We start from the raw sequence: 72,089 nt of genomic DNA on the forward strand, positions 1-72,089 counted from the left end.
TATACAGAATTTATAAGGAACTCAAACAAATCAGCAAGCAAAGAAACATTCACCCTATTAAAAAGTGTGCAAAAGGCCAGAACAGAGTTTTTTCCAAGGAAGATAAACAAATGATCAACAGACATATGAATAAATGTTTGACACTAGTAGTTATCAGGGAAATGCAAATTAAAAACCAATGAGACACCACCTTACCCCTATGAGAATCAAACCCAACAGACATTGGCATGGATGTGGTGATAAAGAAATACTTGTACAATGATGGTAGAAATGTAAATTAGTACAACCTCTATGGAAAATGGTATAGTGATTCATCAAAGATCAAAAAATAGACCTACTCTTCAATCCAACAATCCCACTACTGGATATCTACCCAAAGGAAAGTAGATTGTATTGAAATCATACCTGAACCCAAATGTTAATAATAGTGTAATGTCCAAACACCAAACATGTGGATTCAACCTAAGTGTCCAACAATTGATGAGTGGATTAAAAAATATGTATACCACAGAGTTCTATTCATCCATAAAAAAGAAGGAAATAATGCAATTTGCATCAATATCAATGATTCTGGTGACTGTTACCCTAAGTGAAGTATCTTAGGAATGGAAAAACAAGCGCAACACCTTCTCACTAATAAATGGGAGCTAAACAATGGCTACACATGGTCATAAAGTAGCATAAATGCCATTGGAAACTAAGAAACAGGGAGGGAGTATAGTGAGTGATCAAATCTTTCCTATAAAGTATAGTGTACACTATTCTGTTGACAGGTACAATAAAATCCATGACTCCATTATTATATAATTCACCCAAGTAACAAAAACACTTGTAATCCTTAATATGTTTAAATAAAATTACAAAAAAATCCTTACAAATTATAATTGCCATTAACTTTTCTCTCCCACGTGTATTCATTTCAGAAAGAAGTATGAGGATGTATTATTTTATTTTTTAATATTGTCCCTTGTTTTAAAACAAATTGTTTCTATTTAGTTGGAAACTACAAATAAGTTTTATACTTTGTGCAAAAATAAGTAAAGACAATGCATAAAATAACTGTAACTGCAGATGTGTCTTCATATTTGAGATTTACTTCTTACTGTCTAATTGACCTTAGCAAGTCACTTAACCTCACTAAGCCTCCAATTTCCTCATCTGTAAAATGAAGATAATGATACTTATCTCATATTCTTATTGTAAAAATTCAAATTGATAACAGGTGTACCGCAGCACATAAATTACTAGGAAACGAGGGAAATTTTCAAAGAGTATATTAATTAAAGTCATAGAGTCAGGCTATTTTTGTAGTATCTTGTGAATAAAAAGTGACAAATGTGATCCTAACTGTATACATTCATTTTTTTTAGTTTAAGAAAATAAAGGCCTAGAAAAGTTAATGTACTCTTTTTCTTACACAACAGGCATTTGAGAATGAAAGAAATAGCAATTACTGAGAAGTCTATAATGGTTTCACATTTGTTGATCCCATTATGGAAAAGAAGTTCTTTAGTTCAAGAATAAGAGACAAGCCAGCCACATAAATATTTCTGTATGAGTATTGCTGGAAGAATTTGACCTTTCCCCCAAAGATGCCCATGCCTTAGTATCTGTAACCTTTGAATATTTTATATTATGTAGCAAAGGAGTCTTGCAGATGAGATAAAGTTTATGGACCTTAAAATGGAGACTATCCTGCATTATCCTGGATTATCTAATTACATGAGTCCTTAAAAGCAGAGACCTTTCCATTGGCTGATGTTAGCGAAAAAGGAAGACAGAGAGATTTGAAATGTAAGAAGGATTTGACATGCAATTGCTGGGTTGAAGATGAAGGTGGCCAAGAACTTCAGTCCCACAACCACAAGGAACTGAATTCAGACAACAAAACCTGAATAGTCTTGGATGTGGATTTTCCCCCAGAGCCTCCATAAATGAAAGCAGTTTTGCCAGTACCTTGATTTTGCCCTTAAGACACTGAGAAAAATTCCAGATAGGCTCACCTGGACTTCTGACCTACACAACCACCAGCTAACAAGTGAATGTTGTTTTAAACTGATCAATTTCTGATAAATTGTTATGCATACATAAAAAATTAAAACAATAGGGTGGCACCTGTGGCTCGGTGAGTAGGGTGCTGGCCCCATATACCGAGGGTGGCGGATTCAAACCCAGCCCCGGCTGAACAGAAACCAAAAAATAGCCAGGTGTTGTGGCAGGTGCCTGTAGTCCCAGCTGCTCTGGAGGCTGAGGCAGAAGAATCATGGAAGCCCAAGAGCTAGAGGTTGCTGTGAGTCCTGCGACATCATGGCACTCTACCGAAGGCAGTAAAGTGAGACTCTGTCTCTACAAAAAAAAAAAAAAAATTAAAACAATAAAAACATAGGTGGAATGGATAAAGTAGGCTTTTATTGTCATTTTGTTAGCTGTGGGAAACTACTGAACAATTCGAAGAGGAATGAGAGCAAAACTAGTGAAAGAAAACTCTGCTGAGAAGGAGTCAGGTAGTTACACTATTTTCCAGAAAATAATTTTGGGTCATTACATGAGCATGGAGAGGTGAGATTTAAAGACTGGGTAATGAATGGTAAGAGAAAGATTAGAAAATTGGAAGGTTTCTAAGTTGATCTCATTAGTGATGATGTGGTTGATCAGGATAGGAAATTTAGAGAAACACACTTTTTTTTTTTTATTGTTGGGGATTCATTGAGGGTACAATAAGCCAGGTTACACTGATTGCAATTGTTAGGTAAAGTCCCTCTTGCAATCATGTCTTGCCCCCATAAAGTGTGACACACACCAAGGCCCCACCCCCCTCCCTCCGTCCCTCTTTCTGCTTTTTTATTGCTAACAGCACAGTCTCTGTGGAAAACTGTAGGTAGGTAGATATCTACTCACCTTTAGCTCCAAATGTCTTACCCCCAAATAAGTATATTAATGCCTAATTTTTAGGGTTGCAATGAGGATTAAATGAGATATGCACTTCTTAAGGAATATGGTCTAATTAGATGAGGAGCTACATGCAAATCTTGTGCTGGCATTTAGGGACATTAAATTAAAATAGTATATCATCATCCTTATTTTGACAACTTCTGCAGCTAGAGCCAAAGCCTGGCTAGAACTGGTTCTCTTGACATGAGATCACAGCAGTTTTCTCCACATTTGATTTCCTGCCTCCAGAAGAAGATGGATTAAATGTCCTTTTCTCAAAATATATAATTTTTCTTAAATTAGTCCTATTACAAGAGTTGTCTCATAGTCTGAAAGCTACTTTTCTTACTGAAAATCTAGGGGTACTAGCTAAGAAAAATGATGGCAAATTGTTTTACAGAGAGGAATAACTCAAAAATACTAAGCCATTTGCTCACTTCTTTGAAGTTCTCCTTTTCTCCCTTCCAAAGGCAGATTTGCATCATGTCTCATAGCATTAATTAAAATATCTTTGCCAAATGTCCTTTGCTAATGAGCTGTTTTCCAAGTTCAGATGATGAGGTTGCTATCACTAGAAAACCTTGACTTAGAATTACAGCCCATGAGCGTGATGAGAGGAAGCAGATTCACCAAGACACATAGCTCCGATCTCTGGGAATATTAAACATGCTGCCTTTCAAAAAGAAAAACATCTGCAGTGTAGACCCTAAAATATGTTTCACTGATTGTTGAACTACTTTAAACAATTAAATTTTACTCAAGATGTTAGTTATGGATTTCATTTTTAACAATATAAATGCAGGAAAGGAAATGGCACTGAGTACACTGCCTATTTTGAGATAAAGAGATAATTTAGGGATGAGTGACACGTTAACCCCTTGGCTGTCAGCTCTTTAAAAAATGCCAGGAGGGTGCTCAGAGATAGATAAATATAAAACTTCTTAAGTCGTTTTAAAAGAGTTCCTAGGAATATAATATTTTCGACATAAGAAATTCAATTTTTGTCCTATTTGATTGTCTATTTTAGTTGTATTATTTATTCCTAACCTAACTTGTTCAAAAATAATTGAAGATATTTTATAAACATATATGTATATGTGTATACACACACATATGTATCTTTGAGCAGTATAAAAAAACCTAGGAAAAATGTGAAAAAAATTAAGTAAAGGAGAAAATGTAGAAAGTAAGGCAAAATCAGCTGATAAATTAATAACTACCACAAAGTTCACATACATGTTCAAGGTATCAGACATTTGAGTCTAAACTTTCTTCAGGAAAAACATAGATCTTTCCTTGTTTTGAGACTATGTTCTTCTTGGGTCATCATGAATATCATGAGTACCATCCTCAAAAATATCCACATATTAAACCTAATTGTAATTTTCAGAGCATTGGTGCTTTTCCTGAATATGGGCAAATGTCATGGTATAAATACACATTTTGATTAACGCTATTTTTAACAGTCTTATATGATATGTAGGGAGATAATTATGGAAGAGTTAGAAGAATGGATCGGTGTGCTTCCGTCAGCCTCGTTCTCCATAAAAGCTCTTTCTCTTGGATGAGTTTTTTAAAGATCTTGCACAGTGAGGACTTCAATATTATGATCCCAAAGAGGTTCCTAAAATATAACTATTCTGTGCCTTCTTTAAATCATATGAGCCAGGGAAAGAATCAAACTACTTTTAGAAGACAACAGAATCTGTGTAATAATTGCGTTATTAAATTCACTGTTCTCTCCCTAGTTATTTGTAAGGAGCTGCTTTATAAATCAATTCATTTATTTAAAAATATTTCTTGAGGCCCTAGTAGCTCTAGGACAATTTTTCTGAAGGTCACACTGATTATAAAATAGACCTCAAAACTTTTCAGGTCTTTGAAAAGACTGTAAACAGAATATATTGTGCAAGGAGACATTGATGATTGTTAAAAGACAAAATGGATAAGTTACTTTGTAACTTCAAAGGAAAGTAAAAAAGAATAAGGATAATATATACAAGAAGACAGACAAAAGATAAAAACAGAAGAATAAAAACCAAGAGATTGTGATGTTTTTGATTCTAGGGCAATGGAAACCTCTGAGGAATAGTCAGAGCCATCTCTGTCATACAACTGCAGAGGTAACAGAGGATGAAATGTGAGGAATTGCCATTGAATATGATGATAAGAGGCTCCCTGGATGTTTAGCAATGGACAGAGCCATCTCTGTCATACACCTGCAGAGGTAACAGAGGATGAAATGTGAGAAACGTAAAGTGTGAGGAATTGCCATTGAATATGATGAGAAGAGACTCCCTGGATGTTTAGCAATGGAATAGCTACACGAGAGAAATAGTTTCCATTGTAAAATGATGATATTCTGTTACTTTAAAAACAATGATTTTCATCCAAAGCATTTAGAAAAAAATCAATATATTGGAAGAATATTTGAAATTCAGAATGAACCCCACCTGTTATAATAAGGTCAAAAAATTATCATGGATCTAATTTAGAATTTTAAGCAGTGCTATAGAACATTACATAAACATTGTCCTTCCCTACTGACTTCGAATGCCCCCTTATAACTTAAGAGTTTCCAAAGGACATTTTTAGCACACTGAGATTCTGGAGCGAGGACTCAAGTATGTCATAAGACAAGAATATCCCCTCAGGCCTCAGAACAGCCATAATGAGGTTGGTCCCAAAAGAAAGAAAACATGATGTGTAATATCCATTTATTGCTGCACTATGCAATACTGGGTGCATGGAAATGAACTAGACATATCATTTTACCTCATTTCAGCAGCAGGCAGCATAGTCCTACGACCCACACAGACATCAGTCCCATGGAACCGCCTAGATGAGAGTGTGGCTCCCATGGCCAAGCTGGGAAAATAAGTTGACTTAAGATTTCCAGAATTCCTTTGAACAACCTTCAGAGTAAAATTTCATTTTCTGAATTACAGACAAGCAAAGTTAAACGTTTAGTGTTCTGAGATATTCTGTTGATATGATTGAAGAACATGCTCTGTCTCTTTCTGTGTGTATGGTGTATGCCCTTTCTCTGTGTATCCATATACTGTAGGAATGTGTATGTATATGTATATGCATTCTATAAAAATCTATTCTATACTCATTATAGATGTATATAATCAAATAGTATAGTTATTGATATACAAATTAGAATCTATGAAGATGATTCTAGTCTGTTTACTGAAATGTTTAATGTAGAGAGTATTTGAAGAAAAAACAGAAAAATTAACAGGAAAGTACATCAGAAATATACAGTAAAAATTTATGAATTCTGGCTTGGCACCTGTGGCGCAAGCTGCTAAGGCGCCAGCCACACACACCTGAGCTGGCGGGTTCGAATCCAGCATTGACCTGCCAAACATCAATGTCAGCTGCAACCAAGAAATAGCGCGGGGTTGTGGCGTGCACCTGTAGTCCCAGCTACTTGGGAGGTGGAGGCAGGAGAATTGCTTTAGGCCGGGATTTGGAGGTTGCTGTGAGCTGTGATATTACGGCACTCTACCCAGGGTGAGAGCTTGAGGGTCTGTCTCAAACAAAAAAAAAATTATGAGTTCTACTTTTATTTTGCTCTTTTTTTTTTTTTTTTCTTCAGATTAGTATAAAGGTACAGGCGGCGCCCGTTGCTCAGTGGGTAGGACGCCACCCACATGCACCAGGGCTGGTGTGTTCAAGACCAGCCAGGGCCAGTTAAACAACAATGACAACTGCAAAAAACAAAATAGCCGGGTATTGTGGAGGGTGCCTGTAGTCCCAGCTACTAGGGAGGCTGAGGGAGGAGAATTGCTTGAGCCCAAGAGTTTGAGGTTGCTGTGAGTTGTGACACCATAGCACTCTACCGAGGGCGACATAATGACACTCTGTCTCAAAAAAAAAAGAAAAATGAAGGTACAAACATTTAGGTTACATTGTTTGCATTTGTTAGGTAAAGTTCAAGTTGTAGTGGTGCCTTTCACCTGGGTGGGTGTGCTGTGTACACTTACTTTGTGCCCATTCAGCGATAGCTTACCAATCCTCTCTGTTCTCCCCTTTCCCTCCCCCACAATGCTTGAATTTCATTGTGCTTCTCTCTCATGGTGTAGTTGTTTATCTATTAGTTTCATATTAGTATTGCATATTGGATACTTGGTTTGCCATTCTTCTGTTGCTTTACTAAGAAGAATGTTGTTCAACTTCACCCAGGTTAATACAAAAGGTGTAAAGTCTCCATCGTTTTATGGCTGAATAGTATTCCATGGTATACATATTTCATTTTACATATAAAATTTACTAATCATTCATGTGCTGATGGGCATTTGAGTTAATTCCACCTCTTGGCAATTGTGAATTGAGCTGCCATAAACATTATAGTGACAGTGACCTTATGGTAAAATGATTTTTTTCCCTTCTGTGTAGATATCTATTTGGTTTGCAATCCCACCAGCACTGTAAAAGTGTTCCTTTCTCTGCATATCCACACCAGCAGCTGCAGCTTTGGGACTTTGAAATGTGAGCTATTCTCAGTGGAGTTAGGTGGTATCTCAGGGTGGTTTTGCTTGGCATTTCTGTGATGGGTAGGGACGATGAACATTTTTTCATGTGTCTGTTGGCCATTCATCTGTCTTCATCAGACAAAGTTTTGTTCAAGTGTCTTGTCCACTTATAAATGGGATTGTTTGCTTTTGTTGATTAGTTGGAGTTTTCTGAAGATTCTAGTTATCAGCCCTTTGTCAGATTCACAGCCTGCAAATACCTTCTCCCGTTCTGAAGGCTGGCTGTAGGCTTTAGTTGTTGTACCTTTAGCTGTGCAAAAGTTTTTCAGTTTGATCACATCACATTCATTTATTTTTAGTGCTGCTACAATTGCCAAGGCAGTATTCATGAAATCTTTGTTCAGAGTTTAACAAATACTGTTAAGAGTTTTTGCCACACTTTCTTCTAGAATTTTTCTCTTTACTTGTCTTAAATTTAAACCTTTTATCCAGTGAGAGTCCATTTTTTTAAGTGGTGAGATGTGTGGATCTAGTTTCAGTCTTCTACATGTGGCTAAACTGTTCTCCCAGCACCATTGATTAAATGTGGATTCTATCCCCCCGTGTATGCTTTTGTTTTGTTTAGCCAAGATAAGATGGTGATATGTGTCCGAGTTTCTCACTAGGTTTTCTAGTGTGTTCCTTAGTGCTGTATCTCTATTTCTGTGCCAGTGCTTGACGTTTTGATCACTGTAGATTTGTAGCATGATCTGATGTCTTGTCATGTGATGCCTCCAGATTTGTCTTTGTGTCTTAGAATTGCATTGACTATTCAGGGGTTTTTCCTGTTTCTATATGAAACCAAGTAGTTTTTTTCAAGATCTTCAAAGTATGATATTGGTATTTGGTGGGGATTGCATGAAATCTGTAAATTGCTTTGGGCAATACATACATTTTCACAATGTTGATACAGTAAAACCTTTTATGACTTCTACTTTTTAAATGAGTCAGTTGCAGGATACTTATAATGGTCACATTCTAGGAAATTTACCTTTTTAATGTCTCAAAATTATCTGATATACATATGTAATAATAAGATAATCATTCTTCAAATACTATGATTTCTGTGAAATTTCCATCTGTCACACTGATTTCCAAATGAGTCCATGTCAATGATAAATATTTTCTGAAGAGAAAATGTGAACTTTAAAAAAATAAAGCTATTATATCATATATTAATTTTAACATTAATAAACAATTTTTTAAAAGCAGTTTGGGGTTTATAGAAAAATTGAGTAGAATGTATACAGAGTTCCCATAAACTTCCTGTTCCCTGAACCTGCACATAGTTTCTCCCACTAAAAACCATTTTTCAATAGTGGGTAGATTTGTTGAAATTAATGAAACAGTATTGAGACCTTATTAACTGAAGTCTATACTCTAATATTAGTTCCCTTCTTTGTGCTGTACACTTGTATGAGTTTTTCCATACACACATGCATAATGTCATGCACCATTACACCATCACAGTATTAGACAGAGTAGTTTTACTGCCACAAAAGTCTCAGGTGCTGGACCTATTCTCACTCCCTCGCTCAAAATCCTAGCAACACTTGATCTTTTTTACTTTCTCTAGAGTTTTGCCTTTCCAGAATGTCACATAGTTGGAATTATATAATATTTAGCCTTCTGAGACTGGATCCTTTCACTTAACAATGTGCACTTAAGGCTTTTCCGTGTCTTCTCTTGGCTTGACAGCTCATTTCTTCTTATTCTTGAATTTCATATTGTATGGATGCACTATAGTTTACTTATCTGTTTACCTACTGGAGGAAATATGGTTGCTTTTAATATTGGGCTATTATAAATAAAGCCACTGTAACCACTCATGTGAAGGGCTTTGGGTGAACTTAAATTTCCAACTCTTTTGAATAAATATCAAGAAGTGTAATTGCTGGGTTATGTGCTAATACTTTTTTTTTTTAGCACTTAAAAAACTGAAAGCTTGTTTTCCAAACCAGATGTACCATTTTACATTTTCACTAGGACTGAATGAGAGTTCCCATTTCTCCAAAATCTTATCAGCATTTGGTGTTAGTGTTCTATTTTTTAAATGAGGAATAGGTGTATAATGATATCTCATTGTCTGTTAATTTGAAATTCACTGACATATAATGTTCAGCATCATTTCACATGTTTATTTCCGATCTTCTTCTTCTTCTTCTTTTTTTTTTTTTTTTTTTGGTGGGAATGTCTGTTCAGATAATTTGTCCATTTAATCACTGGGGTGTTTGTTTTCCTATTGTTGAGTTCTAAGAGTTCTTTGTACATTTTGAAAGTAAGTCTTTTATCAAATATGTGTTTTGAAAATGTTTTCTGTCTGTGTTTGTTTTTTCATTCCTGTAATAGTTCATTTGCAGAGAAAATTATCTTATTTTAATAGAGTCCAACTTATCAGTTTTTTTCATACATCATGAATTTGGTTTTATATCTAAAAAGTTGTACCAGATCCATCCCTCACCTAGTAGATAGCTTTGGCAATGGGCCAAAGATAATTTAGATATTATCTTCTGGAAGTTTTATAGTTTTGCGTTTGACTTCTATGATATAGTTTTAATTAATTTTTGTGAAAGTTGTCAGGTCCATGTCTAGATTTTTTCTTTTCCTCTATCTTTCCTTTTCCTTCCTTCCTATGAATATGGTTTTTCCAGGACCATTTCTTGAAAAGAGTATCCTTTCTTCATTGAGTTGCTTTGCTTCATTGTCAGAGATTAATTGACTGTATTTGTGTGGGTGTATTTATGGGCTCTCCATTATGCCCCATTTACCTACTTGTCTACTGAATCTTTGCCAATACTATACTATTTTAATTACTATAGCATTATAGTAAGTCTTGAAGTTGGATATTGTCAGTTCCCTAATTTTGTTCTTCTTCAATGTTGTGTCCATGTTTTTGGCAAAATTTGCATTTTCAAGGACATTTTAGAATCAGTTTCAGGATATTCAAAAAAATAACTCATTGGAATTTATATCAGCATTGTATTGAATCTGTAGGTCAAGTCAGGAAGAACTGACTTTTTTGACAATGTTGTATCTTCATAATTTAGAATCTAGATTTATTATTTAAAGGTAGGGCAACTGAAATATCGAGGTTATTTTCAGAAACTGGAGAACAGATCTTTCTGGCCTTTTGTAGACTTTAGTAAAAAAATAAAGTAAAATAATTAAAAAATATATATATATAGTCTCTTTTGTGTCTGAAAATTATATTCACAAACCCCAAGAGTGTTGCCTACATCTATTAATAGTTCAGTGCAACCTCAAGATGGGCATAGTCATTGGTATGAGTTGTTCTGCAAGAATACAGAGAGGTTGGTCAGTAACAGATTTTATAATAAGAAAGCCAATAAATCCCATAGTTTTGGGAGGCCAGAAAAGTGGAAGAACAGGTTATGCAAGCTCACAGACCTTACTTTGTATTCTCTATAAAATTCTAGTCCCTTACTCACAATAATCATAAAAATGCCATAGCAAGCAATTTAACTTCCAAAAGGTGATTACAGCATTGCCTTGCTGGCATTTTTAAAAAAGACTTTAACAGGTTTCCAACTTATTCAACTTTTATGCTCTGACAAAGGAAATCAAACTCCAGGGTGCTGTATATTAAATATTCTGTAACTATTCTAAATTAGCAGCTGTTGCTTTTACCACATTTCAATTCACAAAATAGAATCCTTGACTTGAAAACACTGTGTCTTTCACATAAAATTAAAGGCTAATTTTAAATTCATTTCTGATTTTATTAATCTTTTCAAAGAACCAACTTTTTATTTTGCTGATCTTCTGAATGGTTCTTACATCCTCAATTTCATTTAATTTTGATTATTTCTTTTCTTCTGGTAGGTTTGGGATAGGATTGCTCTTCCTTTTCTTGCTCCTTAAGATGGTTCATTAGGTTGTTTCTGTTTTTTAGACATGGGCATTTAATGCAATAAATTTGCCTCTTAGGAATAGCTTTGTAGTACCCCACAGGTTTTGATAGCTTATGGCTTCATCATTATTTTGTTTGCAAATAAAATCACTAAACCCATGGCCAGATGAACTAGAAATAAAAAAAAGTAAGATCTCCAATATACTCAACAGAAATGAAAAAGGCAAATTAGTAACAGAGACCACTAAGATACAAAAGATCATCTACAAAAAAACTCTATGCCCAGAAAATTGAAAACATGGAGGAAACGGACCACTACCTGGAATCGCACCAACTTCCTAAACTGAACCAGAGAGAATTAGAAATTTTGAATAGATCAATATTAAGCACCAAAATCGAAACAGCAATACAAAATCTTCTAAAAAGGCAGTCTTTGACCAGAAGATTTCACACAAAATTTCTCTGAAAACCTGAAATAGGAGCTCCTACCTATATTACAGAACCTATTCAAAACAGAGAAGGAAGGAATCCTCTCCAACACATTCTATAAAGCAAGCATCACCCTTACAAAAAAGGAAAACTACAGACCAATGTCATTAATGAATATTGACACAAAATATTCAGAAAGATCCCACAAACAGAATAAATATACATGTTAAAAAAATTATGCATCATGGGCGGCACCTGTGGCTCAGTGATCAGGGCGCCGGCCCCATATACCGAGGGTGGCGGGTTCAAACCCAGCCCAGGCCAAACTGCAACAAAAAAATAGTCGGGCGTTGTGGCGGGCACCTGTAGTCCCAGCTACTCAGGAGGCTGAGGCAGGAGAATTGCCTAAGCCCAGAAGTTGGAGGTTGCTGTGAGCTGTGTGATGCCACGGCACTCTACCAAGGGCAATAAAGTAAAACTCTGTCTCTACAAAAAAAAAAAAAAAAAAATTATACATCATGATCAGGGGTTTATCTCAGGGATGCAAGGTTGCTTCAATATACGTAAATCCATAAATGTAATTCACCACACAAATAGAAGCAAAAAAAAAAAAAGAAGACCATGTGATCTATCAATAGATGCAGAACGAGCATTCAACTAAATTCAGCTTTGTTTTATGAAAAGAACACTTAAGAAAATAGGCATAGATTGGACATTTCTTAAACAGATAGAAACCATCTACAACAAAACTTTAGCCAACATCATACTGAATGAAAAAGCATTTTCACTCAGAACTGGAGCCAGACAAGGATGTCCACTATTGCCACTGCTATTCAGCATAGTACTGGATTTCTAGCCAATGCAATCAGATAAAAGAAGGATAGCTAGGGTATTCAAAAATGACTCTACGCAGAGATAAATGATCTTATACTTAGAAAACCCCCAGGAACTCAACCACAAGTTTCCTGAAAGTCATCAAGGAACAGTAATGTATCAAGATACAAAATTAGTGTCCGCAAATCAGTAACCTTCATATACTCCAATAATACTCAAGCTGAAAATCAAATCAAAGACATGATATGCCGCGCCCACGGCATATAGCCGTAGTGAGGCAGTGCTGTCCGCGTTATAGAACGACGGGAAGGTGGTTTGTGCTCCCCGGAGCTTTGCCCCCAGCGCCCCCAGTATGCACAGCATCAGAAATGTTGCCTAGCATACTCAGTTACCCGCTTAAGTTTAAAGATTGTGGCATCTACTCATGTGTTTGTCATTCTGTATCAGAAGTCTGTTTGTTCTGATAAACTATCAATATGTACTTTCTTAAGAATGAACACAATACACTGTTGATCCCGATATAACACCACCTCATGAGCTACTAGACTCAGTGGCACCAACAATGAGCACATAAAGATGTTTTCCCACCATAAATACCAGTGAGCTAAGACGATAAGCCTAAGGACATGAAATACAAATTATCTACATAAGTTACAAAGTCACTGAAACACATCCACCCACCATGAAGTCCTATTCAGAACATCTTACTTCACCAACTGTCACGCATAATAAAAATCAATAGAAAAACTAATACTTGTCAAGAAATTTACTCTAAATCAAAATTATAATTATCAATAACAATAAGATCAAATAGTAAATGTAGAATTAGTCAAGCATTAACATAAAGAAGATATCAAGCTGTTCTAAAAAGATAATAAGAAACTAAGAAAAGAGTTGGAGGCAGTAACATTCCTGAGATAGGAGGAAGCGGGCAGAGTTGACTAATAACCGCTACCCTCCGGGAAGCGGAACCTTAAGACATAACAATGCATGATAAATCACACTTACAAACACAAAGATAACCCGCGCACGTAAGCAAAAAGATTGCAAGCTCTGTAAAAATGTATAAATACCAACATGTGTACCCAGTAAATTTGCAGCTGCATACTTCACCCGTAGTGTGCCAGACTGTCATTCCTGCGCCGACCTCTCAACCTTCCTCGCTCCTTCTCCCTACTTTCCCTCGGACTGGAGCCCACCGACAGGGCGGTCCGTGGCAATGATACTCTCATAATAGCTTCAAAGAAAGTAAAATACCTTGGAATATACCTAACAACGGATGTGAAGGATCTTTATAAAAGAGAACTGTGAATCCTTGAGAAACAAAATAGCAGAATATGTTAACAAATGGAAGAACATATCATGCTCATGGCTGGGAAGAATCAACATTGTTAAAATGTCCGTACTACCCAAAGTAATTTACAGATTTCATGCAATCCCCACCAAATACCAATATCGTACTTTGAAGATCTTGAAAAAAATCTACTTAGTTTCATATAGAAACAGGAAAAAACCCTGAATAGTCAATGCAATTCTAAGACACAAAGACCAATCTGGAGGCATCACATGACAAGACATCAGATCAAAACATCAAGCACTGGCACAAAAATAGAGATATAGCACTAAGGAACACAATAGAAAACCTAGTAATAAACTCAGACACATATCACCATCTTATCTTGGCTAAACAAAACAAAGGCATACACGGGGGAAAAGAATCCCCATTTAATCAATGGTGCTGAGAGAACAGTTTAGCCACATGTAGAAGGCTGAAACTAGATCCACACATCTCACCACTTAAAAAAAATGGACTCTCACTGGATAAAAGGTTTAAATTTTTTTTTTTTTATTGTTGGGGATTCATTGAGGTACAATAAGCCAGGTTACACTGATTGCAATTGTTAGGCAAAGTCCCTCTTGCAATCATGTCTTGCCCCCATAAAGTGTGACACACACCAAGGCCCCACTCCCCTCCCTCCGTCCCTCTTTCTGCTTCCCCCCCCCATAACCTTAATTGTCATTAATTGTCCTCATATCAAAATTGAGTACATAGGATTCATGCTTCTCCATTCTTGTGATGCTTTATTAAGAATTATGTCTTCCACGTCCATCCAGGTTAATACGAAGGACGTAAAGTCCCTATTTTTTTTAAAGGCTGAATAGTATTCCATGGTATACATATACCACAGCTTGTTAATCCATTCCTGGGTTGGTGGGCATTTAGGCTGTTTCCACATTTTGGCGATTGTAAATTGAGCTGCAATAAACAGTCTAGTACAAGCGTCCTTGTGATAAAAGGATTTTTTTCCTTCTGGGTAGATGCCCAGTAATGGGATTGCAGGATCAAATGGGAGGTCTAGCTTGAGTGCTTTGAGGTTTCTCCATACTTCCTTCCAGAAAGGTTGTACTAGTTTGCAGTCCCACCAGCAGTGTAAAAGTGTTCCCTTCTCTCCACATCCACGCCAGCTTCTGCAGTTTTGAGATTTTGTGATGTGGGCCATTCTCACTGGGGTTAGATGATATCTCAGTGTTGTTTTGATTTGCATTTCTCTAATATATAGAGATGATGAACATTTTTTCATGTGTTTGTTAGCCATTCATCTGTCATCTTTAGAGAAAGTTCTATTCTTGTCTCTTGCCCATTGATATATGGGATTGTTGGCTTTTTTCCTGTGGATTAATTTGAGTTCTCTATAGATCCTAGTTATCAAGCTTTTGTCTGATTGAAAATATGCAAATATCCTTTCCCATTGTGTAGGTTGTCTCTTTGCTTTGGTTATTGTCTCCTTAGCTGTTTACTGAATGGAGTAAAACTGAAAGCTTTTCCTCTTAGAACTGGAACCAGACAAGGTTGTCCTCTGTCACCTTTACTATTCAATGTAGTGCTGGAAGTTCTAGCCAATACAATTAGGCAAGACAAGGAAATAAAGGGAATCCAAATGGGAGCAGAGGAGGTCAAACTCTCCCTCTTTGCTGACGACATGATCTTATACTTAGAGAACCCCAAAGACTCAACCACAAGACTCCTAGAAGTCATCAAAAAATACAGTAATGTTTCAGGATATAAAATCAATGTACACAAGTCAGTAGCCTTTGTGTACACCAATAACAGTCAAGATGAGAAGCTAATTAAGGACACAACTCCCTTCACCATAGTTTCAAAGAAAATGAAATACCTAGGAATATACCTAACAAAGGAGGTGAAGGACCTCTATAAAGAAAACTATGAAATCCTTAGAAAGGAAATAGCAGAGGATATTAACAAATGGAAGAACATACCATGCTCATGGACGGGAAGAATGAACATTGTTAAAATGTCTATACTTCCCAAAGCAATTTACCTATTCAATGCCATTTCTATCAAAATACCAACATCGTACTTTCAAGATTTGGAAAAAATGATTCTGCATTTTGTATGGAACCGGAAAAAACCCCGTATAGCTAAGGCAGTTCTTTGTAACAAAAATAAAGCTGGAGGCATCAGCATACCAGATTTTAGTCTGTACTACAAAGCCCTAGTGCTCAAGAAAGTATGGTACTGGCACAAAAACAGAGACATAGACACTTGGAATCGATTTGAAAACCAAGAAATGAAACTAACATCTTATAACCACCTAATCTTTGATAAACCAAACAAGAACATACCTTGGGGGAAAGACTCCCTATTCAATAAATGGTGTTGGGAGAACTGGATGTCTATATGTAAAAGACTGAAACTGACCCACACCTTTCCCCGCTCACAAAAATTGATTCAAGATGGATAAAGGACTTAAACTTAAGGCATGAAACAATAAAAATCCTCCAAGAAAGCATAGGAAAAACACTGGAAGATATTGGCCTGGGGAAAGACTTCATGAAGAAGACTGCCATGGCAATTGCAACAACAACAAAAATAAACAAATGGGACTTCATTAAAAGGTTTAAATTTAAGACAAGTGAAGAGAAAATTCTAGAAGAAAGTGTGGCAAAAACTCTTAACGGTATTTGTTAAACTCTGAACAAAGATTTCATGAATACTGCCTTGGCAATTGTAGCAGCACTAAAAATAAATGAATGTGATGTGATCAAACTGAAAAACTTTTGCACAGCTAAAGGTACAACAACTAAAGCCTACAGCCAGCCTTCAGAACGGGAGAAGGTATTTGCAGGCTGTGAATCTGACAAAGGGCTGATAACTAGAATCTTCAGAAAACTCCAACTAATCAACAAAAGCAAACAATCCCATTTATAAGTGGACAAGACACTTGAACAAAACTTTGTTTGATGAAGACAGATGAATGGCCAACAGACACATGAAAAAATGTTCATCGTCCCTACCCAGCACAGAAATGCCAAGCAAAACCACCCTGAGATACCACCTAACTCCATTGAGAATAGCCCACATTTTAAAGTCCCAAAGATGCAGATGCTGGTGTGGATATGGAGAGAAAGAAATACTTCTACAGTGCTGGTGGGATTGCAAACTAATATTGGCTCTATGGAAAGAAGTATGAGAATCTTCAAAGAGCTAAAAGTAAACCTTCCATTTGATCCTCTGATTCCATTATTAGATATCTACACAGAAGGAAAAAAATCATTTTATCATAAGGACATTGACACTATAATTTTTATGACAGCTCAATGCACAATTGCCAAGAGGTAGAATCAACTGAAATGCCCATCAACACATGAATGATTAATAAAATATGATATATGTATACCATGGAATACTATTCAGCCATAAAACAAAAGAGACTTTACACCTTTTGTATGAACCTGAATAAAGTTGAGTAACATTCTTCTTAATAAAATATCTCAAGAATGGCAAAGCAAGTATCCAATGTATACAATACTAATATGAAACCAATAGATAAATAACCACACTCACATAGAAAAACACAGTTAAATTCATGTGTTGGTGGGGGAAGGCAGAGGAAAGAGAGGGGAAGTGGAAAAGAAGAAGGGTTGGTAAGCCCTCATTTAATGAGTACAAAATAAGGGTGTACCACACACCTGCTGAAGAGCTCAATTACAACTCGAGCTATACTTAACAAATGTACACAATGTAAACATTTTTTACCCTCATGTTAATGTGAAGAAAATTACAAAGTACAATTTACTAGCTTATGAAAAAATAAATTAAATAAATAAATAAACAAACAAACTTATTCCCACTCCCATCCTCTGGGACACCACCCTCTACATCACAGAAAGAACACAGCTTTATCCTGAAATGAGATGACAGAATATTTGTCTGTCGGAGCAATCTATAGGTACAACTGAGAATTGAGCCTGCCAAACTTAACCTGCCTTGCTTGTTTTTGGTCACTTCTCATTGATTTTAAAACCTACATAGCTAAAAGTCACATAGCCAAAGGGGTGTGCGTTCAACCTTCTGATTTCTCCGCACCACCTTAGAATAGGAGTTTGTCTTGGGCCACAAATTAAATGCTCAAATACTAACAAAAACTAATGAGCAAAATAAAAAGTCCATACGCACTTTTGTCAACACTGATCAACAAAAAGGTCCTCACAGAATCTGCATACAGCCTGTTTTTGTGGATTGGACCCCTTGTAACTCTCTGATCATTGGTCACTACAGTAACAAATGCTTAAAGTTATTTTTGGGGAAACTTTCATCTCGTTCATACCTATTGAGGTTACTTGGTGCTTTAACCTTTGGCCCTCTGACATTTTGACCAAAAACTCCATCCTCAGATCATGGCAATATCACCACTTTCTGAACAAGGGTCCTTTGAAGAAACATGTAGCTGCTTAACACACCTATGCAGAAATTCCTGTCACCTCACCTTTTCTACCTGCCATTCATTCACTCTCCCCCGTGCTTTTGACCATATCACTTTCTTTCCCTTATTATTAGGATGTGGATCTATTTTCCCACCTTCTCACTTGTCTACCAACTGAATAAACCCTTTCTATTTTGCAATATCTGTCCTTATAATGATTAGCTTACTAACCAAAGGTAGAGCAAGCCTGGTACTGTTGATTTACATAAAAGTCCACCCTCTCTAAGGCAATGCTCATTTAACCCTTTTGTTTAGCCATCAAAGAATTTCTCACTAAGATTTAGTCTATTTTAGAGGTGAAATCTGAATGTTTTATTGTAAGTGTAAAGAGTTTCAAGTTTCTAATTTTTCTTGATTTAAGAATATTAGCTTTAAAAATAAAATGAATATGTTTTAAATGTTTTTGTTGATCTCTAAGAGTCAATTTAAGGTAGCAAGAAAATATTTAAGAAAAAATTTCAGGAAAAAGGTAAGGAGAGTAAATTTTATGACATGGAATGTATGAGATTATCTTACCTTTATACTTGATTGATAGTTTGTCTTTGTTGCTATTTCTTACTTCTATTTTCAAACAAATTTGTAGAAAGAACTTTACAAATATTTTTGTACTGGCATTTATATTCTACATTTACTAAGTTTCACATGTACCCTTGTAAGATGCACCACAGGTATAATCCCACCAATCACCCTCCCACCACCTATCCTCCCCCCTCCCTCCCCTCCCTTATCCCCTTCCCCCTATTCTTAGGTTATAACTGAGTTATAGCTTTCATATGAAAGCCATAAATTAGTTTCATAGTAGGGCTGAGTACATTGGATACTTTTTCTACCATTCTTGAGATACTTTACTAAGAAGAATATGTTCCAGCTCCATCCATGTAAACATGAAAGAGGTAAAGTCTCCATCTTTCCTTAAGGCTGCATCATATTCTATGGTGTACATATACCACAATTTATTAATCCATTTGTGGATTGATGGGCACTTGGGCTTTTTCCATGACTTAGCAATTATGAATTGGGCTGCAATAAACATTCTGGTACAAATATCTTTGTTATAATGTGATTTTTGGTCTTCTGGGTATATACCTAGTAGAGGAATTATAGGATTAAGTGGCAAGGCTATGTTAACCAGTGTGATGAAAATATGTCAAACTGTTTATAAAACCAGTGTATGGTGCTGTACGATCGCATTAATGTACACAGCTATGATTTAATAATAAAAAAATATTTTTGTACCATATTTTTTCTTTTTTTTTAAACTATTTGCACTATATTTTCCTTGAATCTCATAGCAATGTAATTCTGAAGTGTTTCTAGAATTTTTTTTTTAACTCTATGGCTACTTTCAAGATTTTCTTATCATCTTTTAAACAATGGAGGTAATTGTGTTTCATTATTTTTCTGTGTCTATCTTTTCTGGGTTATCCTTTACAAATTCATAGTCTGCAAATGGAACTTTGGGATGCTTAACTTCTATGTTTCTATATTTTTTTCTGTTATATTTTCCATTTATGCTTCATTCAGATCATGTCACTGGAGTTCAGTGTTCCAGCTTATTAGTTCATTATCTAGTTTTTTATTGCTATTAATTTCTCTTTTTTGATATTTACTTTAAAAATTCCATTTTTATATCATAAAATTACTAGTAGTTTCTTTTTCAGAAATTCAATATTCCTTCATTTTATTACTATACTGTGCATAGGCAATAGGCTTACTTTTAAACAATCTGTTGGCTGCATTAACTGCTATTCTTAGCTTTAGTTCTATTTATCTAAATGCCTCCTTTTCATAGTGTTGGCTTTCTGAGTTTTATAATTACCAGCTGTTTATTCATGTTTGCATTTTGAAGTTTCATCACCTATTTTTTATATGCTAGTTGTGTTTACAGTGGCTTGTCCTTGGAGATTTTATGTGCAGTATGGAAGTTATTGGGTGTAGGAGGCTTGGTGGGATTCTGCTCTACCTCTCCAAATTGCAGGCAAGCACTCCCTGCTTTACTTGGAGTGCACAGGCCCCTGGAGCCTCAAGAGAACTCAAGTTAAAAGGTAGAAATATTCAGCAAGCCCATCATTTCCATAATATTACCCCATTATGGAAGTTCACCTCTTTGTTCCTCGAATTCACTGACATTTTGAGCTTGAAGATTATCTGGAACCAGCTATGCTTTTGGGGCAGCTTTCCTGTGCATGGTTTCAGATCAGATTTGTTTTGGTTCTATCTATCCTAAGATATAACCCATTATATTTTTTTCTTTTAGCAATTCCTTAGTATGACATGCCCACTATTTTATTCCTTTCTGTTGACAAACTTTATAATATAGATTATACTTTTTCTGAACTATCTTTTATGTTGTTTCTTCTGATTTTATGTGGTAGGTAAGAAGACACGTGTTCTCAGTTGGCTTTCCGGATCCAATTTTTACTTTATTCTCTAAATAAACTCTCATGTCAAATTAAAATGCAATTATTTTCTTATCTTGATAATACCCTGTAATTTCTCTAACGCAGTTGCAGAGGAATTATTAAAGAAAAATGGGTATTGCATCTCCTAAAACAGCTGTAAACCAAAGGGAACAGAGTTGCATATGTTAAGGATTTAACATTGATACATTTTATGCCATTGAGAACTCTACCCGGAAGCATCATACTTCCTGGCTGAGTTTCTTGGGACCAGCCATTTCAATTAAGTTGTTGATATTACCAAGCCATTCTCAGAAGCACAGACTTAGCTGCCCTGAATGATGGCTAATAGACGGGTTAAATGATAGAGATAAATCTTTCTGTCTAGCCAAAGTCCTTGTGTGTATTTAATAAACATCTCTTTAAAACTTAACACACCACTACCTGCATTTCTTTGATACTTAACTCCACTGTCATTTTCTAGGAGAAGTTATTTCTGCTCCCTCCAGAACTATATATGTGCACTTCCACTGTGCTCTCAAGCACTTTGTTGTCCCAGATTCTAGGGTTCACGTCACCTTGGATTCTAATTTTTTCTCTTTTTTATCTTCCCTATCCTGTCACCTTCCACTGAATCTGAGTTCTTGGAGCACAAAAATGTCAGAGGCCCTATTCATCTTTATCTTTCAAGGATGGCTTGCAATGACAAATAATGAGGATTTATAGGTTCAGTAAATATATTTGTAAGATTGATACACATACATATGAAGTTTGACAATTAAATTCACAAACTCATCCTACAAAAAATGCTATACATCTCATTGCTGAACATCACTGTGGTCACCTTTGAAGTACTACCCTTGGAAAGCTACGTACCAACACCATTCCCTAGTCCACCCTTCAAAGCAATTTTGCCACTGTATCTCTGGAATGGGCAACAAATTTGTAGTTATATTAACCTTCATGTCCTGAATATCATCAAAATGCCCTTCTTTAAATATTTTCTTTATCCTAGGGTAAAGAAAAAAAGTCTTGGGGGACCAGATTAAGTAAGAAGAGTGTTCCAATACAGTTATTTGATTACTGGCTAAAAACTCCCTCATAGATAGTGCCGTGTGTGTGGGTACATTGTCATGATATGAAAGCCATGAGTTGTTGGCCAAGATTTTCATTTAAGATTTTCCTGTTTCTCTATCAATGTTTACTTGGTTGCAATGCTTCACATGGTCAGCTGAATATTTTGTCAGTTTTACTCTTTGCTGGCCACCCTGACCTCTCTTCATCAGTGAGGCTTTCTCTCTCCTCAGGAAAAAATTGAATTCACTGTCATTTTCTTATTATATGTGAACACTGGTATTTACATATAAGATTAATTATATGGAAAATAAATTCAATTGTTACAGTAAATACTTCTGTCTTACTTAAGGTCCTTGATCATCTATACTCTGAAAATCTATTTGTTTTTAGCTATGATGTGTATAAGTGCTCCAAAACTTACAATGAAGTTACATACCAATAAACCCATCATAAATTGAAAATATCTAAAGTCAAAGTGTGTTTTCAACTTAATAATATTTTCAATTTACAATGGCTTTATACAGGTGGAACCCCACTGTAAGTCAAAGAGTGTCCTGAATGTATATCACTTACACCATCATAACGTTGAAAATTTGAAAGTCAAACCATTATAAGACCATCTATATGGAATTACACAAATGTATCTCCTGGGTCCTCACATAAAGACACAAAGTTACGATACATAGAGTAGTTTGTCTCAATTATTGTATTAATTTATAATAGAGAATATATTGTTTCTCTATATGAACATACATCATATATCAATTTTCACATATTCACATCATGTATTTACAAATATTTATATCAAATCAGCCTATTGGTTATGTTTTGTAAATAGTACGTCCTCACTTCATATCTGTGTGTCATGTTTTGGTAATTATTACAATATTTCAAGATTTTTCACTATTAATATAGTTTTATAGTGATCTGTAATCAGTGATTCTTGGGGCACTACAAATTACTACTATATAAGAGAGTGGCCTTAATAAGTGTTGTGTGTATTGTGACTACTCCACTGATTAGTTATTTATTTGCCCATCTCTCTTTCTCTCCTGGGCTTCCCTATAACATGAGACACAGCACTATTGAAATCCTGCACTTAATAACCCTACAATGGCCTCTAAGTGTTAAAGAGAAAAGACAAATGGCAGATCTGTCACTTTGAATCAAAAGCTACAAATAAGTAAGCTTAGTGACGAAGATATTTTAAAAGCTGAGAAAGACTGAAAGCTAGGCCACTTGCACCAGAGAGTTAGCCGAACTGTGAATTGAATGAAGAGCTATTATAGAAAAGTTTTAAAAGTTGATCTTTCTGAGGTAGAGAGTAGAATTACAGTTATTAAAGGCTATGCAGGGTGTGGGATGGAGAGGATGGAGAGAGGTTGATTAATGGGTACCAATATACAGTTATACCGTTCTGGTGTTTTGTAGCACAGTAGGGTGACTATAGTTAGCAACAATATATTACATGTTTCTTTTTTTTTTTTTTTTTGAGAGTCTCACTTTGTTGCCCCAAGCAACAGTGCCTTTGCCTCAACCTAGCTCAGTTTGTAGCAATCTCAAATTCCTGGGTTCAAGTGATCCTCCTGACTCAGCTTCCCAAGTAGCTGGGACTACAGACTTTTTTTAATGTTTAGTAGGGACGGCATTTTGCTCTTGCTCAGGCTGGTCTCAAACTCCTAAGCTCAAGAGATCTACTTGCCTCAGCCACCTAGAGTGAGCCACCACACCCAGCCTTATCTTATATGTTTCAAAATAGCTAGAAGAGAAGCTTTGAAATATTTCCAACATAAAGAGTCTTTTATGGTATCCCCCCACATTAAAAAAATTATATTGACTCAAGGGTTAGGAAACAAATAAGAAATGAGGCAGATGTGCTGTATATGGAGCAATGTACAGTGAATCAGAGGCAGGCAGCTCCGCGAGCTCCTCTCCACTTTCCCATAGAGAAACCCTGACTGGCCCCTGAGGGCGAGCCACACACACTCCCTCATGCCCGGCGAGCCCATGAGGTCACTATCATATGACAAAGGCTTTGCCACAGTTCATCTTCCTCACTGTGTACTTTCTATTTGCCTTCCTGGGTTAAATGAATGGAGTAGAATTTCTAACAAATTGAATAATATATAAAATATATTTAAATTAACCCCATCAAGAAATTAAAAGTCATGGGGTGGAGACAAGATGGCTGACACTCTAAAAATTAAACCTACCTCCCCTACTAGGGTGCCACAGCATTCTCCTGCCAGGCATAAAACCGTATAAAACTGTATATATTCTGTACCTGCAATTCTGAGCTCCCAGCACTCCCCTCTACTCTCACTCTGAGGTCTGGAGGCCTGTCCCCAGGAGTCCAAATTCTTGAGTGATTTCTCTGGGGTATGGACAGGGCCTAGACTGCAGCTGGTCAGTGCTGATTCTGGAGCATGGGAGTGAGGTGAGGACAGTCGGCTGAGAGGGAACCACACAGGAGTGGCAGTGCCCTGAGGCGCAGAGCAGAAGCCGTTTTGGCAACAATAAGGCTCACTCCCGGATATTTTGAAGCCACACCCCCTGTCTCCCTGGGCCCCACCAGATCTGGGACGGAAACGCAGGCCCTGTGAGGGAAGAGTTTGCCTGAGCTGGTACCGGCCTGGGTGAAGTGAGGAGACTAGAAAACACAAGTACAGAGCTGGGAAGTTCCCAGGGTGGGACTGACCCAGAGGACTGCTTTACTGAGCCTAAGATGCACCCGGCCCTCAGGGGATCATCAGCCTATAGACAGAGGAAGGCAGGAGGCTAGAACTGACTGCTAACCGAATATAAACATGCAGGAGCAAAGACAGGGCCTGAGGTGCAGGCTCTGGGAACTCAAAACAGCTTCTCTTCTGCAGGGGAATTTAGCAGGGACAAAAACAAATTCCTGCAAAGTTGTTCTGTTCTGTCAGTAACATCAATCAGGAGCAGAACTGGAACTGAGTGAACACCCCCCAGCCTCCATCAAGCACCCGTGGTTGTAAGGCTTCACCTCCCCCTGCTAGATAGAGGCACAGCACAGTCACCTGGCTGAGCAGATATAGATTTCCTTGTGATTCATTCAGGTGCAAACCACTAGAGTATCTGTTCACTAGAGGCAACTGGGTCACAGACCTGCAGGGCTATCAGTGACTAGGTGTGACAGAGATGCAAGGTGGGGAAGGAGGCATCAACCTTTCTAGACTAATCTATTTGCTGGGTGGGTCCTCCTGACTTCACAGAGCACCGGAGCAAGTCATATCTGAGTTGTCACCAGACCCCTGAATTCCAGTTGCCAGAGACCTTTTAAACTCTCCCGCATGAGACAGGTGCTGACTGAGACAATTGATTTGGACCTTATGAACTGAGCCAATTGCCTAAGGACTATTCAAGTGGTGCCCTGGGTGTGTGGTTGTAGGAAGGTTTGGTTTTCTTTATCCAATTGTTTTCTGTGGGGGGCGGGGTGACTTAATTGCTGGTATTTCTCCACAGCTGATACTTCAATCCGGAGTAACTGTTTCATTAGGGGTGAACAGAGACCAGCTGAAAACAAGACAGAACCACTTAGCACCACCACATCAAATAGGTCCCAAACATCTCAGGCCATAGCACTGCATGGGTCCTCGACAAGGCTCCAGGGGAAAAATCAAATGGTGTAAAGTATCACGGGGCACAATCAGCAGAAAAACTCTGGTAACACAAATAACCAGAATAGATCAACCCCCCTAAGGAAAGATATGGCAGATGTAACTGAAGATCCCATTCAAAATCAGCTGGCCAAGATGTCAGAAATCGAATTCAGAATTTGGATTACAAACAAGATTAATAGAATGGAGGAAAATTTGGAATTAGAAATTTGAGGAGCAATTCAAAAGTTAGAATTAGAAATTCAAGGAGAAATTAAAAAGTTGTCTCAAGAATTTAACAAATTTAAAGACAAACCACCAAAGATTTTGATGCACTGAAACAAGAATTTGCAGCCCTCAAAGATCTGAAAAATACAGTAGAATCCCTCAGTAACAGAGTGAAGCAAGCAGAAGAAAGTATTTTTGACATTGAAGACAAAGCTTCTTAATGCTCGCAAACTCTCAAAAAGGAAGAGAAATGGAGAGCAAAAATGGATCATTCTCTCAGAGAGCTCTGGGATAATTTGAAGAAAACTAATATCCGCCTCATTGGAATCCCTGAAAGTGATAAAGTGGCCTCGCCAGGCACAGAGGCCCTTCTCCATGAAATTATGAAAGAGAATTTTCATAATGCCAAGAGATTTTGAAATTCAGATAGCAGACAGTTTCAAAACCCCAGCACTACTCAATCTGAATAAGATATCCCAGAGGCATATCATAATTAACTTCACTAAAGTTAATATGAAGGAGAAAATTCTGAAAGCAGTCAGACGTAAGAAATCCATTACCTACAAAGGGAAGAATAATAGAATGACTGCAGATCTCTCTGCTGAAACTTTTCAAGCCAGAAGAGGGTGATCATCGACTTTTAATCTCCTAAATCAAAATAACTTTCAAAACTGGAACCTGTGTCCAGCTAAACTGAGTTTCATTTATGATCGAGAAATTAAATACTTTAATGACATTCATATATTGAAGAAATCTGCCATAACCAAACCAGCTCTTCAGGATATTCTCAGACCTATCCTCCATAATGAACAGCCCAATCCTCTACTACAAAAGGAAACTCACTCAGAAACTTTTGATCAAACTCCAACTTCCACACTGGCAAAAGGATTAAAAATGTCCACTGGACTTTCGAAAAACTCAATGCCCCAAATTTTACCAGACTTATCAATTTTCTCCATTAATGTGAATGGCTTAAACTGTCCTCTAAAGAGGCACAGGTTAGCTGACTGGATACAAAAACTCTGGCCAGATATTTGCTGCCTACAAGAGTCACATCTTACCCTAAAAGATAAATACAGACTCAGGGTTAAAGGATGGTTGTCCATATTTCAGGCAAATGGTAATAAGAAAAAAGCAGGTGTTTCAATTCTATTTGCAGACACAACAGGCTTTAAACCAATAAAAGTAAGGAAATATAAGAATGGTCACTTCATGTTTGTTACAGGTAATACTCAATATGATGAGATTTCAATTATTAATATTGATGCACCCAACCAGAATGCACCTCATTTATAAGAGAAACACTAACAGACATGAGAAACTTGATTTCCTCCAGCTTCATAATAGTCGGAGATTTGAACTCTCCTTTGGCAGTGTTGGATAGATCCTCCAATAAGAAGCTTAGCAAAGAAAATGTAGATTTAAACCTAACCATCCAACATTAGGTTTTAGCAGACATCTACAGAACATTTCATCCCAACAAAACTGAATACACATACTTCTCATCAGGCCACGGAACATACTCCAAAATCAATCACATCTTAGGTCACAAGTCTAACCTCAGTAAATTTAAAGAAATATAAATCATTCCTTGCATCTTCTTGGACCACCTTGGAATAAAAGTTGAACTCAGTATAATAGGAATCTGCATATTCATACAAAAAAAATGGAAGTTAAATAACCTTATGCTGAATGCAGTAGGGTCAGAGATGAGAATAAGATGGAAATTGCCTAATTTTTGGAACAAAACGACAATGAAAACACAAATTATCAGAACCCCTGGGATACTGCAAAGGCAGTCCTAATAGGGAAATTTATAGCAGTCCAAGCCTTCCTCAAGAGAACAGAAAGAGAGGAAGTTAACAACTTAATGGGACATCTCAAGCAACTGGAAAAGGAAGAACATTCCAACCCCAAACCCAGTAGAAGAAAAGAAATAACCAAAATTAGAGAAGAAATAAATGAAATTGAAAACAAAAGAATTATACAACAAATCAATAAATCAAACACTTGGTTTTTTGAAAAGGTCAATAAAATAGATAAACTTTTGGCTAACCTAACCAGGAAAAAAAAAGAGTAAAATATCTAATCTCATCAATCAGAAATGACAAAGACAAAATAACAACAGACTCCTCAGAAATTCAAAAAATCCTTAATGAATGTTACAAGAAACTTCATTCTCAGAAATATGAAAATCTGAAGGAAATTGTCCAATACTTAGAAGCAAGTCACCTTCCAAGACTTAGCTGGAATAAAGTGGAAATGTTGAACAGGCCCATATCAAGTTCTGAAATAGCATCAACCATACAAAATCTCCCTAAAAAGAAAACCCCGGGACCAGGTGGCTTCATGTCAGAATTCTACCAAACCTTTAAAGAGGAACTAGTACCTATATTACTCAACCTGTTCCAAAATGTAGAAAAAGAAGGAAGATTACCCAACACATTCTATGAAGCAAACATCACCCTGATCCCCAAACCAGGAAAAGACCCAACAAGAAAAGAAAATTATAGACCAATATCAGTAATGAATATAGATGCAAAAATATTCGACAAGATCCTAACAAACAGAATCCAGCAACACATTAAACAAATTATACATCATGACCGAGTAGGTTTTATCCCAGGGTCTCAAGGCTGGTTCAAATGTACGCAAATGTATAAGTATAATTCAGCACATAAACAAATTAAAAAATACAGACCATATGATTCTCTCAATTGATGCAGAAAAAGTTTTTGATAATATCCAGCATCCCTTCATGATCAGAACACTTAAGAAAATTGTTATAGAAGGAACATTTCTTAAACTGATTGAGGCCATCTACAGCAAACCCACAGCCAATATCGTATTGGATGGTGTTAAATTGAAATCATTTCCACTCAGATCAGGAACCAGACAAGGCTGCCCATTATCTCCACTGCTCTTTAACATTGTAATGGAAGTTTTAGCCATCGCAATTAGGGAAGAAGAGGCAATCAAGGGTATCCATATAGGGTCAGAAGAGATCAAACTTTTGCTCTTCGCAGATGATATGATTGTATATCTGTAAAACACCAGGGATTCTACTACAAAACTCTTAGAAGTGATCAAGGAATACAGCAGCATCTCAGGTTACAAAATCAACATTCATAAACAGTAGACTTTATATATACCAACAATAGTCAAGTTGAAAAAACAGTTATGGACTCTATTCCATTCACAGTAGTGCCAAAGAAGATGAAATATTTGGGAGTTTATCTAACAAAGGGTGTGAAAGATCTCTATACAGAGAATTATGAAACTCTAAGAAAAGAAATAGCTGAAAATGTTAACAAATGGAAAAACATACCCAAAGCAATATACAATTTTAATGCAATCCCTATTAAAGCTTCACTGTCATACTTTAAAGATCTTGAAAAAATAATACTTCATTTTATGTGGAATCAGAAAAAACCTCGACTAGCGAAGACATTACTCAGAAATAAAAACAAAGCAGGAGGAATCACGCTACCAGACCTCAGACTATACTGTAAGTCAATAGTGATGAAAACAGCATGGTAATGGCACAAAAACAGAGAAGGAGATGTCTGGAACAGAATAGAGAACCAAGAGATGAATCCAGCTACTTACCATTATTTGACCTTTGACAAGCCAATTAAAAACATTCAGTGGGGAAAGGATTCCCTATTTAACAAATGATCCTGGGTGAACTGGCTGGCAACCTGTAGAAGACTGAAACTGAACCCACACCTTTCACCATTAACTAAGATAGACTTTCACTGGATTAAATATTTAAACTTAAGACATGAAACTATAAAAATACTAGAAAAGAGTGCAGGGAAAACTTGAAGAAATCGGTCTGGGCGAGTATTTTATGCGGAGGAACTCCCCAGGCAATTGAAGCAGCTTCAAAAATACAGTACTGGGACCTGATCAAATAAAAAGCTTCTGCACAGCCAAGAACACAGTAAGTAAAGCAAGCAAACAGCCCTCAGAATGGGAGAAGATATTTGCAGGTTATGTCTCTGACAAAGGTTTAATAACCATTATCCACAGAGAACTCAACCATATAAGCAAGAAAAGCACAAGTGATCCCATCGCCGGCTGGGCAAGGGACTTGAAGAGAAACTTCTCTGAAGAAGACAGGCGCATGGCCTACAGACATATGAAAAAATGCTCATCATCTTTAATCATAAGAGAAATGCAAATCAAAACTACTTTGAAATATCATTTAACTCCAGTAAGATTACCCCATGTCACAAAATTCCAACACCAGAGATGTTGGTGTGGATGTGAAGAGAAGAGAACACTCTACACTGCTGGTGGGAATGCAAATTAATACATTCCTTTTGTAAAGATGTTTGGAGAACACTTAGAGATCTAAAAATAGATCTGCCATTCAATCCTATAATTCCTCTGCTAGTATATACCCAGAAGACCAAAAATCACATTATAACAATGATATTTGTACCAGAATGTTTATTGCAGCCCAATTTGTAATTGCTAACTCATGGAAAAAGCCCAAGTGCCCATCGATCCACAAATGGATTAATAAATTGTGGTTTATGTACACCATGGAATATTATGCAGCCTTAAAGAAAGATGGAGACTTTACCTCTTTCATGTTTACATGGATTGAGCTGGAACATATTCTTCTTAGTAAAGTATCTCAAGAATGGAAGAAAAAGTATCCAATGTACTCAGCCCTACTATGAAACTAATTTATGGCTTTCACATGAAAGGTATAACCCAGCTATAACCTAAGAATATGGGGAAGGGGGAGAGGGAGGCGAGTGAGTGGGGAGGATGGGCGGAGGGAGGGTGATTGGTGGGATTACACCTGCAGTGCATCTTACAAGAGTACATGTGAAACTTAGTAAATGTAGAGTATAAATGTCCTAACACAATAACTAAGAAAATGCTATGAAGGCTATGTTAACCAGTGTGATGAGAATGTTTCAAGTGGTCTATAAAACCAGTGTATAGTGCCCCATGATCGCATTGATGTACACAGCTATGATTTAGTGATAAAAAATAAACAAATACAAAAAAAAAAAAGAAATTAAAAGTCCCCAATTTAGTTTGGCTTCTATATTTGGGAATACTTATATACCTGTGAGGTCACATAATATACTTAGTTTTTTTTTTCATGTTTTATTTTAAAAAATGAAAAGGTATATGAAGAGTAACATAGGTTCTTTGTGAGAATGCCTATTTTTAATATGATGGTTACCTTAATGCTGAACAGACTGCTCAGTCTTAATGTCTCTTGGAATCCATTTTTAGGAATATTTGAAACATTCAAAAATAGATCTTTGCATATAACCTAAAGTTTAAATTTAAAGTTTATTTTCTGTGTTTACCAATACACAGCAGCTCAGGTTTTTTTTTTTTTTTCGTAGAGACAGTGTCTTACTTTGTCACCCTTGGTAGAGTGCTGTGGCATCACAGCTCACAGAAACCTCTGGCTCATGGACTTGGTCAGTTCTCTTGCCTCAGCCTCCCAAGAATCTGGGACTACAGGCACCCACCACAACGCCTGGCTATTTTTTGTTGCAGTTTGGCTGGGGCCAGGTTTGAACCCACCACCCTCAGTACATGGGGCCTACCCCTTCCTCACTGAGCCACAGGTGCTACCCAGCAGCTCAAGTTTTATTGACAGAAGGGACACATGCAATTTTTAGGAACCCTGAGGTAACGTTATCAAACAGGTATGTTTAAATTTATCAGAATAATAATAGGGTTTGGAAAGTTTCAGGAGCAGTAGAGGATCATTGATCCTGAACATCTTTCCTTCACACATTTACCTTAAAATCCAACAATTTCTGTTAAGTTACAGCACCTTATCCCATCTCAGGGTGGGCAAAGGACTTGAAGAGAAACTTCTCTACAGAAGACAGACACACGATCTACAAACACTTGAAAAAGAGCTCATCATCGTTAATCATCAGAGAAATACAAATAAAAACTACTTTGAGATATCACCTAACCTCAGTAAGAGTAGCCCACATAAAATCCCCAAACCAGAGATGTTGGCGTGGATGTGGAGAAAAGGGCACACTTCTACACTGCTGGTGGGAATGCACACTAATACGTTCCTTTTGGAAGGATGTTTGGAGAATACTTAGAGACCTAAAAATAGACCTGTCATTCGATCCTATAATTCCTTTACTAGGTTTATACCAGAAGACCCAAAATCAAAATATAACAAAGCCATCTGTGCCAGAATGTTTGTTGCAGCCCAATTCATAATTGCTAAGTCATGGAAGAAGCCCAAGTGCCCATCAACCCACAAATGGACTAGCAAATTGTGGTACATGTATACCATGGAATATTATGCAGCCTTAAAGAAAGATGGAGACTTTACCTCTTTCATGTTTACATGGATGGAGCTGGAACATATTCTTCTTAGCACAGTATCTCAAGAATGTAAGAAGAAGTATCCAATGTACTCAGCCCTACTATGAAGCTAATTTATAGCTTTCATATGAAGGCTATAACCCAACTATAGCACAAGACTATGGGGAAAGGGCCAAGGGAGGGGAAGGAAGGGGGGAGGTCAGGATGGAGGGAGGGTAATGGGTGGGGCCACAACTACAGTGCATCTTAGAATGGGTACAGGCGAAACCTACTAAATGCAGAATACAAATGTCTACATACAATAACTAAGAAAATGCCATGAAGGCTATGTTGAACAGTTTGATGAGAATATTTCAGATTGTATATGAAACCAGCACATTGTACCCCTTGATTGCACTAACGTACACAGCTATGATTTAACAATAAAAAAGAAAAAATAAAAGAAAAAAATAAAATTATCCAAAAAAAAAAAATGAGGCAAAAGTATTACTATTCTCTTGGGAGTCAAAAATAGGAAAAGGTACCTATACACATTTGATGTTTAAGAATATTTTAAACAAATCATTGTAGAATGATTTGTATTGCATTTAAACAACTATGCCTATGATGTTCTCTGAATTTAACTATCATGCCTCAGAGAGGCTCAACCCTCTTAATTCAAGAATGTCCAGGATATGAATTCATTTCTATATATTCATCCCAATACAACATTGTATCAATCCAACATAACATCCTTTGAATATATTTTCATGCTTATTTGCTAAATTTCTGAAAATATAAATAAATGTAATGTTGTAATTCCTTTAAAATCCATGATCTCTCTTTCTATCACAGACTTTGTACTTTTCCTTTGGGGGTATGCTAAAATCTTCCTCTACTTGGACTTAAAGACAATAATAGGTGCCAGAGATCCATCCTGAGGAGAAAAAGCTTCTCTGTACAAAGCTTTATCACAAGGTCTGCAAATGAGAAAGGCCATTTTACTCAGGCATGGTGAGGCATAGTTGGTGACAAATGGGTGACAGTGAATTCACTTCAGCTTTTATCACCATGTTTTTAACACGCAGACAGCTAGTGTTAGATTCACTGACTTGATATTAAATATAAATGAGTCTTTTATTTATAGATAAATATTCAGCAATTTTCCCAAAGCTTTCTAAAGGTTTTTACACTTGTTATGATTAGTCCAAAATGAAATGAACTTGAAAGTTAAATTACATTTTTCATTAACAGTGAGATGTCTGGGAACTACTAAAAAGTTGGATGGCAGCGAATATTATAACTATATCCTCGTGCGAGGAAAGCTATAGAAAAACCATGGCTTGTACCATAAAACATAGAGAACCTGGATAGCAAAGCAATCTCTTAACAATGCCTCAATTTCATATACCTCTCTCTTACAGATCTTAGAGGAAAAGGTATGTGTAAGAAAGGATTTTGAGAGCAAGTACTCACTGTGTTCTGGACACTAGGTATTTCTTTGTTCTTAGTTTTCGTTCTTACTTCTAGGACACTCTAATCTATTAGTCAATGCCGACGATCCCTTTAAATCACAACATTCTGACTGCACCTGTTGATTCTGTACCTTTGGTGGTTAGAAGCCTCTCGTGCCCTCTGCTACTCCCAACATCATCTTGTTGAGACATGATAGTTGACTTCAGTGGCAGATGTGTCCTGACATCATCTGCAGGCTACAGAAATACCACAGTGATTTCCAAGGGTGCTGATGTTCCCTTCAGTAATGCATTTTGATATCTTTGTTATTGAACAAGCCTCAGACTCCTCCTGCAGCACATAGTGGAGGGGTGCGTATGTAGGGATCACATGATAAGTCTGTTCCAAAATTCCTATTATCCTAAACTTTGGTATTTCTTCCTTTATATTTTGTCATGGAACTTGTAGCCTCTTATCTTTCTTTAATGAAGAAAACTAATGAGTCCATGTTTTAGTCAACCGATTAAGCAAATTGTTAGAGCAGCTCCTAACTGCATAGCTGTTTTAATTCAAGAATGTCCAGTATGTGAACTTATTTCTATTTCAATATATATTCATCCCAATAAAACACATCGTATCAATATGACATAACATCCTTAGAATGTATTTTCATGCTTATGTGCCAAATTTCAAAAATATAAATTAGCATAATCTTATAATTCTTTTGATATTTGTATGTCTTTCTATGACAGCCTTTACACTTTCCATTTGGGATGTGCTAAAACCTGTGTCTAATTAGACTCTAAGGACAATGGTGTGTGCCAGAGGCCCACCATGAGGAGGACAGGCATCTCTATACAAAGTCCTGATCACATGAAGGATTATCACAGGATCTCCAAATAAGAAGGGCTGTTTTACTCTGGGGCAGTTTGGCATTTGCAGACCAAATCATTTCAAACAATGACATAATTTTCAAAGATAGGACTTGTAAACCTGAATTAAATGTGTATATTTACATTTTAAACATTCAACGTTGAACTCATGGTCTGATTTTCAGCTGATGTCCACATGTAATAATAATAATTTTGAGGTTCCCATGGAAGAGCTGTAGTTTTCTCACTACGTCCTGAGCTTATTCTTGTTATTGTCTTTTTGTCAGCTTTGTGATTAACCAGATAGGGCAGATTATCATGAAATCCTTGCAGCCAACATATTATAATAGTTGAAAACGAGAAGCTCTCAGTATCCCAAAGTCCTGTCTCAATGTGCATTTTATCTCAAACATACACAGGTGGCAATTGAATAGTTTCCTTTATAAAATCAACAATTTCCTTGCTAAAAGCCAAATGCAGAATACTCCTGATTATTTCAACAGTGTTTTCAAGTTAAGGATGAATACCACTTTTGGTGCTCCATTGCATTCCCTAAATTTCATTGGTTGTATTAAAACATAACTCTCACTGCTTTCCATATCATCCGTGGTTGCTTAGAGTGCCCACCAGTGTCTTGGGGGATGGGGTCGTTTGGATTGATAATCTTTAAAACCACTTTTTATTCTGGTGGAATATGGAAAATTCTTGGTTGGGCTGGCTTATTTGTATGTGTACATTATTACTGTTATGTTGACCCTGAGACAGGAGCTCATGATGTTCTTAGGTGCAAAATGTTTATTACTTCCTCCTATTTTATTGTAAATTGAGAAAAGATTCATGATTCTGTCAACATCCATTTTGTATGTCACAAAGCTAATGTTACAGGTTTCCCCTACCCCTAAATCTGGCCCAGAGTAATGTATTGCCCACTTTAAGCTTTGACCTTACAAATGAGGAACTAGAGGATTTATGTGATTCTCCTGGGTAACCCTCCTGTTTATTGCCCTTGTATCATTTTTGTTTTTGTTTTTTCTCTGTACCTGATAAGTTTCAACAAAGACTGCTTCCTTCTTTTATCTTTCTTCTGCTATCATTTGGAAAGGTCACTAAAGAATTAGACTATGAATAATAATGATGCTGATAAAATAAAATAATAACTAGCTGTGAGTGATTACCATATTGGAGACTGTTTTTACCATATTAATTCAACATATTAATTAATGCAACTGTTTTTACCATATTAATTGCAACAATAATTTGGCATAGTAATATTATGCTCTCTATTTAAGAAATGGGGAATCTGAGGCATGGAAAAGTTAAATATATATTTTTTCTCGCTATGGGTTTCACATCTAGTAAGTTATGCTACTTTAAATAATGTCATCCACCTTTTTCCAGCATAAATACTCATACATCCTCCAACCCCCACCAATCCCCATCAACATGTCATTTGGGATTAGGTAAAGAAAATAGTTACTTGCAAGGTTTTGATAATTACCTTAAACTGAAATCTACAGATTCATTAATAAAAGTAGTTAATAGGAGAATATACTCTAACAGATATATACGTTTTAGAAGGCAAGATAGCCTTCTAAAGATTAATTTAAATGTACTTCTATTTAAAAGTTATGCTTATTAAAATGACTCATCTATTTCTCATTAAAACCATAGAGGAATCCTGGTTTATATAAAATTAATCTCTAGTCAGTTGACATTACAATCATTACTTGGAATCAATAAACAAGATTTCAAAGATATTCCTCACTCAAGTTATTGACATATATTCATATATATTTAGATGAATTTTACATTTAAAGGGATGTATGAATAAATATGTGTGCTAATAATGGTAACTTACCCTGAGATAAATATCAAATATTACCATAATAATTTTCTATGTAGAAAATTTATGATTGCATATAACAGTTTCCTCACTGTAAATATAAGATAACTATCATTCACTGTAAATAAAATCATACTAAGTTGTATTTTACTACTGGGGGGGATTAGTATATATCATGTCTACTGGGGAAAAATTCTCATTTATAGATAACTAAATAACCTTTAATATTTTGACATTTTCATCTAGCTAGTTATTATACCTTATGATCTAATTAGCATTTGGTATTTGATATCCCTGGTGACTAAAGCACTTCGAATCCTAATGTCTTGTTAGTGAATTCTATTAAAATGGAAGAGAAACAGTGGCTTCCTTCATTCCTTACAATTTTCTTCTGAGTTTGTTGGTTAATGTTTAATTCTCCAGTGAAAACTTAATGATTTTGGAATGTCACATATTACAAACTCCCAGGTTGCTCCTGATTGTGTCTCATCTCTTTACTGAATTATCCAAGGACTTTAAGAATCTGAAAATTTCAGTATCTATTTTTTGGAAATGTTTTTAAAAATCTAAATACAATGTCTAACCACCAATCTTTTTTATATATTCTAAAAACTACAATTATGTAGAAAGCAATAAAAAAGTTCCTAGTTATTGCGGCCTTTAAAATTGTAATTATCTGAAGTTGATTATGTGTAGTGTTTTTTTTTCTTTCTTTTTTGAGACAGAGTCTCACTCTGTCACCTTGGGTAGAATGCTATGGCATCATCATAGCTCACAGCAACCTGAAACTCCTGGGCAAACACTCCTCTTATCTTAGCCTCCTGAGTAGCTGACTACAAGCACCTGCCACAATATGTGTAGTATTTTTTCGATAAATGTTTCATAATGTATTCAAATACCTGCACATGGGCACGTAAACACACATATTTTATGAAATCCTGAATCAAGTTGCTTACATTTTACCTTAAATATTATATCTTCAAACTTTTTGCAAGTAAATATGTGTAGATTTTAGAAGAATAGGCACAAAACCTTGTTGCAATCAAGTGTGCCAACTAAGAGAAAGCAAGAATACTTTAAGTAGTGTACTAAGTATCTACATTCTCATTTCGACTATATCTGTGATACACACATGCATGTAAATGTAATAGTCCCCCCAAATGTCAATAAGCTGTTGTCATAAGCAAGCTTAAAACATCATTAGGTCTGTTAAAATTTACTTTAGTCTATGAACTTGCATTAGTATCATCTCCTTATATACATGCAAAAGCTTCTTCTTTTGAAACATCACCAACTTTCTATAATTAGTATCCTTTTTAGGATATTATACTAGAACAAAAAGTGTTGGTGCTGACAAGGAAAGAGAAATGGTGGGTATATAGATTTAAAAAAAGTACCTGTCCTCAAGGAGTTTAGTAGTTGTTGGGACAGGATAAAGGGATAAGAGGTAATGCATACAAATAGACACTAAAACTTCGGTGGGGCAAACTTTCTCAAAGCTACAAATAATGGTTTCACTATAGGTACTTCGGTTATGGAGTACAAGATGTGCAATAGGAAATTCTGAAGGCACATTTAAGAAATGCTAGGTTTGAAAGTTATCTTCCTCTTTGGCTCCAGACATGCATACACCCAAGCTGGTGGGTTCGAGCCTGGCCCAGACCTGCTAAAAGAACAATGACAACTCCATCCAAAAAACAGTCAGTCATTGTGGCAGGTGCCTGTAATCCCAGCTATTTGGGAGGCTGAGGCAAGACAATTGCATAAGCCCCAGAGTTTGAGGTTGCTGTGACCTGTGATGCCATGGATGGCAACATAGTAAGACTCTGTCTCAAAGAAAAGAAAAAAAAAAGGGAAATTATCTTCTTTCCTTCAAAATTAAGGCAGTCATTCCTCAAGGTCAACAAAAGTGTACCTTGGGAACTCAAAAGTGGTCAAATCTTGGAATACTATTCATCCTTTAAACAAGATGGAGACCTGATATCTTTTGTATTAACCTAGATGGAGATGGAACACGTTCTTCTTAGAAAAGCATCAGAAGAATGGAGAAGCAAGAATCTGATGTACTCAACTGTAATATGAAGGCAGTAGATGATCTTGATACAAGGGTCGGGGGTAAGGGAATGAGGGAGCGGGAGAGGGTAGGAGGCGGGGAGACAGGGTTATGCTATATGGCATACCTCTTGGGGGTGGGACACAATTATAAGAGGGACTGTATCTAACAAATGCAGTTGGTGTAAACTAATTTTTTATACCCTCAATGAATCCCAAACAATAAAAAGTAGAAAGTGATTAAATCAGATGTTCACATAATTAGATAACTGTAACCATAATTTTCTGTAGGAATATATGTAGATACAAATGTGATCAGAAATTTCAAATGCTGTAAAAATTCATCATGAAGATTCTTATCTTCCTTTGAGCAGTTCTATCCTAAGATTTCTCTAGAAGTTAGAACAGCTCTGACTGAAAGCATTTTTTTTTTTTTTTGTCCATTTAGGACCAGCATTGGTCAGCATAAACCAAGTACCAACAACACACATACAGGATTTAGAGAATGTTAGTGAATAGCAGCAAAAGTAAACAAAGAAAAGATCAGGCTGGAACTTGTCCTCTAAAAACCACTGGCTCTGCACTTCACAATATCTTGGGAAAAAGGGATTGATAATTAATTTTAAAACCATTCCATTGTTATAAATGACATATTTATAATTGTATATTTTTTATACTTAAATTAGCTATGAAATTATATTAACATAAAAAGTATATTAAATATGGGTGATATTTAGTTATTGATTCCCTACTTTCATTCAGTTCTTAGGTAATCCTTTTTGTCCTAGTGAAATAATAAGGCCAAATCACATTAACCCCAAAACATGGACTCTGGATTTTCAAGTACCTGGATTCAAATCACATGTCCGTCATTTACCAGATGTGTGATTTAGAGTAACTCTCTTTGCTTTTTTGTGACTCATTTTCTTCAGCTGTAAGGTAGAGATGATACTAGTAGATATTCCACGTATGTGAATATTTAATTATTTGATAATTATGTGATGAGTAAATATTCCTCAGAAGACATGTATGAAGACAAATGAAAGAAGTAAATAAGATATTGGGTCAACTAGGGGAAAAAAGCTAATAAATTGTAGGGAAAAAAGGAAGAATTTATGGAAAATACAGCATTGAACTGGGCTCTTATAAGGAGAGGTCAACTATAGATCTAAGGGCACGGGGATGAGCAATCACACACGAAACAACAAATCAAAAATGTCAAAGATGCATCCCTCACACGGTGCTTTCAGCTTCCCTGGCATGAGTGAAGGAAGCCTAGAACACATGTTCTCAGAAGGAGAGGTCTAAAGCATTTAATGGGGATCTTTGAACATAGGCTTGTGCTTTATTCTGTTCAACCATATCTGTCTTCTCAAATAATCATAGAATTGTTGTCATTGAATTACAGACAGAGTTGTCCAGGGAAAGACTATATTCTCGTCTTTCATTGGAGCTAGTGGTAGTTATGGGCTAAGTTCCAACCAACAGGATATAACGCAGATAATTTCTTGTATCTGTCAAAGAAATGGCTGGGTTTTCCCTCCTCTTATTTTTTCCTGAGTGTTTGAATGGTGGTATATCCATGTTATACTGTGAAAGAGAAACAGCATAATTAGGAAAATAGAGCAATCTTGGGTTTTTAAAAAGATTCGGGTCATTATATCGGCCCTTAACCAACAACTTGGATTTTCATATGGAAGTGAAATACAATTCACTGAATTATCATTTTGATATGATACTGAATGATACCAAATTATCATTTTATATCATATTATATATAAAATTATATATTATTTTATAAGCCTCTGTCACAACAAAGCAAACTGCATTTTGATCAACACCTTTGGAGAATTCTAAATCGGCAAGCAACAATTAACACATAAAGGAATAAAGGGGAAAATTAATCTTCATTGTCTAAGTCACTTTGAATTGGGAGTTGTCAGTAACCCCAGTCTAACCTACATCTTCCTAACTTAAATGTGGGAAATTCAAGTTATGCTGCCCGTGAACAGAAAAGGATGCAGCTCATGCTGACAATATGTTTGTTTCCCCTTTTGTACTAGTTTCCTGTCTTCATCTTTTAGATAAGAGAAATGAGGGCAATCTTTCCAAGTTTTGGGCCATAACATGGTGAAGTCAGAACTTGGGATTTGGAATTTTGTTTTGTTTTGTTTTATGTTTTTGTTTTAGACAGAGTCACACTGTGTTTCCCCAGCTAAAGCAGAGTGGTTTGATTACAGCTCATGCAACCTGGAAATCCTGGACTGGAGTGATCCTCCTGCCTCAGCCTTAGCCTATAGCTGGGATTATAGATGGGCACCACCAGCTAGCTTTCTTGCTTTTTTTTTTGAAGAGATGAAGTCTCCTTCTTGCTTAGGATGCTCTCAAATTCCTGTCCTCAGCCTCAGGCAATCTGTCCCCTTGGTTCCCACGGTGCTAGGATTTTTTGCATGACTCGCGCTGCCAATCTCAGACTTGCTTCCTGAATCAAAAACCCAGGGCACAGCTAATAGCATTTCTGCATGGTTTTTATCACAGCAATATTTTCCTCCCTGCATCATACTTACATGAGTACTATGTACATAAAAATGCAGAAATAAGGTAATTTTTCATAAGGCTAGGAATTATACAATTAATTTGAGGAAACATTTATTTTATATTATTTCATTCTATTTGAAAATGTAATTCTTCCATAAATTAAACTTTTATTTTGTTCATGAAGCAGTGATGTGAGGTTATTCAGAATTAATTCAGTCAAGTTATCAAAAGAATATTACTTTTCTCTTTTGTATGGAACTAATGGTTTTGAATCATTAGTTAAATGATTCATTCATAAAAGGAATGTGATGAGAACCCCCCCGGTTAAAAACAATAGGTTGTGGTTTTCTTTTTTTTGGTATCTTTTCATTTTATTGGGACAGAAATAATGTAACCTACCGCACAAAATGATGGCACACAGGTGTTGTCATTGCAGTACAGCCCAGCGTTGCTTTTAAGGTGGTTTCTATGGCAACGTGATCATTTATAGACTATAATCCCATTAGGAGAAGCTAGTGATAAAGTAAGCTCATCATAACAAACCTTACATGGCTTCACTTCTGGTTGTGTTTGTGTCATGTCAAATTACATTAGTGGCCTATGAAATAAAGAACACAAAAGACCGTCATATTTAGTCATAAAATATTTTTTGGACAGAGGATATGAGGATTTCAAAAATTCTCCCAGATGATTTTTTTAAGTGTTAGAAAAACTTTGCAAACAAATGCAAATTATTCAGTTTTAAAAGATTAAATATTAAAGGAGTTCTTTTCTTTATACAATATTTTCTTAGGATCACATCTCTGAATATATAAGCCGATCAGCTATTTATATACAACAGAACTGTGATCCAGACAGGGTCCATGACTAGCCAAGGAAGCGAATGTATGGATTCGCTGAAATTTTAAAAAGGACACACTTTTCTCCCAATTGTGTTTTCTTCTTTCACATCATTGAATAAATGTTTCATTGCTCAGAATTACTCTAAAATGTTTTAGGCTTTTCATTTCTGAAATTCTGTTTCTACAAAGTAAAATCAGACTCCTCCCTGTATCTTGGGCTGAGCATTCACATTTATACAGAAGATGATGCCAGAAACCAACCACCTAAACCTGGTGGAATTGAGTCAATTAAAGACTTTAGCTGACTTCCACTCCAGGAAGACAGGGTAGAATTCCTTTTCTTCTCACTTAGTACAAATAAAAATCCTTAACATTCCATGTAAAACACACCCAAGAAGACTGAGAAGTGGAGAGAAATGGCAGATTAAATATGGATATTGAGACTGAGGAACAACCCAACACTATGTTTCCTGATTATTTTTATTAATGTTTCCTTTTATATCCAAGGTTGGACACTACAGATGCCATCAACCTGGAAATACTAATGAATGGCCCGAGAATTGCTTGCTTTTCTAACCATGGAGCTAAGAAAGGGACAGACTAGCAAGAAAAAACAAACAGCAACAAGCTACAGACCTGTACGCAATAAGTGCTCTACTTTAGTCAAACACCACAGGAAAACTGAGTCTCCTCCCCACCCAGGTCAGCAAATCCCCCATGAGAAGGCTTCATTCTCCTTCACACAGCTGCAATAAGGCACCAAGTAGGCAGAGCAGGGAGCTGAAACTCCCAGTCCTCTCTGAATACGACAACAACAGGACAGCAGTGTCAGGGGAGACCATCTGGGGAGCCTGGACTTCTATGCCCACTCAGCAGTACTGAGGAAAATGGCAGAGAAGGCACAGAGTTCCCACTGGAGAGTCAGAACTTCCCCTACTCTGCAGCAGAAGTGAGGCCACCTACTTGACATATCATCAGGACTTTTGAGGGGTGAAGTAAGATGGCATTCATACATTTCTTTGCCAGGGTGCTAACAGCCCGAACTCCCACCCTCGCTCAAGAAGTAAGGAATTAATCTAACCCTGGGCATCAGTGGAAGCTGAGAGGGGAAACAGGACTTGTACCACCTGCTGGCAGAAGAGAAACAGCTGCCTTTGTCTACCTGAGGAGAGGATGTCACCTTGCCTGTATGGTAGCAACAATTAGAATGACAACAGTTTTCTCATCAGAAACAAGGGAAGCTGTAAGAAAGTGACACAACATTTTTTTAAGTGCTGAAAGAAAAGAACTGTTATCATGTTGTACGTTAGATTGCCAGAAAGTATTCATTTTAGAATTGAAAGTTTGTTACCCAGCCCCAAAACACACACAAATGGTGACTATGGGTAGTGATGAACATTTAATTTTTTTGTGGTAACCATTTACAATATATCCTTATAGCAAATCAACATGTAAACCTTAAATACATATAATGTGTATTCATTAAATTTCAATTATTTTTTTCAAAGTCTAATTTTTTTTGTGAAGAGAAACACATGTTTAATAAATGTATTAAAAAGGTTCATCTATATAATTAAAGACATTCAAAAATGTACAAATAAAACATCATTTTAAAAATATTAACAAGCTGAGAATTTTTTTTTTTTTTATTGTTGGGGATTCATTGAGGATACAATAATAAGCCAGGTTACACTGATTGCGTTTGTTAGGCAAAGTCCCTCTTGCAATCATGTCTTGCCCCCAGAAGGTGTGGCACACACCAAGGCCCCGCCCCCTCCCTCCTCCCCTCTCTCTGCTTTTCCTTCCCCCCATAACCTTACTTGTCATTAATTGTCCTCATAATGCGTATGCAAATACCCTTCCCTCCCTCCTTCCTTCCTTCCTTCCTTCCTTCCTTCCTTCCTTCCTTCCTTCCTTCCTTCCTTCCTTTCTTCTTTTGTTCTTTCTTTCTTTTCCTTCTTTTCTTTCACTTTCTTTTTGAGACAGTCTCACTCTGTCACCCTGGGTAGAATGCTGAGGAGGCTCCATCATAGCTCACAGCAACCTCAAACTCATGGGCCCAACCAATCCTCCTGCCTCAGCTTCCTGAGGAGCTGGGACTATAGGTGTGTGCCACTATACCCGGCTAATTTTTCTACTTTTTGTAGAAACAAGGTCTTGCTCTTGCTCAGGCTAACCTTGAACTTCTGAGCTTAATCAATCCACTGCCTTGGCCTCCCAGATTGGTACAATTATAGGTGTGAGCCACCATGCATGGCCTGTCAATTAAATTAAAAAAACAAACAAAAAAAAACCCTATGGAAACAGAATTCTATATTGAGAGAAAATGCCCTAAAGAAATGAAGGGGAAATCAAGACAATTTCAGATGAAGGAAAAATTACATACTATGGTATAGGATTCCATTTATATAATATTTTTGGTATTACAAAGTTATAAATATGGAGATCAGATTAGTGGTTATAAGGGATTAAGAAGGGTTGGGGTAGGGAAAGTTGGGGATCTTATAAAAAGGCAGTGGGGAGGGGATCCTTGTGAAGATGGAATTCCTCTGAATCTTGAATATCCTGGTTGTGACATTGTACTATAGATTTATAAGATACTGCCTTTGAGAAAACAGGCTAAGGATGCATGTGGTCTGTCTGTACTGTTTCTTGTAAATACATTTAAATTTCAATTATTTTTTTAAAAGTCTAATTTTTAATCTTTGGAAGCTTAATCTCCTTCTTATCCTAGGATAGGGATACAGTATTCTCTTTGTTCTTGGAAAGAAGAATATTCTGTCTGCATTGAAGATGCACCCTGAAAGCAGAATATTTTCAGCCTTTTTCTTCAAAGTATCTTTGTATTCTAGTACAGTGCTAAACAAGGGTATACTCCTTTATTGATTAACTTAATGAAATAATCAATACAAAATTACTCTCTATATAATCTTTGAATGAATCCTATTATTATAGGAATGAATCTTCTGAAGTAAAGGTAACCAGTTTATTCCACCTTCCAACTGACAGCTGTCTAAGATTTGATGATAGCTATAGTGCTTTCTCCTCTCCCACATTTTCTTTTTCCAAACCCTGTTTCTTTAGCCATTCTTCACATGTAAGAGAATTTCATGCCACTGGAGAATGTGGTATTTTCCTTTGAAGTGTTCTGATTTCTCACTATTCCAAAAATATGAGACTCTGTAACTATCATAAGTAAGATATAGTCTTACAGTACACGCATTGTTAGAGTATAGCTTTCTTTCATATTTTTAACTACCTACTTAGTAATATTACTGCTAGCACAAGGAAAATGGTTTTTTTAAAAAATAAATTTGCTCATAATCCAAACATTCAGAAACCCTTTTAACAATTGAAATGATGAAAATACATGATTATAAAATTTAAGTGCCCCAAATTCCAAAAGATAAATACTGTTAATGTTTTTTTTTTGCTTATCCTTTTAGAAGCAAGAGTATGTGTGTTAGTACAAGTGTGTATCCTACACATTTGCATACCATATAGAGAGTACATATTCACGTATATAATACACATATTTATATAATATTTCCACAACAATTTGTACATGGACCAAAATCTTGTTGAAAAAACTAGTAGAGGTAAACAACATCATTTCAAGGGAAGGTGCATATGGTATGATTACCTAACATTTATTGAGTTTCCTTAAATGTTGTGTGTGTGTATATACACACAGAGGTATGTATATTATATGTACGTAAATTTTCTCAAGAACCATATGAAAAGGTTACAATTAAAATCCATTATATTCCTTTTACTGATGAGTAAAATGAGTCCAAGAGAAATTAAATAACTTCTTGTCCCTTGTTGCAAATAGGTTGACAACAGGGATTACAATGTTAATCTCTTCTTATAGATTGATAGAATGGTGTAGAAGATTAAGTGATACAGAAACCTGTTGCAAAAGTAAAAGCAAGCTGGTAAATAGATAGTTCCCACAGCTATAGTATGCAAACATACTGAAGGAAATTACGAGAGACTGATGTCATCCTTGGATAAAGAAATTATAACTGCTTTGTTTCTTTATTCATTTTTACACATGTACACACACATATGTATACACACACATAATACATAGACATGTATACACAGGTCTATAAAATACATAGATACATATAACATTGCTTATATATGTACAAGTTTTTAGTTAAAAAGCATTGGTCTTATGAAGAAATGAAAATAATCATAGAATTACATAATTACATAAAATTTGATGTTCAATCTTAAAATTTGCTATTATATATAATATTGAAAACTCAAAACATTGATAAATTGGAATTATGAAATATATTCTGCATATTTTATATGAAAGACTATTAAATAGCTATTCAGGGGACATTTAAGAAAAATATTTTTGACTAATAAAATACTTTAAAATAGTATAACACTTTAAAATATCAAAAATTATTTCCATTAGTTTTCTGGCAAGTCTGAATATTGCATATATAATATATTTATACATGAATAAATATGGAACTCGTAAGCATGGATTCATATAGTTTTGTGTTAATAATAAACACAATTTACTTTTTCTTATATAATTCTCTGACAATTTTTTATTATTTTTGTTTGTTTTATGAGTGTATGTTCCTGTATAATTAGAAAACAACCATAATTATAAACTAATGTCTCTGTCTATAAAACATTTTAATGGAAATTACTGTTTTATCAGAAATGAAATTATATTCTATAAACCATAATGCTTTTTTGAGAAAAGTATTTTTCTTGTTTCATTTTTATTTGCAAAATTGAGTCCCACAATGTGACAGTGATCACAATGCTCTTTAAGCACTTCACCAAAATGCTGTTTTCATAATAAGCATTTCAGAATTGGAGAAGCAATATCCTCTTTGACTTAAGAAGCTGTTATACATAGTATTTAAGTGTTTAATCATATACAAGAAAGTATTTTGAACTCTGTAAATTTTTTTATTTTGCAGTTTTTGGACAGGGCTGGGTTTGAACCTGCCGCCTCTGGCATATGGGGCCAGCGCCCCACTCCTTTGAGCCACAGGCGCCACCCCAAACTCTGTAATTTTTTTATGTTGGAAATTCTCCCATTTACCCTCTCTAAACATCTTCATTGTAGACATGCTATTTATTCAGTGGTTAGAAGGCTTTGGTATTAAAATGTACTAATATGGCACCTTTTTATTAGCAATACATTAAAATGTAAAAGATTTACATTCTTCTCCTTCCTTCAGTAAAATATGTTGAAAAAACCCAGCGAACCCTCACTCAATACATGTCACAAAATCCTGCAAGTAAATACATACCTGAGGTGTTCACTTCCCAAATGGTGACAATCTGTTAGCATGTTATCTCCCCCTAATCTCCCACTTTGCCCTGTCACTAAAATAGACTGATTGTTGACTACCTTGTCTGAAAGGCAAAAGCTCTGTCCTCTACCCAAGCCTCTCAAATCTACTCTAACTGCCAATTTTTACTTTCAAGTTCAAAAGTTTTTGTTGAAATGAGACAATTTTACATTATGATGAAAATTTCCTAGACTCCACCCACTGGAGAATCAAGGTTGCATAATTACAGCAATAAAAACTATTGTTGACAAATACATATGAATAATTTACATAACCTAAATATGGCCTATTTCTAGAGAGAGAGATACTATAATAAAGTGAGTTTTTTCAGTCTTCTGGGATACCGTGGGAACACCCAGCATCTTAGAGGGTATGTGTTCTCATTGTATTTTTATGTGTAAGACTAGAGAACATTAAGACATGTCATATTTGCATTGAAGAGCTCATCTGATCCTGATGTGGGATAGGATGCAATTTTCCCCTGAATGGGTTCTATAGCACACTTGTCTAGCATGAAACTCTTTTAAAAAGTATCTTTTGACGATGTATTTTGGAAAGTACCTTATTCTATTCATATCTTCACACACATTCTCATATTTAAAATCTATAATACACTTTAATGTCAGGGGGTTTGGTAGTAACAAATTTAATTAACTTGGTTTGACCACATGCTCCCTAAATTGCTTTGAACATAGCCCCTGTTTGAAGTAACATATTTTTATGTCCTGTGTCCTTTGTAACACAATTTGGAGGAGATAGTTATATGTTAAATGAAACATTTCACAATGAGAAGTTTACAAACCTCCTATGCAACCCTTGTCCTCAACACAGAGCCTGATATCATTTTGTATATGATAATTTCTCCCAAATTTTCTTATTGCATGGTAACACTTTTATTTTTGCATCAACTGCTTGATGATCCATCCATGTAAGGGAACATGAATAAATTGTATCCATCCAAAATCATTATCTTTCATAGAACATTACTAGGAAGAGAACCTGTTGTGAGGTAAAGTGTATCTCATGGATTTAGATGTTAGATTCAAGTTCTGGTTATGCCTTGAAACCTTGAGAGAATCTGTGCTATTTTTTCTTTTTTTTTTTCAAAATCTGCAAACCGGGGATGTGAGCAATTGCCTTATAAGATTTTCTAAGGCAGAGGGCAAGATGTTAAGATATTACTACATTAAGGGAAGTTAATATGAAACTGAGTTCTATTATAATTACATACTTATGGAAGCTCCATGGGGCCTCACAGCTAGCTTAACTGGAAGAAGAGAAAGTTCAAATTTCTTGCCCACTTCTAACAACATTTAATTAAATTCAGGTATAAGATTAAAATATGTGGTAGTGACCACTTTGAGGATATTAGGAAAACAAGAAAGGGACTCAGGGAGCTGTAGAACCAAGAAGCAAATACTTCTGGGTATATATAACCACAGTTTCTACATAGCAATTTTCAACCCACACCAACAACTATCATCTTACCACTAATTAAAGATCTACTCTCAAACCTGTTCTAAGTAGAGAAGTATCCCTTTGGTGGTGTTGAAAATTTGAGAGGGGAAGGGGGAGAGGAGGAAATACAAATTAGGGGTATGTTGGATCCAAAAAATGATGGACTCCAGATGATGAGAACTGTGAAAATAAGTCTCAGATTCTAGTCTTGTTATTCCTTCAACGTGAATAAGAGAGCAGAATGATCTTAGTGAAACAGTAAAGAACACTTAAGATTCATCTCTCAATAGCAATATATGTATGCCATTAAAAACTATTAAAAAATTCCATCCAAGGGAGTAATGAATCAAATGTGAAGAAATCCAAAAGGCAGCATGCTTTTGAGCAAATTATAAACAGTAGAAAGGAAAATATATGTTGCCTTTAACAAGTGGGAAAAATTTTATTTGAGAACAATGTTGGTGTGAAAGAATTTCTCCTCCTTTCCTAGGAACCCAGAGGATTGCGATAAATAATATTTATGTAATAACAACAGCAGAAACACCACTTTTCAATTTTAAAACCAAATTAGAGATAAACACTGGAGTTAAGGCCAAATTATAGTAAGGGGAAAAAATGCTACAAACTTTTAATGGAAGTAACAGTTTAATTTAAAGAGTCTAGGCATAAGAAGGGAGAAGAAAAATGAAAGAGTAAAGGAATATTAAATATCTAATTTTTTATAAAGAAGGGGTCAATTATACTGTTTAAAAGTTTAGTAGATTAAAAAAATAAATGTAACCAATTGATGGCTAAAAACAAAATTATAATGAACCTGGGAGGTGCTTAAGGAGAGACAATCAAGACTAGGGGAAGTTATTAAAGTCCTTCATCTTTTATAAGGTTATAATAAGGAGATCTTAAATTTGATCATTAATGAATGAAGTTATGAACACATGGTAGAAAATCACCAAAATAATTAAAACAGAAATTCTGAAAATTATTTACTTCCAAGGGTGAGCTAAAGATAGAGGACTTTTAATTTCTTACCCAACTTACTACTTGCACACTTTATACAGGCTTAATTTTAATTAAAAATTGTTTATCAGCCTACAGATTCAGATGATTTGAGGTAAATGCATTTTCATCTCCTTTTCCCCTTCCCTTACTGAACTATTTCCTTAATAACACAGCAGTCTCAACAGACTGTTTTTGTTTTGTTTTGTTTTGTTTTAACCATCCTGCATGGGTTTATCGACCTTTACCTGGGATTGAACTGCACCAACTGATGCTCTCTGCCCCTGCTGAGTGAGCTGCTGTTTTCCAATTTCACACATAAAAACTTCTAGGGCATGTGGCATTGGAAGGTATTTGCAAACCTAGCAGAATCTCTCCAAGTTCTCCTGGGCTTCCAGATGATACACCAGAGGAAAGGGATAATTTTGTATCCTTGATCAGAAACAGGAGAACAAAGGCTAACAATCATTGGATAATAGAAAATATAAACCACCTCCAAAGTGTATCAACGTATAACAGCAACAATTTGTAAAATAACAACAATGATAGCCATCATTTATTGAGCTCCTGTACTATAGCTAGAAAATAATAGTTTTGCATAAATAAATACATACTGCAGGCACACACTTTCATGCATATGCACCGCTGTAAATCGTATAAGCTCTGTAAATAATATTTCGATATTTGAATATTACAAGCAATTGTTCTGAAACGGAGCGAGCTGAGAGAGATCATATTACTTTCTCAAAGGCACTGTGTTCTGTGCCTTTCTGGGCCTGTTGGGGTCCATCAGGAACTTCTGAAGGAAAATAGCATGAAAAAACATGGGGCCCCTGGACCATGAAAAGGAGAAATGTTACCATCATTGATGCACATGTTTGGCCAAGCCTGGCACCGCTACCAACATGGTTCCTTTCTTCCCACTCGAGATCCAGCGGCAAATCCTATGCGTTCTACCTCCAACCTACAGCCAGGGGCCTGCTGTGCGCGCCTCTTCACGCGCATGCCCTGTGAGAGCGGCCACTGTTTCAGCCCCAGGCTGCAACCACTCTCTTAGGTCCCCTACTTCTACTCCTGCCTCTTTTCCCACCCACTCTTTTTAGAGCATCCAGAATGAACTTTTAATTATGTACATGAGATCAAATCATTCCTCTGCTTAAATGGCTGAAGGCTTTTTTTTTCTCTCTCTACTTATAATAAAGTCTTACTCATTACCAAGCTGTAAGTGCTTAGGCACATTCTCGTTACTTTTTCCTTTGCTCCCTAACATCCATCAGCACCAGCATTCACAGGGTTCCTTGAAAAGGTTTGGGTAGTTTTCTGTGGGCTTGTTTCGGTTGTGAATTTCAATTTGGAACAGGAATCATCAAAGTTAACTGGATGATGGAGCTCCCATGACACAGGGAAGACTGGTTGAGGTTTTTTAACTGAAAGCACGCCTTGAACCTGAAACAGGCATTGTGTCCTCACCCCAGTCTATTTTCCATAAAGTACTGTGCAGTGCAGGATGTTGATTTTCCATAGCTAAAATCATTACTTCTGGCAACGCATTGCGACTGAAGGTTTAAATCTCTCTCTATCCCTGCATTTGCCACATTCTTGCCAATCTTCTAATATGTCCGGCCAAGAGTTAGTGCCTAGACAACTCCTAGAATGCTATTTATTTCTTACTTCTGAGTAATTTTAGACTGCCAGGGTGGTACCTAGAAACTGAAATCAAGTGTTTCCAATTCACATTTTAACGCCAGCCAAGTCCCTCAGTAATCCAGATCATGTGCTGCAAAGGAAGCGAAGAAGTCATAGCCAGAGGAAGTTGTCCAGAAATATTCTAAAAGGAATTTTAAGCAATACCCACATGGTTATTAATTGTTTTATAATAATAAGTAAAGACAGTGCCGTGTTCTTAATTCATCTCTGGACTCCTTTTTGAGTTTGGTTACTCTTTCAGTACATACGAATTCACCTCTTTTACCAAAGGAATCTTTTTATAAAGTATTCTCCTGCTATTCAATTTCTTCTGCATCCTATTTTTAATCATGAATGTTAAAATGTTATCAAGAAATATGATCATTTTTAGTCATTCTAATGTTAAAGGTTATCCTGCTTTCTAATAGAAATGCTTAAACCATCCCTTAACAATCTATATTTCTCTGCCTGCAGAAGCATGAGAGAGAGTGGCCATGCTCTAATCTTCTTGCATCTTTCAAGTCATTTCCTAATCTAATTTCTAATCTTCTTGTCTTTCAAGTCATTTTCTAATCTAATTTCTAATCTTCTTGCATCTTTCAAGTCATTTTTAATCATCACTCCACATGACAAATTCTCCTTTGTTCTATTTTTGTTTTTCACATTGTATCTATTATCTTCTGACATACTATGTAATTCATTTATTCATTTTTTTTTACATTTACTGTTTGTTGTGCTGTGAATTTAATCTGAATTTAGTGGAAATTTTCTACATTTTAGTGATTATATATGAAATTGGAAATACTTTGAATTTTATATGCAGGAAATATTTTATTCCTATCATAATAACATACATGTAAAGGAATATGAGTGCAATATTGTGCAAAAATCTTCTGTGTATTTTGTTGGATAATTCTTTTGTTGTTATTGATAGGAAAGGTTATTTTAAATGTATCAATGCTGGTGCACCAAAGCATTCTTGGGATACCTAGATTTTACTTTAATATATTTCAGATTCTATTGACTATACTCTTTTTGATTTTTAAATGCATATTTAAAAGGCATTGTTTTTCTTTATCTGGGAAAACATCAAAGTCATAATCTTGAACTGTCTCTAAAGAATTGCTACTAAATAATGGCTATTCATAATTTTGTGAATCCTATTTAACCTACAATACAGAGCATTTAGCATTGATTAGAGATTTAACCCACAAATTAATTGCAATTTTGTTCTTTTTAAAGCAATGGTTCTCAACCTTCCTAACGCCGCAGCCCTTTAATACAGTTCCTGTGGGTTGAGACCCACAGATTGAGAACTGCTATTTTAAAGGCTCATTCAAGTTACTCGAAAGGAAAACAAATCTAAAGCACATGTATTACCTATCTTGGTCAGTTCTTTGACCATAACCATTACATTTTAGTAGATTATTAGGAACAAGTGGACATTAATCACATTCTTCTGGCTTCTCGAAAAATTAACAATATTCTATCTCTATTTTGAAATCAAAAACCAATTTTGACATGAGTTATTTGTAATATAAAAAAATAACAGTACAAAACAAGAATACCCTTTAGAGAATATATATATGTCAAAAAGTGGTAACTGAAGACATTTACATTTTATTGAAAAATAAGTACCCATGTATTGTAGTTTTCTAAAACTTAATGTCATGAAACATTTTAATTCTCATGGTAGACTTGAAATTTCTTAAAGCAGAGTTAATATTCTTTCCTCATTTGTCACATACCCAGGACCTGTATTCAATGGGAAGTTCAACAACGAATTTTTTTCCAAATAGTTATCAATGTCTATTTTCCAGCTTTAACACATAATGTTACTTTATTTTATGGTAATTAGTTTTATAAACTGTTTCACTTGAAAATAAATGAAAATATAGAAGGGGCATGTTAGTACCACATACAGTTAGATTAGCATCAAGTCATTGAATACCCAATACTCAAAAAATAATCATCATGTATGTAAATTATTATATAAAGAGGATTTGTGCACTCTATTATGTTAGATATATCATGGAAGAGTTTGTCAGTATCCTAGAAATTGCATCTTACCCTAAATGAACTTCTAATTATAAAATAATATGAAAAGCACAGTTAAATGTCAGGTTGTATGACATAATATCTAAGTATTGAAATATTTTGGAGAAGAGAGAATTGGTTTGTCAGGGGAAACTCCACAGAACGTGAAAGAATTTAGCTTGGCCATAAAGAAAATCAAACTGAATTGAGATAGGTCGAAAAGTGTTTCCGTAGCTGAAACAATATAACCAAACAAAATCTATGTACCATTTGTAGGACTGCATAGATATGAAGACTAATATTTATATCTGAGTGCATTTGTAGTGAGTTAAGTTAGGAATTGGACCTTCCACCTTATGCTGCTTATAACAGACCACAAACACTGCATGCTTTTCTGATTCAATTGTTTTTGTTTTTGTTTTTTATTAAGGATAATTAAATGCCAAAGATCTTCATCAGGCCACATTTATGCACTGCAGAATTCAAAATGCAAACTATAGTAACTTTAGTTTTAGTAAAAATAAGACTCCTTTTGTTTTTGTTAATGTGGGTGTCAATTTTAAGAAGGCTGAACTCCTTCTGATAAATATATGGGTTTTCTATTGCCAAATTGTTATGCATTGGAAAATAATTTCCATATGGTATTTCTATGAGTGTTCCTAAGAGGTTTGAGGTCATGGGGCATTGTAGAAATTCTGTAAAAAAGGACGTGGTGCTGATAAGTAGAAGAAACCTGTATCAGCTGGATTTGAAATGACTCCCAGTTGACTGAGTGTATTCAGTTTTGCTGGTGACTGCACTTACATGATTTTTCTGTAATATTTGTCCTTCCCCTATTGTCCCATTCTCCATTACAAGTAGAAAATAACATAAGATCATTTGAAAGGAAGAGTAAGTTTTTTGTTTTATAACTAAACATTAATCTGCAAATTATACCATTTATCTCCTGTGTTGGTTCCATAAGGGATACCCTAATGGACTTTTAATAGACTCATTATCACATCGGCGAAAAGTGAGGTGCCTTCAGCAGGATAAACTATTATATGACAATTAAGTAAGACCGGTGGGCTCGTTGGTTCCACAAAATTATTCCCAATGCTTTATTATGAAAATCATTGAATGGGGGGCCATAATTAAAATATTTATTTCTCTGTCTCTAGTAAGGAGAAATGCTTTCAAAAAAGGATAGTGGGACTTTCATATACAAAGTTTTGTTTTTGTGATTCAAAATAGGTATTCTTTTCTCAAGTAGTAAACAATTTGGAGAACTTACTATGCATTAACCATTTGTAAACTGAAAATAAAAATAAAATTCAAAGCAGTGCTTTTCCTCAAGGAAAGGAAATTTCAGCGAGGGCCAGTAAATGAGCATTCACCATTTACTTTAGGTCCTTGGTTAGAGGTAAGCACAGTGTCCTGCAGGATCCCACAGAATCTATGAAGGTTAAAAAGTAGAGGTGAGGGAAGGCTTTCAAGAGAGACCAACAGCTGGACTCAGTATCTGTGTATGTGTAGGATCTTGTTAGGTACAAACATGTATTGGTGGTCAGGTTTAGTATTCACGGATGGTTTGCTAGATGGGCTCTTAATATCTTTCAGGCAGAAGGAGTCAGTGTGCTGAAGTCATCTGAGGGAGGCCATGCAAATTAGACTAAGAACAAGTACTCCATTGTGCAAAGCATGAAGGGTCAGTGATACTTAACTCAGGTTAAGAAGGCCATGATGACCAAGTGGAGGGGGTGGGTCTGTGAAGACAGAGGGGTGCCAGTTCTAAGGAGAGAGTCTATGCTGCAGGCATGGACTGAAGGCCATTGAAGGATTGTAAGCAGAAGGATGGCAGAATCAGATTTCTTTTTTTTTTGTAGAGACAGAGTCTCACTTTATGGCCCTCGGTAGAGTGCCGTGGCATCACACGGCTCACAGCAACCTCCAACTCCTGGGCTTAAGCGATTCTCTTGCCTCAGCCTCCCGAGTAGCTGGGACTACAGGCGCCCGCCACAACACCCAGCTATTCTTTTGATTGCAGTTCAGCCGGGGCTGGGTTTGAACCCACCACCCTCGGTATATGGGGCCGGCGCCTTACCGACTGAGCCACAGGCGCCGCCCCAGATTTCTATTTTTAAAAGTAGATTCACAGTCTTTTGTTTTAGAGCAGAATCTTTCTCTATTAATATTTCAAAAACGAATGATTGTGTCCCTCATTATAAAAGTTCTCCTTGCACTTATATTATCTTCTTTCATAGTGGTTTAAGTAATCTTACAGATATTCTGACTTAAGTTTTCTTAAACATTGCCTGATTTCAACTACTTAACTGTGTGTTTATGACTTCGAACTTATGAGTCCTGCTATGTTTTCTATCAGATACATGAAATTAGTGAAAGTCATAATAGAAGAGTATTTTGAACCTGAGATAAAATATTCACCAGTTTTCCAAACTAAATGCTTTCATGTTAATTGCCAAATTGCCTCGAATTCAAACTCAAGATTAAAGGGAAAATCAAGCTACTTACTTCAAAATCTGTGAAAAGACACCGTTGAAAATCTGATATTTCAGGTTCATACTTTACTGATTTGAAAATTCATAAATTACCTTTTGATAACAAAGATATAGGCTAGATTTCTCTGCCCTTGCTACCTGGGTGTGTTTTTTTACATAAAATAGCTCTAGTTGCTTATATGAGATGGCTCAGAGATTTCTGTGCTGTTGTTATGAATTTGCAGAGTAAAAGTAAACACCCTAAAGTATTTTGCTTATTTAGCCCATTTTGCAAGTTATCCCAATCATGTTTTATTTTTAATATTATTATATATTATTATATTTTTTAAATTTATTTATTATTAAATCATAGCTGTGTACATTAATGCGATCATGGGGCACCATACACCGGTTTTATATACCATTTGACATATTTTCATCACACAGGTTAACATAGCCTTTCTGGCAATTTTTTAGTTATTGTGTTCAGACATTTATATTCTACATTCAGTAAGTTTCACGTGTACCCTTGTAAGATGCACTGTAGGTGTGTTCCCACCAATTACCCTACCCCCCTCCTCCCTCCCCTTCCTCTTCCTCTTCCCCATATTCTTAGGTTATAATTGGGTTATAGAATTTATATATATAATTTATATATAAATTAATTTCTTTCATATGAAAGTCATAAATTAGTTTCATAGTAGGGCTGAGTACATTGGATACTTTCTCTTCCATTCTTGAGATACTTTACTAAGAAGAATATGTTCCAGCTCCATCCATGTGAACATGAAAGAGGTAAAGTCTCCATCTTTCTTTAAGGCTGCATAATATTATGTGCCGCGGCCCGCCCTGTCGGTGGGCTCCAGTCCGAGGGAAAGCAGGGAGAAGGAACGAGGAAAGTTGAGAGGTCGGCGCAGGAAAGACAGTCTGGCACACCACGGGTGAAGGAGCACAAGCCTCCTTACCAGCGTTCTAAAACGCGGACAGCGCTGCCTCACTACGGCTGTGGTGCCGTGGGTGCGGCAATTATGGTGTACATATACCACAATTTATTAATCCATTCCTGGATCGATGGGCACTTGGGCTTTTTCCATGACTTAGTAATTATGAATTGGGCTGCAATAAATATCTTTGTACCAGAATGTTTATTCCAGTCATGTTTTAAAATACAGATGTGAATATGGTTTTCTTGGTCAGAGTCAATAATTAAACTTTTGAGACACAGATATTGGGCTGTTTCTTTTGTTTTATTTCAAAGTGTTAGGGGTGCAGATGTTTTGTTTACATACTTTGATTTTGTACAATTGAGTGAAAGTTACACACATAAGTGTGATCTTCACCCAGATAGTGGGCACTGTACCCAAAAGGTGTAAATTTATCCAGTCCCTTCTCTTCCCTTGCCCCAGCCTGATTTTCATTGAGATTTATTTCCATATGTGCATGTAAGTGTTGATCGATTGTGAATTGTGCTGCTGTAAACATTTGACCACAGATGACCTTTTGTAAAATGATCTTTTTTTCCTTTGGGTGTACACCCACAAATGGTAGGTTTACTTTAATTTTCCATAGAGATTGTACTAAGTTTGCAGTCCCACCATCAGTGTATAAGAGTTCCTCTCTTTCCACATCCATGCCAGCATCTGTTATTTTGGGACTTTTTAATATGAGCCATTTTCTTTGGAGTTAGGTGATATCTCATTGAGGTTTTGATTTGCATTTCCCTAATGATTAGAGATGTTGAGCATTTTCTCATGAGTTTATTGGCCATTAGTACATCTTCACTGGAAAAGTTTCTGTTCATGCCTTTTTCCCACTTTTAATAGGGTTGTTTCTTTCTGATTTTTTTTTTGTTTGTTTGTTTTGTTTTGTTTTTTTATCGATTTGCTTGAGTTCTTTGTAGATTCTGGTTATCAGTCCTTCATCAGCTCTGTAGCATGTGGATATGTTCTCCCATTCTGTGGGTTTTCTGTTATTTTGATTGTGTCCATGGCTGTGTGGATATGTTGTAATTTGATCAGGTCCCATTTATTAATTTTTGTTGTTGCTGAGATTGCTTTAGGCTCTTCTTCATGAATTCTTTGCCTAAGTCAATAACTATATAGTTTTTTCAAGCATTTTCTTCTAAGAGTCTTATAGTTTCCTGCCTTAGGTTCAGTTCTTTTATCCATCATGAGTTAATTTTTGAGAGTGGTAAGAGGTGCAGATCCTATTTCAGTCTTTTATATATGATGTTCCAATTTTCCCAGCACCATTTATTGAACAGGGATTCTTTTCCCCAGTGTATGTTTTTATCTGTTTTGTCAAAGATCACATGGGAATATGAGGATGGTTTTCTATCTGGGTTCTCTGTTCTGATCCCAAGTCTATTTCTCTGTTTTTTGTTCCAGTACCATGCTGTTTTGGTTACTATAGCCTTGCAGCATATTTGAAGTCTGATAAGGTGCTGCTTCCTGCTTTGTACTTATTATATAAGTTTGCCTTGGCTATTTGGGATATTTTCTGGTTCCATGAAAAGCATAGAACTATTTTTTCTAGATATGCAAAAAATGGTGTTGATATTTTAATAGAAATTGCATTGAATCTGTAAAGCACTTTGGATAGTATAGCCATTTTAGCAATGTTGATTCTCCCACTCTATGAGCATGGTTATGTTTTTCCATCTGTTTATACCCTCTAAAATTTTTTTCCTCAGTGTTTCATAATTCTTTCTGTAAGAGGTCTTTTACCTACTTTGTTCAGTATATTTCTAGGTATTTATGTTGTTCTTGTTACTGAGAAAGAAATTAAAACTTTTATTTGATTTTCAACTTGATCATTGAAATCAACCCTAACCCTAACCCTACTGATTTGTATATGTTGATTTTTTAGCCTAAAAATTTACTTAATTTATTTATCAAAATGTTGGGGTTTTCTAGATTTAAGACCATGTCAGCAGTAAAGAGCAATAATTTGACCTCATTTGGATACTCCTGATTTCCTTCTCTTTCCTGATTGGTCTGGCTAGGCCTTCTAGTGCTGTGTTGATAGGTGGAGATGGTAGGCAACCTTGTCTGGTTCTAGTTCTATGTAGGAATGCTTTCAATTCTTTCCCATTCAATGTGGGCTGTGTTTTTTTCTCCACTAAATGTTCTTTCATTGCTCAGCATCTTATAGATCCAGCACTTTCTTTTTTTTTTTTTTGTAGAGACAGAGTATCACTTTATGGCCCTTGGTAGAGTGTCGTGGCCTCACACAGCTCACAGCAACCTCCAACTCCTGGGCTTAAGTGATTCTCTTGCCTCAGCCTCCCAAGCAGCTGGGACTACAGGCACGCGCCACAACACCCGGCTATATTTTGGTTGCAGTTTGGCCAGGGCCGGGTTTGAACCCACCACCCTCGGCATATGGGGCCGGTGCCTTACCGACTGAGCCACAGGCGCCGCCCGAGATCCAGCACTTTCTATTTCACTCTTTCCTTAACTGGTTTTATGACATCCTCCACTTCAAATTACCCATCCCCTTCTCCCCCTACCACCACAAGTATCTGGCCCTGTGGGCTTTGAGCTGTTTAGATATATGAGATCTTATGATCTTCTTTACTTTTTAGACAGAAAATGACATTTGCAAGTGTAGTACTTCTCAGATTACTTTAATAGCTAAATTTGTAGAGTGCTTTTTTATGCTTCAAATAGGCTCTATAAAGCCCTTTACATGTACTATTTAATATATTAACTGTGTAATATTCACAATGACCCTATGAGGGCACTATTATAATTACGTGCATCATAGGAGAGAACACAGGCCAAAAACAAGTAACTAGCTCAACTTTACACAGAAAGTAAGTGAAGAAATTCAGAAAGCTGACTCCACCATCTGTGCTCTTAACTATTGTTCCAATATTGAAAAAGGAATTTATTGTCACCTTCTTATTCTCAAGTATGAGATTCATTTATACAAATAATATATAAGTTCACATTTGCCAATAGATATTAGCTTTCCCTGCATTCAGATTTTTCCTTTTCTTCTTTTTATATAAATGCAGTATATGTCAAATAGAAAATCTGTAGTCTCATTTTTCAACAGGGCAAAATCCATATTTAGTTGTGCATGTATAATTTTAAATAGAGTAGAGATAAGCCTTCTTACCTAATTCTTGGAAATTTCACAAGATGTGAGCTGAATTAAATCAACCTTATTTAATTTGGAAATAGGAATCACTAATATTTACTTTCAAGCACATAAACAACACAAGCATGAGATCATCATTAATATTTTACAACACCAATTTCTTTGCAAGAAAATATCCTATGAACATTCTGAGGTCATCTTTTCCATAACACTCTTAAGTAGACAGTGCAGGTACTATTGCCTCTGTTTTGCATAGGTGAAAACTGAAGTTAAAATAAAGAAAGGTCCTTGTCCACATTCACCCATTAAGAATTGCTGAGGCAGACTTGAACTTTAATAGTTTAGGTACTCATTTACTCCCACAAAACCAGACATTTTCCCATATAAGTTATATAATCTCTAATTCCTTTTGTTGCAGTTTCTTGAATTTACTTCTCTCGTTTTTCAGCTCACATATTTAAAAATATTTTGTGGGCTCATTGTGTTGATTTTATTTGTTCCAGTGGCCATGCTTCACCAGCAAATTTTCATGCAGGATTTGGGAGCTATGAGATTTGAAGCATTTTTTTTGTTGTTGTTGTCCAGAAGATTCATTTCCCCACTGCCTGCTACTAAAAAAAAAAAAAAAAAAAATCATATTAACCCTCCAAATTCAGATTTAAAAGATGTATAATTTAGTCATTGTAAATGACTAAAGCCACATAAGGCACGCAAATGATAATAAAGTGTAATTCTATTTTGTCACATCATGGAATCAGTAAATGTCATGCAACTCTACTGTTTACAGACACATTTTTTTCCCCCAATTGATTTATCAATTAGATATTCTTTAGCTTCATGATTCTATGTCCTAAATAATTTTCTTTGTCTTTGGTTATTTCTTTGGCTATGCCAAAGTGCCTTGGAAATATGCCACTAATACTGTAATCCGTGTGGCTGTGTTTGTGCTCAGACACACCCTTAGGGGAGCAGACATTCAGTATCTAATTATAAAGATGTCCTTCAGAGGCCATAACTCACCAAGGTTTTGCATTTGTTCATTCAATAAGCATTTCATTTTATTAAGAAAGTGTTGCATCTTATGTTACCTATGGCTGTTAAAGATTTTTCTGGAGAGACAAGTGGCAGTGCTTGTTGTTAGCATTCTGCTATCAAAAATGAAAGTAATACTACATTGGGGGAGGAAGTATCATAGAAATGTGTACTAGAATATGTTGTTGTTTTAACAACTAGTACATTATTGAGATAATAAGAGCAACATGGACAATTCAGGCAAAATTCCGTTCCCTGATAATGAACACAGACGTCTCTCCTTTTTTTTTTTCCTTTGCTAAATTCTGTCACCAACGTATTTTTAGCTCACCAAAAGTAAGTGACTCTGCTCTCTGAGCAAGTGGCTCATACTCTATACTGTGGAAAATGCTATTTATTATTGATACCACTATGCATATTCTATGGAATATAAAACACTCTAAATTTTCTGCTGGTGCCTTTGGCACAATGGAGAAGAGAACTTTTTAAAAGGAAAACATTGCCTCATCTATAATAAATTAATAACAACCCAATAAGGGATTTTTTAGGAGTAACTAAATGCATTCTAGCTATTTTCAAAGGGATTTTAGGCTTTATGCAAATTCACAGCTCTAAAAGTTTCAATGGGGATTAGCATTTTGGTGCTTTTGCACCCACAAGTTACACTTGTCCTACCTAAAGATTTTCTATTTTCTCTGACATTATGGACAGGAAGTAATTAACTCTCATTTATCACATGTTTCATAATTTAGCATTTTGTGTTTTATAATTTACATCCATTTCTTCTTGTTATCTGTGGAGAAATAACCTAACATAAGTTAGGTTATGTTTAATCCTATATTCCAGATGGTAAATTGTGGCTTGAAAAGTGTGGGTGAGGCCATTCTAGTCATTGCTTTATCCATACTGGAGACTTCTTAGATGGCCCATCCCCCTTGAGTTTTTTTTTAAGGCTTTCACTTCTATGGGCTTGTTGCCTCCCTGCACAGCCTGTTCAGGTGGATACTCTGTTCAGCCCATCTCTTTCTTAAATTCACCTTTTGCAACTTTGCTGTTCAACTACTTCTGTGTCTTCCGGCTGCATTTAGCTTCTGGAATCTGGTCACTGCTCTCATTCCCGAGACAAAGTCAGACTGAGACTGAGAAAGAAAGTCAGACATGAAGCAATTAAATAAAGAAGAAGTACTTTTCTGTCACCATATTTCCCGTCTCTATCCTTAAAGTTCTATCAAGAGAAGGTAGAACTCTAGCATTTCTGTGCCCCTGTCTATAGGACAAAATGGAAGTCCTCATATCGTGGGTTTCTGAGAACTTTTGGCATCTGCTATATGGGTTGACATCTGCAGGACTGTTTCTCTTTCTCATGGTCATAAACCCTCATTTTTTTCTGACAGAGCTATGATGAGGAGCAGGTGCTCTGTGAAAGTATGTTTTGTATGGTAAAGCTAATGTAACTATCACGACCATCAACTTCCTCACAGCAATCAGTGCCCAGTGCTTATTACTAATTATAATAATAAAAAAAAGAAAAACACTTGAAACCACAAGGAACATTATACTCTGCCTGTGACAGGTATGGATCTTCAATACAAGTGCAGACAGATGAGAAGTCTAATGTGCCTTGTGTTTTGTTCAGAACAGTTTCAGTGTGAATCCTTGTCTCATTTCACCACCTTTGGGTAGGATATACAAAGTACAAAGTTTTGGGACATGCTCATGCATTGGAGTAGTGTCTCTCATCATTGATCTATTATATATTTACACCACTGAAATACCAGTGGCTGTGCTATTTCTTTCCCAGGCTCAGGGTACAAGATTCTTTAAGATTCCTGAAAACCTAAGCACCTTGAGTCTAGCTGTCTTTAATATACCAAGTGGCCATCCACAGGAGACCTTAATGATTCCCTGGTTGGTACCCAAGTCCTAGGCTACTTATAAATTCACTAATGTCCAAAACTTCTAAAGTTTCCCCTGAGTTAAAATTCTTTCCTCTCCAGACTTCTCAAAAACACCACGTCCAAGCCCCCTTTCACCTAGAAGTCATATGATCACCTGATCATCTTTTTAAGTATTCTGTGAATTCAAATCGGGTGGTTTTAGCTTTTCTTGAAATTTATACAGACTACTGAAGAAGGAAAATAAAAACAAGCTAATTACCTTCTTGGAAAGATGAAAACAATTTAGTATGTCAACAACTACATGTAAAACTCACAATTGAGGTACAAATAATTTAAACACCAAATAAGGTTGCCTGCTTCACATCCTGATTTGTATAAGGGTGTTCATTAAGAAGTTGGCATGATGTTGAGTTCCCTGGTTATTATACCAGATTTTGTTTAATGTCCCTGGTATAAGAAAAATATTAATATCACGGTCAATGATGAATTAATATAGATGAGAAAGTTGGGGGAGGGAGAGACAAAAAAGAATGAAAAATGAGAGAGAAGGAAGAAAAGTCAGGGGGGAAAAAGAATGAAGCAGATTAGTAAAGATATATGGAAAATCGATTTAAAAAATTAGGTTCTGATTGATCTTCACACAAGGTGATTAAGGAATGATTTTCTGTGGAAAAGATTTGTATAATTCCAATGTTTCTATGAACTACTGAATAAGTAAAGACAAAATGTAAGGAAAACAGATTCATAGCAAATATTAAATGCTTAAACAAGTTATTTCTATTTATTTAATATTACAAATTACACTGAATTAAGTATGTACATAAATTTTATCCTCATTTTAATCACTGCATTATAAGGATAGATTCAGGGAAATTATATTATTTAATTAAAGGAATGAATGTGTTTTTTACTTGCTGTATATATGGTTAGAATTTTTTAATTAATTAATATTTTAAAACTTACTTTTAATAGTCATTTTAATGATAGGAATTTACTTTATTCTCTAAATGTAGTCTTTATGACAAACCTGAAGCACTCTGAAATTAGCCATGTTTTTTCCCCCCCGCTTTTTAAAATTTCAAAATATTAAGGGTCACAAAATGTTTTTTGTTATCTGGATACCTTTTATAATGCTTAAGTCAGAGCTTTAGTGTGTGCATGATTTGAATAGTGTTCATTGTACCCAGTAGGGAGGTTTTTACTCCCCACTGCTTTCTACCTTCCCCCTTTTTGGTTTCCAATGTCCTTTACATCTCTTTATGTTCATGTGTGCCCATTATTGGCTCCCAATTATAAGAGAGTATATGTGGCATTTGCTTTTCCACTCCTGAGATGCTTAACTTTGGATAATGATCTCCAGTTCCATCAAAGTTGCTGTGAAAGACATGATTTCATTCCTTTTATAGCTGACCAGCACTCCATGATTTATACATACCGTATTTTCTCCTAAGTTGATCGGACTTAGGTGGAGTCCACATCATTGCAATTGCGAATTCTGCTGCTATCAACATTTGAGTGCAGCTGTCTTTTAAATAAAGTGATTTCTTTTCTTTTAGGTAGATACACAGTAGTGGGATTACAGGATCAAATGCTAAATCTACATTTACTTCTTTGAGGAATGTTCATGCTGTTTCCACCATGATCACATTAATTTGCTGTCCCATCAACAGTGTCTAAGCATTCCTTTCTCTCCGCATCATGCTAGCAGTTATTATTTTTTGACTTTTTAGTAATTGCCATTCTGAAAGGGGTAAAGGTGGTTTTAATTTGCATTTCCCTGATGATTAGTGATGATGAGCATTTTTTCATATTTTCATTGGCCAATTATCTTCTTCTGAAACACTTATATTCATGGTTGTACCCACTTTTTAATGAGGTTGTTTGTTTATATCCTGCCAATTCGAATTCTTTGTAGATATGGATATTAGCCCTTTGTTGGATGTCTAATTTGCAAATGTTTTCTCCCATTTTGTAGGTTGTCTATTAACTCTGTTATTTCCTTTGCTATGTAGAAGCTGTTTTAATTTAATTGAGTCCCATTTATTGATTTATTTTCATTGTTATATTTGCCTTTGGGGTTTTAGTTATACATCATTTACTGGGGTTTCTTGCCTTACATTTAGGTCTTTTTTCCATCTTGAAGTAATTTGTGTATATGAGAAGTAGAGGTCCTGTTTCATTCTTCTGCACATGGCTATCCATTTGCTGAATAGAGCTTAATTTACCCAGTATATCTTTTCAGCTTTGTCAAAGATCAGTTGGTTGTAGGTAGATGGTTTTATTTCTAGGTTCTTTATTCTGTTCCATTGTTCCATGACTACCTTTATATCAGTATCATGATATTTTGATTTTTATAGCCTTGCCTTACAATTTGAACTGAGATAATTGATGCCTCCAGGTTTGTTCTTTTTGCTTAAGATCATTTTGGCTTTTCAGGCTCATTTTTGGTTGCAAAGGAAACATAATTATTTTTTTCTAGATTCTGAAATATGACATTGGTAATTTGATGGCGATTCCATTGAATCTGTAAATCATATTGTATAATATGGACATTTTAAAGATGTTGATTCTACCAATCTATGATCATGTGATATTTTTCCTTTTGTTTTTGTTATCTATGATTACTTTTCTTACTGTTCTATAATTCTCCTTGTAGAGAACTTTCACTTCCCTAGTTAAGTATATTCTTAGGTATTTTATTTTATTTGCAGCTATTGTAAATGGTATCGAGTCTTTGATTTGCTTCTCAGCTTGACTATTATTAGTGTATAAAACTGTACTAATGTTTACATATTGATATTTGTAATCTGAGACTTTGCTGAACTTATTTATTAATTCTTGAAGTCTTTTGGTGGAGTCTTTAGGGTTTTTCTAGTCATAAATTCATTTCATTGGCAAAGAGAGATGTTTTAAACACTCCCCTTTCCTGACATAGGGGCCTTTTATTTTTTTCTCTTTCCTTAGTGTTCTGCATAGGATCTCCAGTGCTATGTTAAGTAGAAGTGGTGACACTGAGCACCCTTGTCTTATTTCAGTCCTTAGGGAAAATGCTTTTGAATTATTGCCTTTAAGAATGATGTTGGTTGTGAATTGGACATATCTAACCTTAATTATTTTGAGGTATGTTCCTTTTATGCCTAGTTTGTTGAGGATTTTTAAGCATGAAAGTGTACTGTATTTTATCAAATGCTTTTTCTGCTTCTTTTGTTTTGCTGTGTTTTTGCTTCTGTTTGTGTGATAAATCATGTTATTTATTTGTATATGTTAAATTACCCTTATGTCCCTGGAATGAAACCTGCTTGACCATGGTGAATTATTTTTTTGATGTACCATTGAGTTATGTTTGCCAATATCTTATTGAGGAATTTTGCATATATATTAAGAGATACCTGTCTATGGTTTTCTTTTATGTTATATCCTTTCCTGGCATGGTATCTAGGTGGTACTGGAATAGAAAGAGTTAGGTTAAATTCCTTCCTTCTCAATGTTATAGAATAATTTCTATAGGATAAGTGCCAGTTATCAGTTCCTTTTTATAGATTTGATAGAATTTAGCTGGAATTCAGCTATGAATCTGCCTGGTTGGGGGCTTTGTTTTTTATTTTTATTTATTTATTTATTATTTTTAAATTACAGTTTCAATAAACTACTGCTCATTATTCAACTGTTTAGGATTATATTTCTTTCTGATTAAGGCCTAGAAGGTTGTGTGTTTCTAGGAATTTATCCATTTCCTCTGTTTTCTAGTTGGTGTACATAAAGGTTTTTTTAGTACTCATGGATGATATTTTGTGTTTCTGTATTATCAGTTATACTATTTCCTTTTTCAGTTCTAATTTGATTCCTTTCTTCTCTATTTCTGGTTAATCTAGCTAGTGATCTACCAATTTTACTTATCTTTCCAAAAACCAAGCTTATGATTTTGAATTTGAAAATCAAATTTATTTGAAATTTTTTTATTATAAATTATATTTAGTTTTTATCTGAACTTTGTTATTTCTATTCTTCTGTTCACTTTGGGTTTGGATTGCTCTTCTTTTTCTTTGAGATGTGAAACTAGGTCATTAACTTGTGATTCTTCTGTCTTTTTGATGTATACATTTAAGGCTATGAACTTTTGGAACCGTTTTTTCCTTTTATCCCATATATTTTGAAAGCTTGTTTCTTTTTTTGTCATTCAACTTAAAGAACCTTTGGTTTTCATTTTAACTTCATCATTTATGCAAGAATTATTCAGGAGCAGGTTATTTAATTTCCATGACTTTGTTTAGATGTGTTTCTCTTGGTATTGATGTTTAGTATTATTCAACTGTGGTTGGAGAAGGCTCATAGTATGATTTTGATTTTTTTGAATTTGCCAAGCCTTGTTTTATGGCCTAATAAATGATCAGTGTTAGAGATATCTCATGTGTTTATGAAAAGCATATATATTCTGTACATTTTGGGTAGAATATTCTGTAAATGTTCATTCCATTTGTTCTAGAATCCTCTTTTATCCGGGTGTTTCTTTATTGATTTTATTCTTCAATAATCTGTCTAGTTCAGTCATTGGGGTATTTTATTCCCTGTAATTTAATACTACTGTTCATTTATTTGCTTAGATCTAGTAGAATTTATTTTATGAGTCTGGCAGCTCCTGTGTTAGGTGTATATGTATTTGGGATGATTATTTCTTCCTGTTGAATTGCTCCTTTTATTAGTATAATGGCCATCTTTGTCTTTTTCACCATTATTGGTTTGAATATTATTTTATTTGATATGAGAATGGCCACATCTGCTCTTTTTTTTTTTGTTTGTTTCCATTTGTGCAGAATATAGTTTTCATCCCTTTACCTTGACTCACTTCATGTCCTTACATGTTAGTTGTATTTCCTAGAAATAGCATATACTTAGTGTGTGTTTTCCCAAATTTTCAGCCAATTTTCAGCCTTTTGAAGTGAGGTATTCATACTGTTTACATTCAGTGTTAGTATTGATACATGGAATTGTGTTTTTTCCGTTATGTTGGATGATGATTTGTGGTTTTGTTTTTCCTTTTGTGCTATTGTTCTATTAGAGTTGAGAGTTGTGAACTTTACCTTTTGGGTGTTTTTACACTGGTAGGTATCTAATATGCTGTTTCATGTGTAAGGTAGTTTTGAGTATCTTCTACAAAGCAGATCTAGTAGTGACAAATTCCCTTATTGTTTGCTTATCTGGAAAAGTATTTCCCCATTATTTATCAAACTTAGTTTTGAAGGACATATAAATTATGGCCAGAAGTTGTTCTATTCAAGAAGACTAAAAATTGGGTAATAATTCCTTCCAGCTTATAAATTTTCTGCTGAAAAGTCTGCTGTTAGCCTGATGAGTATTCCCTTGTACATTAATTGTTACTTTTGTCTGGCAGCTTGTAGAATTTTCTCCTCTGTTTTGACCTTGGCCTGATTGATGACTAGGTGTCTTGGAGATGTCTTATTTGCTATGAATCTTTCTCAACAAGTTCCTTGAAAAGGTTTTCATGTTTTTTACTGTTTCTGTCTCTGGGTGGCCTATATTTATATTGGCCTGTCCTGCATAGTCCCATATTTTTCTGAGTAGTTTTTCATTTTTCTTTATTCTTTATTTCTGCATCTTTGATCGACTAGGTTAATTTGAAATTGTTGTCTTTATCTCTGAAATTCTTTCTTTCTGCTTGGTCTAGTGTTGTTGAAGCTTTGTGCTATATTTTGAAATTCCCTAAATGACTCTTTCCTTTCATAAAGGTTTTTAATTTTCTTCATTCATGCCCTAAAACATTTTTTTTTTTTGGCCTGGTTTGTTTTGGGTTTCAACTTCTTTTCAATACCAGTCCTTTGATTTTCTATCCATTTTCTGATTTACACCTGTGACATTTTGACATTCCTTTTCTGAATTACATCTCTGACATCTCCTTTAGTTTGGAGTCCACTGTTGCAGACCTTTTGAAGGTAACGAAACATCTTATTTCCTTCATGTTGCCGGAGTTCTTATTCTGTTTCTTTCTCATCTGAAATTTCTTCTCTCAGCTTGAGACAGATAATTTTACAATGCACTTGTTCTGTGATAGAACCTGGCACAAAATGGGTAGTTACCCTGGGAGCATTTAGTACTGTTGCTTTCCAGCATCTCTTACCTTACTGTTCCCATGTGGTCATTAGTGATAGTACCCACATTGCAAAGTGAATTAATTCTCTACCTAGTTATATCAGCAGTGGCAATTGTCATCCAGAACCAGCTTGAGAGCAGCCTTGCCCACACCAATGGGTAGTAGTGATTGCCTGCCCACACAAACTTGAGAATTGTTCTGCTCAGATCTGTGTGTGGCAGCATAAGTTGCTCCATTTGTTTTGTGTGTAGGCCCACTTGCGCCCTTTGGCAGTGGTGATTGGTGGCCCACTCCAGCTTGAGGGCTGTCCTGCTCAGATCCACTGACTGCAGTGTTTGTTGGCCAAGCACCAGATTGAGCACAGCTCTGTTCACAGCCACAGCAATGGTGATTGTTAGCTTGTATTGGCCTGAGAGCTGCCTAGATTAGAACTATGGGCAGTAATGTGTCTGTCAGCCCTTGTGGCTTGAGTGCAACTCTGCCCATGCATACAGGAAGCCTGCATGGGATTGAGAGCTGCCCTGTTCAGATTCTTGGATAGTGGAATTTGTTGCCCAGGTGCTGGCTTCAGTGTGGTCCTGATCATGTCAATAGGCAGTGGCAGTTGTTAGCCTCCCTGGGTCCCTCAGCAGCAGTGGGGGCACACGGTTTTTACTCATAGGGCTCATAAGAGTGTATGGCCTCCCTTCTCTCTCCCTTCCAGACTGACAGCACTGATACGGGTAATGGGGAGGCAGCAGCAATGGCTCCGACCCCTAAGTAGAGGCAGTGCTCTGGATCTAGAATTTAAAATGGCACCGGATGAAACATCCAGGGTTCTTGAGTAAGTGAGTCACTACTGTACCCTCTCTCCAGAGTAATGCTGCTGCACAGTCTCTAGATAGCTCTTAGTGTGAGGCTTGCAGCCTTAAGCAATGAAAGGTCCCTCTTACAGCTCAGATTGCAATCAATACTCATGAGGTGAGTGTGGAGCCCTGGGATTCTCCTCTCTATGCTTTCCCTACATGTGTAATGTATTTTTTAATCCCTGTATATTTCCAAATCACACAGCAAATTATTTCTCTTCCTTTTTCATCTTTGGGGGCTGCCTTTTGCCTCTCTGTTTATGGACAATGCTCTCTCTTAGACAATGGATCTGAAAGTAGATAGCCTTCACCTTTAGTCTTCTCTGTGAGAGCAAAATGTGCAAGTTGCTTCTAGTCCACTTTCTTGGCCAAGATCTCTTTCTAGCCATGTTTTTTGTTAACTTACATTCATTGTACTAGTCAAGCTTCTCCAAATAAGAAGAAAGCAGAACCAATAAAACATATAGATATATACATACATATGTGCATATATACACACATAATACATACGTACATATATACGTACACATTCAGGCGTACACGAAGAGTACCAATAAATGTATACACATTTTAAGAAAGGAAAAGACTGTATTAAAATTTTAATACTCAAGTCACATTTGACTTCTGTAATTTCAAGAGATACAAGATACAATATATAAGATAACTGTTATTGGTATATGTTGAGTATTACAATATTGTATTTATATATAACTTTATTATGAGATTTGGCTCACTTGATTACAGAGGCCTATAAATCCAGAAGTCTCACAGTCAGCCATGTACAAGCTGGAGAGGCAGGAAAGAAGAAGAAGTGTGGACAGGTACACAGTAAGTGCTGGGATTCATAGGCCTAAAAACCAGGAGTGCTGATGTCCAGTGACAGGAGAAGATGAACATCCCACCTTGAAGAGAAAGAAAATTTGTCCCCCCCCCATCACCTTTTTGTTGTATTTGGCCCTCAACTTAATGGATTAGAAAATCCCTGTCTATATTGATGAGGGCACATCATCTTTAGTCTGGCTACTGCTTCAAATGCTAATGTCTTCCACAAACACCCTCATGGAAACAGCAAAAATAATTTTTTACAAGATGTCTAGACATCTATTAAATCTGTCAAGATTACACACAAAATTAGCCAATACATTCCTCGTGTTTCTTAGTCTTTTGAATAAAATTAGGTAAGCAGAATTCAGGATCATTGTCTTCTGACTTGGAATAAAATTCCATGTTCTCTTCTTTGCTGATAACAATCCATGGGTAGAAATAACATTATCTTTCAATTCTGAGTCAATTTCCTCTGAAAAATATAAGTTCCAGTGGTAGACCTCCTAAATTTCTAACACTTGCTCAAGCTTACTCTAGGTTAGATCCTGGATGGGATGCACTGTGACAAGAATCTGAAAGTGTAAGGCTTAAAGGTTTAGTAACAAACATGCAAGCCCTATGTGTCTCAAGTCCAATATCACAATTTTCCTCAAATGTTGCAGCTACTGAAAGTCAGCAGGTTAAATTAAATGCAAAGAAATCCTATTATTACCTTATGTCTGATTCCATCTTGCTGGGTACCTTCGTAGAGTCATTTAAGTCTCTCCAATGCTTCTACTATCCAGAAGATAAAATAGTTGCTCCAGGCAGGTGGGATTCAACCTAAATATAACTCAAAAGAAACTAAAAGTAAAGGTAAAAACCAAATGGCCAGGCGGCACCTGTGGCTCAAGGAGTAGGGCGCCAGTCCCATATGCCGGAGGTGGTGGGTTCAAACCCAGCCCTGGCCAAAAACCACACACACACAAAAAAAAAAACAAATGGCCAATCCAAAGTTTACTTTAGGAATCAGGATTTGAAGAATTTTTATTCATGGGATTTTTTTCTCTAGTATTATATGCTGCATTAAACAGGGAAGAACTTGTGTCTGTGAGATGTGGAGGATTCTCAAAAAAGCATTGAACTTGTCAAAATAATTTTATTTTTTTATCTGTTTTGACTGTTCACTGGTATCATGACCATGACTAAGTCAATTAACCTTGAAATATTCATATAAAAATAGAAAAAGTTCCATGTTATTGTTAGACTTCAATATGATAATAACCATGAGAGCATTTTGAAATATGCATGGTACTACAAGATAAAAAAAGACAAACATCTAAAAAATCCTTTGGGGTAATCAGTCCAAATCCTGGCTACAAAATCTATATAGGATCTTTGAGGTCCAAGATCAAAAGCAGCTACACAAGCTTTACCTGGCATGCCCCATTGGGGTAAAGCTGCTCACTCACACCACACTTGAAGTACAGCCAATGCATGATAGTCTCTGTGTAGTCAAAGACTAGGGTCACCTTGGTAAGTCATCCTGTTATACTTATCTACTTTCTTTTATATCCCTTCTCCAGGTTCCTCTTTTTGGAGGTCTACTTATTGGGAGGAATATTAGAAAATACTTTTTTCCACTGACTCAGTACTCAGGACTATTCCACTCTGAGTTCTCACCGCTTC

This window comes from Nycticebus coucang, chromosome 8 (assembly GCF_027406575.1).
Source record: "Nycticebus coucang isolate mNycCou1 chromosome 8, mNycCou1.pri, whole genome shotgun sequence".
Lineage (NCBI taxonomy): Eukaryota > Metazoa > Chordata > Mammalia > Primates > Lorisidae > Nycticebus > Nycticebus coucang.